The 72089-nt window shown below is 36.4% G+C and overlaps 3 protein-coding genes across 4 annotated transcripts; 2 read left to right on the forward strand and 1 right to left on the reverse strand.

The window, feature by feature from the left end:
• Positions 1-26334: 26334 nt before the first annotated feature.
• On the forward strand, positions 26335-34595 carry LOC110789157 (uncharacterized). 2 transcript variants are annotated; one of them, XM_021993807.2, is made up of 6 exons: positions 26335-26802; positions 33262-33373; positions 33475-33568; positions 33697-33883; positions 33949-34018; positions 34170-34356. In XM_021993807.2, exons 1-6 carry the CDS (start codon positions 26387-26389, stop codon positions 34206-34208), a joined length of 918 nt encoding a protein of 305 aa, XP_021849499.2. In that variant the 5' UTR covers positions 26335-26386; the 3' UTR covers positions 34209-34356. The 2 variants fall into 2 exon arrangements, with proteins under 2 accessions (XP_021849499.2, XP_021849498.2); XM_021993806.2 differs by having other exon boundaries at positions 26338-26802; positions 34151-34595.
• Positions 34596-35279: 684 nt separating this feature from the next.
• On the forward strand, positions 35280-51051 carry LOC110789158 (MLO-like protein 13). The gene is made up of 14 exons (XM_021993810.2): positions 35280-35663; positions 40491-40548; positions 43135-43349; positions 46481-46597; positions 48248-48308; positions 48424-48512; positions 49173-49247; positions 49364-49452; positions 49534-49583; positions 49726-49766; positions 49850-50092; positions 50175-50242; positions 50480-50540; positions 50627-51051. Exons 1-14 carry the CDS (start codon positions 35547-35549, stop codon positions 50858-50860), a joined length of 1518 nt encoding a protein of 505 aa, XP_021849502.1. The 5' UTR covers positions 35280-35546; the 3' UTR covers positions 50861-51051.
• Positions 51052-51274: 223 nt separating this feature from the next.
• LOC110789159 (uncharacterized) lies at positions 51275-59716 on the reverse strand. Its single transcript, XM_021993813.2, has 5 exons — positions 59389-59716; positions 55279-55546; positions 52218-52454; positions 51914-52131; positions 51275-51755 (listed from the first exon to the last, which is right to left on the reverse strand). Exons 2-5 carry the CDS (start codon positions 55525-55527, stop codon positions 51494-51496), a joined length of 966 nt encoding a protein of 321 aa, XP_021849505.2. The 5' UTR covers positions 55528-55546; positions 59389-59716; the 3' UTR covers positions 51275-51493.
• Between the last annotated feature and the right edge of the window lie 12373 nt (positions 59717-72089).

The raw sequence follows: 72089 nt of genomic DNA on the forward strand, positions 1-72089 counted from the left end.
ACATGGTATGATATGGATACAATGAATGAGACCTAGACTTGACTCTAAGTGCCACTCCGAAGACTCGGGGTTTTGGATATTTGTACTTGTATTGGGATTTGCGACCCGTTTGACATATTTCAAAGGACTTTCAACCTATTTAAATTAATTTGTATAAGAATTTGTACTTGTATCGGGGTTTACAACCCTTTGGAAATATTTTTGAAAGGAGATTCATTCTTTTGTGGAGGCTACTTTCTCGTATTATTTCAAAGGAACCTCCACCCGGTTATAGAACTTGGAATATTTTAGGGGAATTTCAACCCGGTTATTGAACTTGGAATATCACAATTGTACTCGAATATTGTACTTGAAAATCCGGCATTACGCCATCATGGATTTAGAGGTTTGAAACTTGAAAATCCGGCATTACGCCATCATGGATTTCGAGGTTTGAAACTTGAAAATATTTGCAAACCAGATTAGAGGTTTGAAACTTGAAAATCCATACTTGTGTAACGCCGTATTGAAAATATTTGCACAAGTATGGTTTTCGAAAATATGCATGTAATGCTTAGAAATCACAATTGTACTCGAATATTGTACTTGTATCGGGCTTTTTTTTTCGCCATTCGTTCTCAAGGTTTGGGAGCGTTCTTCGAAATTCAAAACCTGAACTGAACTCCCACTGGAATGCTTTGGCAGAATGGCCAGCCAGCCACTAGAAGCCACTGTACTGAAGGCAGACAGCAGCGCTTGGCGCAAGGCTTGCCCCAACGCTACTGCTGGCATCTAGGACTTGAGCGTAGCAGTGGCGGACTGCTCATGGGCTGCTTGTATACTCGAATTTGAAATCAGAATTCCCCAGTGGAGTCGCCACATTGTAGGGGGGGGGGGGGGGGGTTTGTATTTTTTATTTTGTATCCCTACGGGTTTTGAGATTTTGTTTTCGAAGGAGTCTCCACCAAACATGTTTAAGGTTCTAGTTTGGAAAGACCTTAATATGACTCTTGTTGGATAAGGCATTGAATCTTAGAAACTGAACGGGTCAGATTCGGGCACGGGAACATACCACTTATTTGGCAAGCTTTTCAAGTACATTCGAATACAAGACAAGGATCATTTTCATGGAATCCTAGTCATGACACTAAGTCGGTTGAATCATGCATTTAGAACATTGTATTTTCTACTTGTATGTAATCACTTTTCTTTAAAGTTAATTAAGGGAACCTAAGGCCGGTTTGTCCAAAGTTATCTTTGTTAAGCGTGATGTAACCTTTTGTATATTATTGAATTTAGCATGCGAGGTGATGAAAGCAATAAACATGTAAAGCATCATCACAAGAAATGAAGGAATTATTGAAATGCGTACAAAACCACATCACCTTAAAAAAGGTGAGTAAAGAGTGCGGAATTGAAATTGCAAAAATAAAGGTGCATTATTGAAATGCGATATTAAAAGTGTGGTATTGAAATGACGATATTGAAATGACGTTATTGAAATGACGATATTGAAATTGTATTATTGTACTTGAGATCCGAACGCAAGACAACTACTTAATAATAAGTGTGCCCGACACGGATTCAATTCTCTAGAAAATCTCAACTTTAGATGAGTTGCTCATCACAAAGCATCCTTGACTTTCATTATTGAAATAGAACTTGAATATTGAAATTAGGAGACTTGGTTCTTAAAGATTAGACCTTTTAATGTGAAAAAGGCCTCACCTTTAATATGCTCCATAACTTGAAATTGATTCTAGTTTAAGGAGGAGTTGATCTCACTTAACCATCATTGAATATTGAAAATATAACTTGTATTTGAACATAGAAAGTTGAATGTCCATATATTGTAGTTTGGTAAAGGGTTTGCACTTTCTCAAACATCCTTGAACTTTGAAAAGATTTGTATTTTGTAAAATTGTATGGTGATTGTTTGTAAAGGAGAAACTTTTCAAGTATGAAAGCTCATCACTTTACTAATCATTTTCGAAAATAAAGCTTGAATCTTGCATATTGATATTGAAAATGTGCTTAGAAAATCATTTGGGAAGAGTTCCAAGAATGAAAACCTCCCCAAAGATGGCACTTTTGGATATGCTTCCTAGTTAGTCATGAGCATGAACTCAAATGACAACATCATTGGAATTGTATATTGGATTTAGAAATATAGAAAAGTAGAAAGCATCATAATGATTTGATTGGGGATTCGGAATTACCTATTTAGGATTAGGTTAGTTTTCCGGTTAGTGCTCCCAATTTCTTGGATATTTTAGGAATTGAAATGGAAATTGTAGATTTAAAAAGCTTGAATTTTGTATTTGAGTTTGAGAGGAAATTTTGAGATTACGACGTTGTATTGAAATCTGCCTCCCCATTTGGTGTGGAAATGAGGGTATATATAGGAGATTAGGCGGCTAAACGCCAAGACACGTCAGCACCCGGCGCAAGGCCAGCGCCTGGCGTAGGTGACGTGTCCCAGGTTTGTCCAATAAAGGACGATCACGCCGTCCTTTGGGTTTGTCTTGTAGTCTTGTACCTTGTACGAGCTTGTACAATTTTTGTCACGTAGTATTGCTTGGAGGTTAGGACTTGGGTTTGCGGCAAAAAACACTCCTTTTTCGTATTTTGTATTTTGTACTCGATTTTACGGGTCGGGGCCCGACATGCTCGTTTTTATGGGTCGGCGCCCAATTTTGAATTGCTTAGTGTCATTTCGACTGGAAACGACCTTGTGAAACCAATGGAGAGGTCCATTGGTGAGATTGTGTTTGGATTTTGAATTTGATTTTTGGAAATTGATTTTTGTACCGAGTTCCGAAATGGGAACGCGCACGGGAATTGGACTTTGGATTTTAGATTTTGGATTTTGGAATATACCTTAGCAATTGGGACTTACGCACGAATTTTCACCAACCACCTAGAAAGGATAATAGTCTCGTCATCATCCCATTAGGGGAGACACAAATTAGGTGTCTACAATTAGTTTATTAGATGTCAATTTTAATTATGGTTATCATTAATGATTTTCAGATTTGATTTAAGTTTTAAAGTGTTGATTTTTAATGGATTTAAGCATGAAATTAATTAGATTTCATGCTAGGGTTTTAAACGATTAATTAGAATCATTATTTTTGGTATTAGCGACTAATTTTTAATTAATTCAAGTGATTTAAACTAAATAAATTTGCTGGAAATTTAATGAACATGGATAATAATTAAGTTTCACTTATTTAATGATAGGAGGAGACTTCTAAATCAGTGGACTGAATCACAAAGTGGCCCATTTGCTTAGATATTCAAGGTATGTACATGTCTAGGGAGACCAACTTAATTCATGTGAATATATGTTATGTTTATATGTTGTGATTCATGTTACTTGGATTGTGTTGGATTCATGTTTGAGTATGTGTGCAAGCATGTTATAATTGGTTATGTTTATTGAATTTAAATAACAAGCATGTTGTCCAAGTATGTTTTATGCATATATGGTTTATTCACATGCAAAGAATGATTTATGGTATTGTATGCAAGGTCTAGCATTTTATGAGCCAAGTCTATTTGTGCCTAGTTGCACAATTCTATTGACCACAAATGAAGGGTCTGCTCTCGTAAGCCACCGCATATGTAGGGTACTTATTAAAGATTCAAAGGTGAATTGGATTAGGAATTTTCGTGCCTAGTGCACAACCCGCATGTTAACTGGCATGTCGGTGACTCAACGTAATGTTGAGAGAGAACCCTGGAGTAATTTCATATGAGTCTTGAAGTGATCACAAGTCCTAATGATTCTAAAAGAAGCTTTGTTTGATTGTTCGTTTATTAAAATACTTATTTGGTTGTGTCTCGAGTCGATTTTCAAATAAAATATTGATAAACGTAAAGTGCAATCCGAATAAGATTAAAAACTCTTGGAACGTATATACCTTGAGTATGAACTATATATGGGTAGAGTATCTTGCCAAGGGGTTGTACTCCTATGAATGATACGAGATGTTGTTTCATTTCTTTTTATGCGCTGGAATTCCGTTGGTAGGGCCAGACATGGTTACTTTTATTCCATAATGGATTTTTCTTTTGGTGTTTGGTTGGCTCCCAACACCCTTCCGTAATGGATATTTCTTTTGGGCCCGTTCGATATGCTTATTCTAATTAATCTATGAGTTAAGAGTCTTGTCTTGAGTCGAGTCTTGTCTTCATGATTAATTGTTTTTATTATTTGGCTGGTTATTAGATGTTAATTTTAACTATGATAATTATTAATACTTTTCAGTTTCGGTTTAAATTTTAAAGTGTTGTTTTTAGTGGTTTTAAGCATGAAATTAATTAGATTTCATGCTAGGGTTTTAAACGATTAATTAGAATCATCATTTATTATTAACGACTAATTTTTAATTAATTCAAGTGATTTAAAACTAAATAAAGTTTCTAAAAATTTAATGAACATGGGTAATAATTAAGTTTCATTTATTTAATGATAGGAGGAGACTTCTAAACTAGTGGACTGAATCACAAAGTGGCCCCTTTACTTAGATATTCAAGGTACGTACAAGTCTAGGGCGACCAACTTAATTCATGTGAATACATGTTATGTTTATACGTTGTAATTCATGTTATTTGGAATTTTTTGGATTCATGTTTGAGTATGTGTGCAAGCATGTTATGATTGGTTATATTTGTTGAATTTAAATAACAAGCATGTTGTCCAAGTATGTTTTATGCATGTATGGTTTATTCACATGCAAGGAATGATTTATGCTATTGTATGCAAGGTCTAGCATTTTATGAGCCAAGTCTATTTGTGCCTAGTTGCACCATTTCATGAACCACATATGAAGGGCCTGCTCTCATAAGTCACCACATATGTAGGGTATTTATTAAACAGTCAAGGTGAAGAATTAGGAATTTTCGTGCCTAATGCACAACTCGCATGTTAACTGGTATGTCGATCGGGGACTCAACATTATGTTGAGAGAGAAACCTAGAGTAATTTCATTTGAGTCTTGAAGTGATCACAAGTCCTAATGATTCTAAAAGAAGCTTTGTTTGATTGTTCGTTGATTAAATGCCTTATTTGGTTGCGTCTCGAGTCGATTTTCAAATAAAATATTGATAAACGTAAAGTGCAATCCGAACAAGATTCAAAACTCTTGGAACGTATATACCTTGAGTATGAACTATATATGGGTAGAGTATCTTGCCAAGGGGTTGTACTCCTATGAATGATACGAGATGTTGTTTCATTTCTTTTTATGCGCTGGAATTCCGTTGTTAGGGCCAGACATAATTACTTTTATTCCGTAATTGATTTTTCTTTTGGTGTTTGGTTGGCTCCCAACACCCTTCCGTAATGGATATTTCTTTTGGGCCCGTTCGATGCTTATTCTAATTAATATATGAGTCAAGAGTCGTGTATTGGGTCAATTCTTATCTTCATGATTAATTGTTTATTAGTTGGCTTTTGCATGTTGTTTATTATTGTTTGAATGTAGCATGTTAGCTTTAGGATTTCATTCTAGATTGTTGTACTTTGTGCTTTGGTCATGGCCTTTGCCATAATAACCCTATGATGATCCATCATTTGCACTTGCATTGTTGGGGAGTAGAATATAAATAACAGGTAGAGTTGCCTTGCAAGTGGAGTTATCTAGCAAGGGGATTGGTTGAGGGAATTTATTTTCACTTGCATTGTTAAACTCTAAGTATTTTATTTAGTCTAGACTATTATGATTTCAAGTTTGTTAATGGATTTTGTTTTAAAGTATTTTGGTTTGGACCGTTATGGTTCCAACTTGTATGGAGGCGAATAACTATTATTTATTGTTTTAAAAGTTAGTTATTTCCGCTGCATAACTTTGGGACTAGCCTTAGCCGTTATCATGGCGGCGGTAATACTTTGGTATTTCCTTTATTTTAAGTTGGAAAATGGTTTTATAAAAGCAAGGAATTATTAGGGTGTTAAAATACACGCCCCACCTTTTGATGTCAGTTGCTCTATGGTCGAAATGACCGGCGCTGAAGAGGACTTGTATGGGTTCTAAATCGACGAAATAGTCAAAGTCATCGAAGAATATGATCCAGCATTCTTGGACCCGCATGCGTCTCGGATCATCCCGAACATACTACTATCTCAGGGCTGCTTCCCGGGGATGCCACTAAGCCTAATGGAGAAGGATTGCACTTATCTCCCTTTACCTAGCGTTTCAACTTCCTTTGGTTTGGGTTATAAGCCAACGGAGGATGATATAATTCGACGTCTATCTCAAGTACATCTCGAAAAGGCCAAAGCTAAAAACAGATACGAAACTCTCTAGTCACCATACCAACGGACTCTAAACGGTATGTTTGTGCGCGAAGGAGAGGACACCCTTACTATAGCTTTCCTGAACCACTCATTCAGGACGGCATACAAAAGCCGGGGTTTGAAATTTTCCATGACTACTGTATGTTGGACGAGGCACCTCACCTTGCCAACACTAAATCTGACGCCGAAGAAGCCTTGGATGACCAAGATATATGTTTAGGGTTTAATGAATTGAGGGATAAAGGAGATGAAGATGCTGTCACCACCCTATCCTTCCAAGAAGAAGGATTCGATCCAACCCAACTAATCGTCCCATCACCCACAACAACGGAAGAGGTCAAGCACTGATCAATTCAAGAGGTATCGAGTTCAAGATGACTACCAGAGAAGGACTAAAATTCTTCAAGAACCAACCCAAAGTTTGAGTTCGAGTCTAGGGTAGTTAGCATCGGAGTCCTATTTCTTTATGTTTTCTCAATAAGTTCCGGAGGTTATCATCCGGAGAGTTTTAATTTCTTTTTTATCGATGTTTTTTTAATTTAAATTCAATAAAATAAAAGCAACAATTCAAGTCCACACTATTGCATAAATAACGATAATTTAAGCATGCTTGAGAAGTAAGAAAGAAAAAAAATCAAGTGTCCACTCTAGGCCCACTAAATGGGGACTCACTCAGTCAACCGCAGATTTAAGACAAAACATTAACCCTTAACCTCGTCCTTGTCGTTAGCAAGAGCCAAAAATGAGAGAAATGAAAAGGAAACGAAAAAGAGCCATGAACCGTTGCCCGTACAATCCATAAAGTAGGAAATTATCCAAATGAAACAAAAGGGAAGCCCGGGATTACACCCATACAAAGAAACAAAGTCCATACAAAAGAGCAGCACAAATCAAAAGTGTTGGTCCGCGAAATAAAAATGAACACATAGTTTCCTTGGAAACAAACGACGCTATGCCTACCCAATACCTACCAAAAGAAAGACGTATCTTACCCTTACAATCCAACAAAACTGTCTTAAGTCACGTATATAAAAATAAAAAAACATACAATTGAGCATCTCACACTCTAGGTCCAAAAAGCTTCGCAAAGAATCTAAAAAATCGTTCAAAAAGCTTATAAGTGCACAACCATTTTGGAAATTACATTCGACAACTAACACGAAAACGAACCAGGAACAACGCAAACCACACACCCAGGCGCGAGAAAATTCTTGCGCTAACCAGGTGGGCGCACAAATTTTCTTACGCTCACCCTCTATGCGGTAAAGTTTTCTTGCAGCTGTACTAAAAGTGTTATGAATTTTTCTGCACACTTGGGGGGGGGGGGGGGGGTACATACTACACAATTCCAAGTTTTTCGTGCAATTTCAACCAATTTTTAACGATAACGTTTCATTCAAACTTATTCGTCTAAACTCGGCACCTAGAAATCTATTTTCTAGCTAGAACTACGCACGACCTGATTCCAAATTAAGTTTACTTAAGGCGAATACGTAGGCAATCCACACCAGGATTCGGTCCATATGATTTGCAAAAATTTTATAAGTCTGCAAGCAATGACGAAAATAAAAACAATGCCTTTATTGAACTTAAATAAGTTTGCAAACCGAACTAAAAAAATAAAGGAAAACTAAGTGCCAAAACAAAATAAAATGCCAACAGCGAAAATTTAAAAGGGAACATACACCCTACATGTATCCTGAATTACACTAATCTAATTCTTCGGGGTCAGAAAACAAAGTCTTGTAGAGATTGATATTCGCAGAAGTTACATCAATTGGCTTCTCCACCACTCCTACATGAATGTCCATGGAAACAATAGGCTCTTTCGTACCTACTTCCATGGTCACCAAGGCCTGAGTAACCCTAGCAGCCAGAAGGGCAACCACCAACTCAGTTTCGGGAACAAGAGCAGTAACTGAAATGGGTGCAACCGCAATCAGAGTCTCATCCACCGTAGCAAAAGGGGCTTGAGTCCTTTTAGCCCACGCCTAATTCTTACTCTTCTCACAACGGCGATCATTATCAAAATGTGCCGCATCTTCTTGGGTGCAACTACGACACGCTCAACGGGCACCCTTCGGGGTTTAGATTCATAACGCTGATGGTCACCTTTACGCTTATTGTCAGACTGCCTCCTAGGAGGCCTAGAGTTAGTCTCGCGAGCCCTAGAAGTACCAATGGATTAATCCCAATAGATCACTTGCTCTTTCTCCAACTTTACAGAAAGGTTGCTTTGTCATTTTACCAAGTAAGCATGACTCGCATTTGCCAAAATCCTCTAAGTCAAAGGGCTCTAGAATTCCTTGTTTTTGAAGGTTTTATACGCGTTTCATGTTAATATGGCCTAATCGACAATGCCATGGATAGGTGATATATGAATCATTTGTTTTGTCCTTTTTAGTATTTATGTTATAAAATTGTTTTTCATGATCTAGCACATAATGTCCATTAACTAATTTAGCAGATCCATAAAACATCTCTTTAAAATAAAACGAGCAACTACTGTCTTTTATTTCAAAATTAAATCCCTTACCATCTACGCAAGAAACATAAATGATGTTTTTAGTAATACTTGGTACATGAAAGGAATCTTCCAGTTCCAAAGCTATCTTAGAGGGAAACGACAAATACTAAGTGCCTACAGCTAATGCAGCAATCCTTGCTCCATTTCCCACTCATAGGTTGACTTCTCCCTTGCTTATCTTTCTACTTCTTCTTAGTCCTTGTGGGTTGGAACATAAGTGTGAGCCACAACCTGTATCTAATACCCAAGAAGTTGAAAAAGCAATTTTTAAGTCTATAACGAAAATACCTGAAGATGGAATGACAGTTACATAAGTGTGATCCACAACCTGTATCTAATACCCTAAACACATCATGCTTTTCATTCTTGAGCATCTTTTCAGCGGTTTTCAGCATATCGTGAAGCTCGGTGAGTGTTTTGTCTAGACTATTCATGTTTTAATTCACTTTGAACTGATCAAACCCGCTTTGAAGAGAATGGAGTATGGTGTCTACAACAATTTCTTGAGAGAATTGGTGATCCAACCTACTCATATTCTCATTTAATCCAATCATCTTGAGAACATGTGGACTTACGGGCTCGCCCTTCTTGAGCTTGGTGTCAAGAATTTCCCTATGAGTCTCGAATCTTTCGACTCGAGCTAGATCTTGGAACATGTTCCTCAACTCATTGATGATCGTGAAAGCATCTGTGTTGATGAACGTTTTCTATAGATCCGTGCTCATATATAGTAGCTAGCATTAGAAATTTCACATCCTTGTTGGCATCAATCCAACGATTGAGGGTAGCCTTAGTCACCCCATCGCCAGTGGCTTCGCGTATCTCCTATTCAATGACATGCTCCTTTTCTTCCTGCATAATAACTATTTTCAAGTACCTTTGCCAATCGAGGAAGTTTTTCCCGCTTAACTTCTCTTTCTCGAGAATTAACCGAATGTTGAATGAATTATTGTGTAATCCCCCGTAAATTTATAAATTTTATTAATATATTTTAACGTATATTATTTATATTTAAATAGAATTTATGAATTTTAGTAATAAATATATAATTAATTTTAAGTACGTTCTAAATATTTAATTATTTTGAACTTTCTTATATTTATATAATTAATGTATATTTAATTCTATTTAAATATATTCTAAATATTTTAACGTTTGTGCAATCAAGAATAATTTTAGAATTTTATGTTGAAAAGAATTTGAATTAGGAAAACCCGTTGAATTCGGAAAAAACTATCCTATTCGATTTTTGATTCAAACACTAAAACTCAAATCCTAATTCTAGCCCATTTTGCAAAGCCCAAACCATTAGCCCAAACAAATCCTCCTTTCCTACCTCTAATTCACGTGAACCAACACCCCTTCACTATTCACGTAAAGAAATAAGAACCCTCAAAATTTTCCTCCTCCCTCACACTGCCGTTTCTCTCTCCTTCACGTTCGTTGCTTCTGTCAGCCGCCGGACCTCCATCTCTGCCGCCGCCGGTAAGTTACCCCTCTCCCTCGACCGTCTTCTTCGTCGTCCTCTTCCTTCTCTGTTTCTTACTTCTTCTTGCGTATTTCTCTCCTCCTTATGTCCTGTTTTCTTGCACAGCCACCAAAGTCGCCGCACCACCGCCCATCTCCCCCGTCGCGCTGCACTGCCGCCGGCGAGGCTCGTCTTCCGTCTCCCTCTCGTTTGTCTCTCCTCTTTTCGCCTTTTGCTCGTTGCTAGGTGCCCTTCTTTCGCAAGCAACCAACGCCGTCGCGACCCACCTGTACCACCATCTGCGGTGTCCATCCTCCGTGGCCGCGCCTCCCTATCTACTGCCGTCGCCCTTGTCCGCCGGCCAGCACTCATCCCCTCCTTTCATTGGTTATTTCTTAAACCCTAAGCAACTAATTATTTTAATTATAGTATGATAATTTAAATCATGTTCTTGAATTAAATTTATTAATCTTTATAGTTAAATTATAATTTTCAGATTTGGTGTTGATGTTATAAATTAATTATTTTCAGTTTTTGGTTGATTAATATATAAGTTAGGGTTTTAATTAGTTCAGTGATTTAATTCATGATTATTGAATGAAAATTTTAAGTTATTATGATTAAATTATATTTTCAGATTATATATTATGTTTAAATAATAAATTCAATCTTCAGATTATGCAATTGCATTGAAATAATGATTTTTAATTATTAAAGCATGAATTTTTAAGGTTTTAATAGTTTTAAAATCATGGTATGATGTTTATGAGTTATTAAGGTTATTGTTTTTATGATTTTAAGCATGTTAATTATGGTTTGGCGAAGTTTTAAACTATTTTATATTGCTGGAATTTTAAAAAGGGATGCTTTATTGGAGGTTATGATAATTAGGGACCGTTAGGGAATTAATCACTATTCTAGGAAGTTAATTAATTAAGTTTCGATATTGGGGAATGTTCTAAATATGTTTAGGATGTGTTTAGAGTACGTTAGTGTTGCTGTAAATTATTAGGAATTGATTTGGGTACGTTTCTTGATTATTTTAGGCGGAGAATTCTTTATGGGCGACTTTTGAATTCGTTAAAGTGGCCTATCAGTTTGTTTACACAAGGTACGTACATACCGTGTGCTTGGATGTGTGTTGTATTGAGAATATGATGAATATATTTATGAACTTGTTTATGTTGGAGATTCATGTTTAATGTCGTTGAATTAATGCGTTGAACATAGAACTTTATTTATAAGAATTGAATCATGTTAGCATGGAATATTGATGCAAGCATGTTGGTTTTGGGGAACTTTATAGTATTTAATATTGGTTTAGATCTTTATTGACCGTTGTTCCTCTTTAGATTTTCACTACTTTATAAGGGCCGAGGACCTTGTTTGGTAGTTGAACCTTACACCTAATAAAGGTTTTTAAAATATGGATAAAGGGAGGATTAAAATAGTTGGAATTGGCTCTTGGTTGAATGTTGTGATCACTGGTTTAATTCAAAGATAAAAGAAGTTGTGTTTACTTGTTGAATATAATATTTACGTTTGATGAGTCATAACTAAGTATTAAAGTTAAGTCATGTAAAGTGAAACTGAGTAGCAATAGCTTTAGACTGTGCACGTCTAAAGTGACGGACAATCAGGAATTGGGGTCATGGGTCGCCTATGGCTTTTTCTGGGGCCGGATTGATCACCGGTTCTATTTTATTCAAAAGTCTCTCGATATCGCAGGTCATTGGGGTTTACGGAGTCGCGCCCGTACCCCGTCTTCCTTAGTGAAGAAGAAGAAGTTTCTAGTAGACAACTCAGTCCATTGACTATTTCAATTAAAATAATGTTAATGATACAAAGGTCTAGTTCAGCCAAGTATAGTCTTCAAGTCAGTATATCTTGATTATACTTGCTTATGTTTTATTTAGTACCATGTTAGGGTTGTTCGTTTAATAGAATCATGTTAGGATTATTATTGATTTAGTATGTAGTACTCAGCTTTGCTGATTACGTGCTTTTGCTTGTGCATGTTGATCATGGCTATACCTTATTGATCCTGTGATGACCCAATCTTTGGTGAGCAGTCTCTAAGGATCAATAAGCATTGTCCATCTGCAGGTTTGGAGATGTTGCATCATTGGGATCGGGAATAGAGAGCTTGTATTTATTTTTGATTTGCTAAGTTAACTTGGGTTGTTTAATTGGACTTTAAACTTGTTAGTTGATCTTATTTTCGTTGATTGGTTTTGGGATTAACTATGTAATCGATTATTTATAAACCTAAAGTTAGTTTTATGTTTTCCGCTGCAAAATTCTGAATAAGCCGTTACGTTTTCACACGGGCGATAATGCCTTGATAATTCTCTACGTTTTATATTAAAATGTTGTTTTAGAAAAGAGAGAATTGTCGGGGTGTTACATATTGTTTTCCATAATTAAAACTATAATTGAAAAGAATAAAAACTATATAATCATTCATACATGCTCTTAATAAGTTTAAATTCAAGCAAACATGCATAATTTCAAAATTATTAAATATTTTATTCAAGTTTACGTGTTCCGTTAGGTGTGAATAAATGAATCCAAGATTCTCAAAATCATTAAAGAACTAAGAATGCTTTGGCTTGTCTTAATTCGAAAATATTTATAGGCAAGAAAAAACCGTTGCTAATAGTCGAGAAACTATTCTTGGTTGATAGGTACGCCTAAGAAATTATTAGCAAAACCTATCCCATTTGTCACGACATAAAATGACTCATTACTTATATCATTGAGTTCAACCAAAATCAACATGTACTCACAACTAATGTGTACCTTACCCCTTTAGTATTAATAAGTGACACCTCGCTTTAGCAGAAAACTATCACTATATTGATATAAAGGTGAGAAAGTAAGTGTTATTTTGGAATGACACCTTTTAACTTAATTTTAAAGTTTGGAACTTAGGGCTCTTACTATGTTGGTTAGATTTTAAGTAAACTAAAATCCTTAATCATACAACATGAGCAAGCCATAATCTCATGCATAATATTAAGACATATTTAAAACAATAAATATCTTAAAACATGCATAAGATTTAATTGTGATCTAGTATGGTCCGACTTCATATTGAAGCTTCAACTTCAAACTCCGTCTTGAAAATGGATTAGAAACTCCGTTCTTGAATTTCACCATCGGAGGCGCCATTTTAACCAAATAGGATTTGCAATAATTATACTAATTACAAAAAATTGATGGTACACAGATCATATTTGAATAAAAACTATGGTACTTGAGACCATATTTTACATCCAAAATTAATGGTACGCAAACCATATTTTCTATCCTATTTGGGCCATACTAGTCACTTTTCGCGACCTGCAAAACAATATATTTACAATATACCATTCACCCATTCATTTATCAATGAATGACCCACTTAGCAAGTTAGTAGAAAACATGCATCACATAATATTTGCAACAACTAACTAAGGCTCAAGAATCTACGGATTATTTGACCTTATTAGTTCTAATCAAGTTTGTTAATCCTAAGGAAATAAGGACCTAATCAAGGTTTAACCAAAGTATGAATAAAAGCTCCCACTCAAACCAAGAATTAAATGCTTTACTAATTTTAAACAAAAAATGGTCTTTCCAAGTCCAATCGGTAACCACAAATTTAATTAAAATTTAAAGCTCATATAATAATTATTTTAAATCCTTTATTTGATTTTTAATTAATTAAACAAACTAATTACAAGTTATTCAAGGTTTTAATTTTATTAAATAATTAGTATAAAATTAGTTATAATAATTAAACTAATAAAATTAAATTCCGAGAAAAAATTATAAGCACGAAATTAAAATTAATTAAATTCGTTGCACGTATCGGAAAATCAAATTGCATATGGCACACAATGGCTCGAGGCCATCGTGCCTTAGGCACGCCGTGCAGGCAGGCAGATGGGGCAGCCATCCCCCGCCTTGCATAGCAGCAGCGCTGTAGGGGGTCGTGCACGCATGGCCAAGGCACGAGCCTTTCCATCGCACAATAGCACCCTTGTAGGAACCCACTTGGCATTGGTGTCAGCGCTGCACGACAGGCAGGTAGGAACAGCGCGCACGAGCTCCCTTGCTAGTCGGGTCACTTGCCTTTCTTGCTTGTGTTCTCACAGTTTCGCTTCGCCCTCGCTCACGCACACACGCACTAGCGCACATGCAACACACAAGCAACGCTCACAGCCGCGCACCAGCACCTTGCACATTGTATGGGCGTCGTGCACATCGCGAGCTTCCTTGCTCGCACGCTGTGCGCGGCCACCAAGCAGCAGCACCCAAGGGGTGCTTCGTGCTTTGACCTTGCAGTTTTTCTTGTGCATGAACGCGTTTTATAAAATCAAAACTTTATAATTCTCAAAATTTTATGACAAATTAATAAATCATATTAATTTCATAAATTATTAATTTAAAAAATTATGATTACATAAAATTAGGGTTCATAAAATTTTAAAGATCCATGCTTTAACAAATTTTAGGTGGTTTTTAATCATTATATCCCAACTAAATTATCAATTAATTATGAAAAACGAAACAAAATCTAATTTGTTCGTAAATCAACAAATTAATTATAATTACGAATTAGGTTGCATAATTAAAAAATTTAAAACTGTTAACCATAAGCGCGCAGTAGGTCAATTATTAATTCAAGATTATTAAACAAGATTCACAAATATTAGCTTAACATAATTAAAAATCATAAATTTTGCATCCGAAAAACTCAAACCTCATAAAAGTCATAGTTAGGCTAAGAATTTGGGAATTCTGGCTTCGTCTAAAAAAGATTAATTTTGTCAAAATTTTAAAACGCCGTTTACATGCGGAATTCACTATTAAAAATAAGATTCCGATGAAAATTGACAAAACTGCCGAAAATCCTGCGAACATATAATTAAATAATCGCATAAATTTGCAATTAATTACACAAAATTAATTCACCCCTTTATTTCTTTGCAAATTTATGAAATTTAATCCATGTTAATTGTAATTGTCAAGAAATTAATTAGAGGCTCTGATACCACTTTTAGGTTATGAACATTCTAATTGACGTGCGAAAAAATAATAAATTGCCAGCATCCAAATTAATTGCACGTAATCAAATAGCGTAGTTCAGAATACATACTATGTGAAGCGTACTGCTCGTGAACCGAACAGGAACAGGTATAGAGCTCCAAATGTCGCCCCTCCGTAGATAGTCCACAGCACGTTCAGATCCGCCTTAGGCAAATTCAACTATGATATAAGGTATTATGGAATTGTGATCTCACTTTATGTGATAGGCAAATTCAACAGAATTGATGTGTATGAAATGTGTCGCCCTAGGGTCATATTTATAATGCATGGAATACTCTAGAATATCATAAAATCTAAGCTTGTTAGGATTAGGATACTAAAATTAGGGATGACTTAGGAAACAAGCAATTTGAGTTAGAATAGAAATCTAATCCTAATCCTAATCCTAATCCTAACATAAAATGGTTTACTTATGGCCTGATGAATCATATTTATATAGGGTATTCTAGGCTCATTTAGGTTGCATTTCTAGGCATTCGTCTCATTTTAGTTGCATTTAGAGTCATAATTGCATAAGTCGTCGTTATTGTACTCTATTACGCTCCGTTTGTGTTTTCTTTGATATTTCAGGTGATTTTACAATCATTTGGGTGCTTTCGGAGTGTTTGGAGGTGGAACGAATGATCACCGGATGGTTTGAGTCGGAGACGAAGTGTTTGATCGGAGAATTGAGTTTTCCGGGGATGATTAACTCGATATATCGCTTGTGCATAGCTCGCAAGACCCCTCGTTGGCTCGCAAGACATCTATCGTAGGCTCGCTACATTTATCGTTGGCTCGCAAGATCCCTCGTTGGCTCGCCAAGATCCCTCGCTGCCATATTTCGCCCCATATTATCCTCTTGTCCGTCCAACTTGGTCGTACTCGGGTTTTGTCGCCACGTCATCGTTCCATCGACCAATCATTGACGACTTCTTTTATTTATTTTTATTTATTTATTTATTTTATTTTAGAATAGAGAAACTATAAATACTTAAGGGAATTAATTTATTTCCCTCATGCTTTTATTTTCCTAAGGTTTTAATTCTCCTAGAACTCCTCTTTCACGTTCTTTTTTCTCTCTTTTCTTTTTCGTGAACCATAGTTTTTCTACAAACTCCATTAATGTAATTCTTTGAGGTATTATTGATTTTCCTTTTTATTTTATTTATTGCTTTTAATTATGTTTTCATTCTTAGATTTGATTTTCATTGTTCGTTTCATGATTGAGTAGTTTCCTGTCTAGGGTTTGGGAATCCATGTTTATATTATGAATCCTTATTATTATTGTTGATGGTTTGATTATTCATTGATATTTCTAGTTGATTAGGTTTATATTGTTAATATTTGCAATCTGATCAATTGTTTGATTAAATCATGCCAATAGGATTTAGAATCGAAAGATCGAATTTTAGAGGCTTACCTACAACTAGCAATTCTGATTATGTTAGCGACCGTACTGCATATGTTGAATTGAAAGCGTTAAGACCCGACCGTAGGATTAACTTGTGCTCTAGATAGTTTGAATATTTGAATTGTTGATGATGTTTTGATTGATTTTGAACTATGAACATGGTGAACCATTGCCCTAGATCTTTTAGTTTATTTTCCTTTATTTTAGTTTAACCATTCAATCCTAAATTTCGTGACATTGTTAGTTTCGCCATACCTTGAAAGCTAGATTTAAATAGCCATCTCTACGTGGATTCGACCCTGCTTACCCTACTACATTGTGAGGAGGTTTCGTTAGAATTTTATTTTTGACGGGTGTACGACAGCCTATCAAATTTTGGCGCCGTTGCCGGGGAGACGGTTTTATTTTTCTTTTTAGCTTTTATCTTTGGTGAGGCTACATTGTATATATTTTTTCGGTTTGTGTATAAAATTACTTTTTTTTTAAAAAAAATGGCTTCTATTTGTTTTCCTCAATTTGAGAATGAAGTGTTTTGGAGATATTATTATAGGCTCGGAGATTTTCTTGGTCCAAATCATCTTTTTGAACAATGGGAACTATGTATGGTGATTTATGAGGGATTGAATGAAGATACAAGATTGGTGTTGGATTCCATGAGTAGTTATATATTTGTGGAGAAGACTCCAGAAGAGTGTTGGGATTTGATTGAGCAATTAGCTAGGGATACATATGAGTGGGAGACGACAATGTTTGTTGAACCTACTCTGCAAAATTTCTCTTTTCCTATTCCTCAAACTCACACCCCTCCCCCATATTATTGTTCTTATTGTCATTGTCATGACCATGATACTTCTCTTTGTCCCTATAACGAGTCATATGTTAGTATTGTCGACCATTTCCTTCGATTTGATATGCAAAATTTCCAACTCGAACCATCTTATTGTGACATGAAAATCCTTTATAATGATGATGATGATGATGGTGGATTTGTTGAGAATGTTAGTTCATTAGAGGAAGGTTATCGTTTGACTTTTGGTACTGATGAGGAAAAGTTGGATATAACGGAGACTTTAGAGGATGAAGAATCACTAATGGTTGTAGAATCGATGGTTGAGAAACCGTTGGTTGCGAAACTTTTGGTTGACGATTTTAGTGACGAGTTTGTACACGAGGGTGGAATTATAGGTAAAAGCATTAATGTTGACCCTATATCTCCTCCCGCCTACGTCCCGTTCTCGAGGAGGCTTGATCTTTTTCCTACATCCCCCATGTTAAGTCTTTCGCACTTTATCAATAGGTCTCCATTCCATGATACATTTGACCTTGCTGACCTTGATGCTCATTCTAAAACGTTTACATTGCCTGAGGAGCAATTAGAGGGAAGTTGTATATATTCTCCTTTTTCTTTTTCTTTTTCTTTTTCTTTTTCTTCTTCTTCTTCTGATTCTTTTTCTTTTGATTTTGGTTTTTCTGCTTATTTATCTAATACCCTATTTGAGAGGATGAATGTGGTTTTACTCAAGCCATATGTAGTGCTCAATGATATGTTTGCAGGGGCATTTGATAAACTACTCAAGGCGTTGGATTCTTCTGATTAACAATTTGAGTAGGGTCGTGCGGGACCTTAAAAATCAGCGCTTACCGGGAGGCAACCTGGTTTACTGTTTTAATTCCTTTTTTATGACTAACCACCTAATGTGTGCTTAAGTGATGAAATATCTCTCTAGGTACAAGCATTGTTAGGTTTCTTGGCTAGTTTCATTACTACATCGTGGCAGTGGCGTCAAAAACCTTTGGTGCTAAGCTCCTTGTTTGTGAGTTGTCTTTCTCCCCTATTCTCTTGTTGTTTTTTGCATCCTCTTTGTTCACATTGAGGACAATGTGTTGTTTAGATTGGGGGAGGATATTTGTCATCATCAGTTTGCGCATGTTAGTTGCACTTTAGTCTAGTTTTATTGTTTAATAGGTGTTGTGCGCTTTGTACCACTCACTAGGGGTGGGAGTTTACGTACAACGAAAAAATGTATTGCTTTCTTAATATTAATGTTTCATTCTAGTTGCATTTCATTTTTCATTCGTGCGCCTTTGTGTCCTGCATTCGACTTTCAAACCGTGTTCGGGCTTTATTTGACTCTCTTGAGCTTCTTTTGAACTTAGATATGATTTCGAAATTCAATCGGTTGTGCTATACATTGATAACTGCTTAGCATTGTGTGAAACAATTGAATGGTACGCGGTAAGATGTTGGTCTCGCGTCAAGAATAGCTAGCCAATTACCTTGTAGGTCACCTTACTATGTGTTTGTGTGATTGATGTGACTTGTTATCGTATGATTTTGGCTTGAGATTCATTAGTACTTTAGTTGCAACTCACGCATGCCGCGTATGACAGAGGCCATTCTCTTAGGAAACCTTCAGACGAATTTAGAAACATCAGTTCCTGCCTTTCATACCCATGTTGTAGCCTTGTCCTTTTATTCTTTTAACTCCACATAATTGAGCCCTATTAGCCCCGTTGGTTACTTGTCCCGAGTCTAGGTTGGGGGAGCTTCGGTGTTCGTAATGGTTTCATTGATGTTGACTGATTGGCATACTAAGCCAATAGTTCGTGGTTCGAAGCTATGGTTGGATATGTGGTTTGGAGATGGTGCATATTATTGTTGGCACCAAAGCTTGTAACAGTTATGTACTTTCGATTTCATTATTTAGTTTCATTTTTCATAAAAAAAAAAGGAAAAAAAAAGAAAAAAAATATAGAAAAAAAAAGAAAAAAAAAGAAGAGAAAAATCAAAGAAAAATAATAGAAAAACATGTTTTTCGTTTTTGTATGTAGTTTGAAAGCAGGAAAAGGGAATGAAGAAAGATCATTGACATTATATTATGTTTTTCCCTTGGTTATAACTTGGTTGATTGTTTGGGTTTCATGGTTTGATGGAGTTGGATTTTCGGCATTATCACGCCGACGCATATTGTTCACATTTGCTCCCCAGTTGGACCTTACTCTCACTTTTTCCCAAATTATACCCTACCCTTTCTTTTTACCTAGCCCCATTACAAGCTTATTATAAAGACCTCTTGATCGGCATGTTTGTTTTGTGATTGAATGAAAATCGTTTCTTGCTATTCTCATCTTACCCCATGTTGCATCATATATTCATATTCTACAAGGTATGCGGCGACGACTAGCTTGATTGAGAATAGTTTGTGGCTAAGATTGGTTGTTTCAATTGTGGATCATGATGCTTTGTGGTTCTATTTGTATCCGAGCTAGATTTCTGTCTCAATAACTTTGTTTTATTGTTTGCTCGAGATTTGAATCGGTCTTGCCATGGTTTAATGAAAGTCATGTGCCTCTCATTTCTTTGTCTTTAGTTCAGTGTTGTTTGGGGACAAGCAACAGTCTAGCTTGGGGGAAATTGATGAATCACATTTGTATAGGGTATTTTAGGCGAATTTAGGTTGCATTTCTAGGCATTCGTCACGTTTTATTTGCATTTAAGGTCGTTTTTGCATAAGTTGTCGCTATTGTACTCTATTACGCGTCGTTTGTGTTTTCCTTAATATTTCAGGTGATTCTATGGTTATTTGGTTGCATTCGAGTGTTTAGGGTTGGTTTGAACGATAAAAGAACGATATGTTGACTCGAGGATCATTACATGCCTCTTGGGATAAATTTCGAGTCAACAACGAAGCTAAACGCTACTTTTCTAAGCATCAAAACTGACAAGCGTTCACTCTTTTGATAATATCTCAAGTTCTACAGATCGGAACGAGACGGTTTTGATTGGGTTAGAAAGTAGACTGAAAGAGCTTTCCAACGATGGGTCACACGGCCTTAGAGGACCTCTGGATCAAGAGTTATGGTGAAAACAAGTGTGACGATGCTGCTGCGGCAACGCTACGCCCACCATCTTCACGAGCACAACAGTTCCCAGCGAGGGATGGCTCGACACCAGCGAGGGATGGTGCGCGAGATCCCTCGCTGCCTCATTGCTTCGTTGCTTTGCTTTGCTATACACTTCACCAGGCCAACGAGGGATGGTGCGCGAGATCCCTCGCTGCCTCTGCCTTGCTTATGCTTTTACATGCTTCATCGGGCCAGCGAGGGATGGCTCGCCAAGATCCCTCGCTGCCATATTTCGCCCCATATTATCCTCTTGTCCGTCCAACTTGGTCGTACTCGGGTTTTGTCGCCACGTCATCGTTCCATCGACCAATCATTGACGACTTCTTTTATTTATTTATTTTTATTTATTTATTTTATTTTAGAATAGAGAAACTATAAATACTTAAGGGAATTAATTTATTTCCCTCATGCTTTTATTTTCCTAAGGTTTTAATTCTCCTAGAACTCCTCTTTCACGTTCTTTTTTCTCTCTTTCCTTTTTCGTGAACCATAGTTTTTCTACAAACTCCATTAATGTAATTCTTTGAGGTATTATTGATTTTCCTTTTTATTTTATTTATTGCTTTTAATTATGTTTTCATTCTTAGATTTGATTTTCATTGTTCGTTTCATGATTGAGTAGTTTCCTGTCTAGGGTTTGGGAATCCATGTTTATATTATGAATCCTTATTATTATTGTTGATGGTTTGATTATTCATTGATATTTCTAGTTGATTAGGTTTATATTGTTAATATTTGCAATCTGATCAATTGTTTGATTAAATCATGCCAATAGGATTTAGAATCGAAAGATCGAATTTTAGAGGCTTACCTACAACTAGCAATTCTGATTATGTTAGCGACCGTACTGCATATGTTGAATTGAAAGCGTTAAGACCCGACCGTAGGATTAACTTGTGCTCTAGATAGTTTGAATATTTGAATTGTTGATGATGTTTTGATTGATTTTGAACTATGAACATGGTGAACCATTGCCCTAGATCTTTTAGTTTATTTTCCTTTATTTTAGTTTAACCATTCAATCCTAAATTTCGTGACATTGTTAGTTTCGCCATACCTTGAAAGCTAGATTTAAATAGCCATCTCTCCGTGGATTCGACCCTGCTTACCCTACTACATTGTGAGGAGGTTTCGTTAGGATTTTATTTTTGACGGGTGTACGACAGCCTATCATGGCCCAAACAACTTGCATCGCAAGTTTACTTAGCGCACAAGAAACCGTAGCTTGGCCAAGCACACGACCCACATAGGGCGCAAGGCCCATGGCTGGCGCTGACAAGCTCTGATTGCCCTCGGGCTTGTGTTGCACTGCTGTGCTGGCCTTGTGGCGCTGGCCCATGGACGCTGCTCCATGGGCGCTGGCGCTAGGCTGGCTTACACTGGCTCACGTGCTTCTGTTTTGGCCAACCTTCTTGTTTTCAATTTGATTTTCGATTTAGAAAATGTTTCCGTTTTTTGGAAAATTTTCCGATTCCGACAATATTTCCTATTCGAACAATATTTCCGTTTCCGACAATATTTTTGATTTCGGTAATATTTCCCTTCCGATAATATTTCCGATACGAACCATATTTCTGTTATGGCAATATCTTCATTTCAGACAAATATTCTCGTCTTTGCCTTTTGATGGGTTGTTCACCTTCCACTGAAACCAACATCAATCATTTCAGAATGTCCATAATTAGAATATTTATTGAATATAATATTCACCTAACTACATGATCCATTCACGTACTATTTGTGTGACCCTACGGGTTCAGTCAAGAGTAAGATGTGGCATTAATATTATTAATTCCACTTGAACTGAAGCGGCCTCTAGCTAGGCATTCATATCACTTGATCTCACTGAAAATTAACTTGTTTAATTAATACTGAACCGCATTTATTATACTTAGCATTAAATGCAAACTTGGAGCAAGGGCATTATTTCCTTCATTGACGAACGATTAAAAACAGCCTATTGAAATTACGATCAATAATCAAACATTAAAACTAATACAATCCCAATCACGCATTCATGGTTCCCCTAAACCCTAGAGATTTAATTACACACTCATATTAAGATGAAACAAAGCAAGCATAATAATCGAATGCATAATTGAATTAAGAAAAGGAAATTTTGTGAAACATTACCTTAATGTTTGGACGTTTTGTGAATTACTACCTTATAATTTTTTTTTTATATTTTCCTACCTTATAAGTTTGATATGTTTTAGTAACACTACCTTGTAACAGAAAACGTTAAAATTCTTCGTTTGTAGACCCCACCCCATCGGCTTTATTCCATTTCTCTTTCCTCTTTCTCATCTGTTTTCCACTTCTCTTTCTCGATCTTTATCTTGTAATTTCTCAATCTCACCTTTGGTGTATATTTTTATGCGTTTAATTACATGCTCCACACAAAAGGTCCAGGTAAGTGAAATCGTAAAAGCCAAATTGCAGTTTATATTAATTGAAGAAAGATTTTCGTTTATGTTTTATGATCTGGTTCATTTAATTGAATAACTGTTACTTAATAGCTTGTAAGTTGTAACTTTATTCTCTAAATTATTCCGATTAAATTAGTAGCTTAGATGTGCATTTAAGATGGTGGGCTTATACTATTTCCTGGAATATGTTTTGTTTGAAGTGGCAAATTTTATCCGGCATCTTATCAGCTATTTCTGATTTTGCAAAAAGAGTAAGGCAGATTAGTTTTACAAATTCTTATGGAATGGGAGCCATCTTAGTTTTACAAATTCTTATTAATATGTTATGGTCCATTGTAATGTGATTTGTCATCGAAATTCTGTTTCTTTAAGATGATGTATGACCCTGGTAGGCTGGTATCATTGTACTTTTAGCTTCGTATTTTGTAATTTGTATCAATCAACAGGCACTGGAACGGCTATCATTTGCTGGCAGTGAAATTAAAGAGACTCTAATGGCGCAAAGCAGGATATTACTATTTTAATTTGGTATTGCACAACACCTCTTACTGGAGAAGAATAAACCGATCAAATTATTAGCCACTTGAGGCTCCTTCCCAGTAAAGACAGATGTTTTCAGTGCCATATGTGATCAATCAGAGCACAAGGCCAAAAGCATTCATATCAACTCCCAAACCCCATGCATTGAACTGAGATTTTCAACTGCCATGGTAAAATTTGTCATTTGTCTAGCTTTCTAATACCCCAAAAGGACACAACTGGGTAAAACAAAATGCATATCTGGAGACTGTAATTAACACCATCCCCTAAGAATAGAGATTTAGAGGACACAAATTGAGAAAGAAAAGTAGAGAACAGAGATTGAGAAAGAGGAAAGAGAAATGAAATAAAGTCGTTGGGGGTGGGGCCCACAAACGGAGAGATTTAACGTTGTCTGTTACAAGGTAGTGTTACCAAAACATATCAAACTTATAAGGTAGGAAAATATAAAAAAGTTTTTATAAGGTAGTAATTCACAAAATGTCCAAACATTAAGGTAGTGTTTCACAAAATTTCCTTAAGAAAATGAAATAAGGATTAGAACAATACCAAATTGAAGAACAAATGTTGAAACTTGAATTGAAAGCCAAAGTAATTAAACAAGACTTTGAGAGGAAAATAAAACTAAGTAATACAAAAAGTGTTGAATATAAGATAAATTATAAGTCCTAAAACTTGACTTTATAGTCTTCCTAAAAAATAAGGAAAAACGACCCATTAAACTAAGAAAACGTGGTCAGGTTGTTGTCACCCGATCGGGCGATTTTCTCGTCAAACAACATCAGCTCGAAATCAGCAAAATAGCAGCTGCGTGATCGGGCCGCCATCCACCCGATCAACCGCGTGTAGAAACGTCTATTTTTCACCCGACGGGCGATTTTCGCCCATGAATATATGAAGCATCCAACCTCCCGACGGGGACTGGGCGAACTTTGGAGAAACAATTTTCAAGGAACTCCATGTTTTTACATTTGAGAAGCTACTCAATAATGTTGGATTGATTGCTAGAAGATCTCAAATGATGTATTCATCAGGAAGAGAAATATACATTGCACTCTTTTTCCCTTAACCAAGGTTTTGTCCCACTGGATTTTCCTGGTAAGATTTTTAATGAGACAACATCTTAAGCGTATTATAAAGAATGATGTACTCTTTTTCCTTCATTAGGTTTTTATCGCACAAGGTTTTCCCGGTAAAGTTTTATCGAGACAATATTCAATAATGGACATCAAGGGGAATTGTTATGAAATATTACGTGAATGCCCATAATTCCCCTAGTATCTTTCTGGAATATTCTAGATCTTACGGTTTATTTTTCTCCAAGAAAACCCTACTTTATTGTATACATCATTGTTCATAGAATAAAACACAGTTGTTCTCTCCCAATTCCCCCCCTATCTCTCTTTATTTCACAACAAATCACTATTTTTTTTGTGAAGGATTAACCACTAATATTTCTAATTGTCTACTAATATCTATTACTATATACTAAAAGAGACACCAGGAGTGACACGTGTCATTTCCTGGTGCGATTTTTTCCCGCCAAAATGCTTTTTTTTTTACTTTAAAATAAATAAAATACATTACGCTTTTTTAGGAAACTAAGATAAAAATATATTTTAATTACCATAGATGTGTACTGCATAATATATTATTGGAGGAAAGCTAAATCAATATTATTTTTTCCTTTATGATATAATTTTATTTATGTATTATTATAACTTTTTAATCTGATAAGAAATATAAAAATTATTGATAAATGAACTTCTAATGTTAGTGTACTATTAATAATATAATACATGGTAACTGGTAAGTAAGAATGTTAAATCAAAATAATAATGCATGATAAGTAGACTAACATATAAGTTAATTTATCAAGATTTTACTCAATTCAAAATCTGTTGTATTTAACTAACTCGGTTATGCTCGGGTCTTTACGAAAATTGGTCTTGAGTCATTCGGGTTTGGTTAACGTTGTTAGATCGTTCTACATACAAGTAAACGACTATAATTTTTAACTTTGTATAGTAATTTGCAAATTTAGTTCAGTTGAATATTTTTTTTTACGCAACTTTGAATTTATACTTTTTCATATATCATTTTTACTTTCATGTTTTTCTAATATCACAACTCTTTTAGTTACTATTAAAATCATAAATTATTTTAGTAGTAGCCGTGATTGCACGGACCCTAAACTAGTTTCGTAATATAATTGACACATATATTGTGATAAATCCAATAATATATACATTGCATAATAACATATAAGTGTGTATCTTAGTATCAAATCAAGTCAAAGCTATTGTTTTTTTAAAAAAAAAACAACCAAAGCTAGAATATACATGAACATATACGTTTATTAAAGGATGAAGAGAGTAGTATTTTAAACGGAAGAAAGAATAAGGGTGATGTCAAATCAATAACGGTTATTGATAATAGCATAAATCACATGGGAAAATCGTAAATAAATATATTTTCAACATATATACGAAGTATTTAACTTCAATTTTTATTCACATTTTATTCTGTTAACCTCACATTTCAATAATTTCACTTTTTTCGTTTATGTTTTTCATTTCCACATTTTTTTTAGTTTTCCTGATTTATTTACGAAAATACTGTTATTTACGAAAATGCCTATGTTATACGGAGTACTTCGTACGAAGTATACTTTTCCGAAGAACAGAGTATTAATGACGAGGGTAGAAGAAAAGGAGAACTTTTGAAAGGAGAGGCTGAGACGATGTATGTGGCAACAAGAATATCTGTGGCGGGAGCCGCAGCATCATCTGGTTTCTCACCCTCACCCTCACCCTCACCCTCACCCTCACCCTCACCCTCACCACGTTCACATTCTCTGCCACCGTATATCACTCTCCAACGCCGCCGCGGTCAGGTTAATCAGGTTGGTGTTTATAGGGTGAACCACCGCATTCGCTCTCCTCGCCGCCCATTGCAAGTCTTATCCGCAGTCGTCTCCACTAGTGAAGAGGTGTTGGAGGTGAGCGAAATCAAAGAGAGATCCCGCAAGTGGCTATGGAGAGACCGATACTCCATCAATTACTTCGTGCAACCTCCATTAGCTGAAGATTCTGGTCGTTGCCGACCGCCTTTGGTTCTTGTTCATGGCTTTGGTGCTTCTATCCCTCATTGGAGAAGGTAATTAATTTATTGTTTTTAGTTCATGTATGATGCATCATGATTATCAACTATGTTACTTGCACTTTTCATTCCAAACATTCCGACATGAGAATGTACACTTTAGAATTACATTTTGGGATTGAAATGGTTAAAGTGTGCGAGTGAAATTTCGAAGTGTGATGTAACCAGAAAATGAAATTTCGAGGTTTCTTTCCCGTAACCTCCCTTAAAACAATTCTAAACTAAAGCAGCAATTAGCAACGTTTACAAATTACAATTGGAGTGAGTAACCACTCACAACTCTTCGTAGACAAAGTAGTACGAAAGTACGATTAATACATGAGACTTTTGTAGTCACCTCAAATTTCACCATTCTGGCAACCATGTCAACAGTAGGAACTTAACAATTCCACCAACGCATCGTTCCTACAGAGCCATACTCTATAGCAGCAAGCAGCAAGCAGCAAGAGCAAGCAGCAAGCAGCAAGAGCACAGAAGATCATTCTTTGAAATCTAGAAAGCAACTTATCTTCAAACCACTTCCAGATTATGAAATAGTCTTAAGTGAGGACAGTCAACCTTTAGCAAATGTAGGACCTGCTTCAAACATTGTCTACCAAAACTACACTAAAAAAAGAGATGAGGAAGAGTCTCATGCTCAGTTGCACAAATTACGTCAAATTGCTGAAATCCTTGAGCAGTTAGTTCTTCTACAAGCTAAGCTTAGCAAACCATTGCCTAGAATCGTGTTTAAGGCAATAGAATGACTGTTTCAATCTGCATACCTTTTTTCTCTGGGTTGGGAATTCCTTCAGGAACTTTCTGAATACTTCCTCTTTGAATCTCCATGCAAGAATTCATCGTTCACATGATGTTGAAAGAGAGGCTTTCACAGCTCAAGAAATGATTCACCCCACTGTTCCCATTTTGACTAAAGTCTCCTCATTGTCTATGCCATATTTCTGGTTGAACCCCTTTGCTACTAGTCTTTCCTTGCATCTGTCCAAGCGACCATTTGCTTTCAGTTTTACTTTGTAAACCCATTTGTTTCCAATTGGCTTCTTTTGATTGGGAAAATCAACAAGCTCCCAAGTTTCATTCTCAAGGAGATCTGTGATTTCTTTTTCCACAGCCTTTTATCCATTCTGCTTGAGAAGCTGCTTCTTAGTATGTAACTGGTTCTTGTATTTCTGAAGCAGTAGATAGGAAGGATTTATATTCTTCAGGATAAGAAGAATATGATAATAAATTACACCAGAGCTGTGTTGCATTGGTAAGCATCCAGAAACGTAGGTGGTCTGTGTGGCCTGGTTGAATGTCTTGTGGAGGTGCTGAAGTGCTAAGATCAACAAAACCAGCAGAGTTGTAGCAGACTAGCAGTGGCGTCTATAGAGGAGATGGGTTCTGAGTCTGAATGTCAGGGTGTTTTATCATCAGCGGCGGTGTTTGAATGCGTGGTTTGGTTTTTTTTGTGTTGGAGGTGTAGTTTGAAGAAAGGATCAGGAAGGGTTGTGTTTGGAGGTGTTTGTGGAGTTGTGTTTGGTATGGAGTGAGTATGTACAAGATCCAATTTAAGTTTCAATAAGTGCACCCAAGGGAACCTTGCAATATCATCACTATGGTAATTAAAACCAGTATGGGTATTTTCTAGTAAGAGCCCCGTACTTCTACATGAATTAGCTCAAAGGCTTTTGTAGATTCTATATCACTGTGGGGAAAGGGTTGTCTAGTTTGCTTCACTGCAGGACAAACTTGACATATTGTATCATCTAAACATGCTTTCACATCACACTTAGGCTGTACAAGTTTAACTCGACTGAAAGATAAGGTCCTAGTCTTAAATGCCACAATTTAGCATTATCTACTGCAGGTCCTAAATCACTTTTTATTAACTTGAAGAAATAGTGAATATTATCTAAGCCTTCTTCCGTCTTTTGTTGTTCTTCAACATTGTAAAAACCAGCCTTCAAGTTACCAAGAAGCATTGATGAACCTTTCTGAGAGTGGCCCTGAATATAGCGTTTGTCATGTGTAAACGGAATCTGACAATCTAGGTCTTTACACAACTTATGAACAAATATGAGGTTGAAATGAAAACCAGGTACATGCAAGCCATTTTGGAGAGTAATTTCAGCAATAGCATTCAGAGTAACCGAACCAATGAGTTCAACCCGGACTTTTCTACTATCAGGAATAATGATATGATTGCTAAGACCACGAACACTTTTGTAGCTATCAAACCACTTTGAATCTGAGCATATATGATCAGTTGCTCCACTATCTAACAACCAGTTGGAATTTAAACAAGTTAGTTAGCAGTAATTACCTGCCGTCATGGCATGTCCTGAAGTTTCAGCTTGTTCTGTGTTCTGTTCAGAAGTGTTTGACTGAGGCTAATTTCTTAGGATAGCCATCATGTGACTGATATATCTTAGGATAGCCATCATGTGACTGATATATCTTAGGATAGCCATCATGTGACTGCTGTACTGATATATTGCACCCAAGAATTAACCCGGGAGTGAAACGTATCAATCAAAGGCTTACATTGACCTGCAGTGAGCTTGGAACTAGAAAGGGGAACTACCAAGTAAAAGGAAGAAACCTTTTAGAAATACCCACGGATGGGATTATTTCCTCTTGCACAACATTATAAACTCCAGAGAAATAAATCTCAGTTTTATCCATGTTAGCCACCAAACCATAAGCTTGGGAAAACTTGGTAAATGCCTGAAATAGAAGCTGAACAGACAAACAGTCCCCTATAGCAAATAATAATAAATCATCTGCAAACATCAAGTGAGTCAAGAGCAACTTTTCACACTTAGGATGAAAGTTGGAATCTGGATTTCTAGATAAAGGTTTCAAACATCTACTCAAGTATTCCATGCAAATGGAGAAAAGAAAAGGAGAAGGCGACTGACCTTGCCTAAATCCTATCTTAGCAGGGAAAGGAGGCACAGGCACAGGTTTACCATTTATGAGAATAGAGTAGCTGAGTAGGACACAGAAGTCATAGAAGCCTGAATCCAAGCGATAAACCGAGAAGGGAAACCAAGCTCTTTTAACACCATAGAAAGAAAGGGCCATTCAATTGAGTCATATGCCATCCTAAGGTCCACCTTGGCCATACACCTTGATGACATATGAGCTCTACTACAACCCTTGACTAACTCAGTAGCTACAATCACATTATCAGAAATGCTTCTACCCGGTACAAACCTTGCTTGATACTCACTAACCACCTCAGCCACTACTTTCTGCAACCATGAAGTAAGAACCTTGGAAATGATTTTGTACATTAAGGAACGACAATAATAGGCCTAAAGTGAGCCACAGAAGTAGGACTCTGAATTTTAGGAACCAAAGTCACCGAAATATAGTTGAATTGACTAAAAATCAAAGAAGAATAAAATAACTCAAACGCAGCATCATGCCATCATATATATTATTTTCTAATAATATGCCAACTCTATTTGAAAAAAAGAGCATTAAAACCATCTAAGCCAGGAGACTTAGAAGAATCGATATCATTGATAGCAGCATCAGTCTCATCTGTACTAACAGACACACACAATAGAGCTTTGGCCTGCAGAGACAAAGAAGAATCATCCCTAATAATAGGCGGCTCAATACTAGGAAGGCTGTCAGCACAGGAACCCAACAACTGCTTATAAAATATCACAGTATCCTCCTCAGTGACTTGATTCCCACCTGAATCATACAACATTTGAATCTTATTTCTACAATATCTCTCCTTCATGGAAGTATAAAAATAATGGTGATTGGAGTCACCAACTTGTAACCAGTGCACCCCCGACTTCTGCTTGAGAGCCTTTTCCTCAATCAGTAATCATTTCTTAAGATTGAAAGTTAGCTCCTTTTCCTGTATAAGCATGTCTTGTATGAAAAAAGTGTCCAGTTGAGATTACAAACCATCTAATTCATATCTAAACATATCAATTTGCTGACTAGCATTAGCAATTCCTCTTTATGAAGAGACTAGAGTTTGGCTTTAACACTGTTCAGTTTGTACTGAATTCTAGCCATAGACCTCCCTATAGAAAATGAAGCCCAACCATCAGCCGGTTTCAAAAGAACTATGATCAGCCATGTAATTCAAAATTCTAAAAGCCCTCCCACCTTGACTTCCATCTCGAACACAATGAATGAGAATAGGAGAGTGATCAGACAAGGAAGGATTCAAATACTGAGAGATCACACCACTGTAAGTATACATCAAGACCATATTCCCAAAATCTCTAGCTATCAATTAACTCTAGGCTCCTCAGAACCTTTACTAGAACAGGAGAAGAATTATCCACTACTTTGTAGCTCATCATATCACAATCCACAATACATTCCAAGAAATCCCTGGTTTCCGCATTAGTGACATGATAGCCGTTGATCCTATCCCCAGAATGCATAGCAGATTGCTGACTCTGAGACAGACCAACTAAATATCTCCAAAGAACCATTCGATGCCCAACACTATGAAGACCATAAACTGCAGAAAAGAAAGAAATAACAAGCCGTTTTTTCCTGGATCCAACAGTGAATCACCTGCTCAGAGCAAGAAATCACTTGGACATCTACATCCAAACCCTTCCACCTTAGCCAAATACATCGGATTTCTGGTAAAAGGGAGTAATTTAAAGGCAATAATGCTGTTTTTTGAGCTTGGGGGAAATTCCATATTTTGCAAATTCGGTTGATTGCATTGCTTCTTTAAGTCAGCTCATGTTGCTTGTAAAATGAAACTCTCTTGTTGTCTAGCTGGTTCCTTGTTTCAGTTCTTTATGTGGGTATACACAAACACATTTGGAGCATTAAAATTGGGGTCCATGACTCCATGATCATTGATCTCATCAACCCCGGTCGTCCTGTTTGGATGCCTAGAAGTTAATTGAAATGGGAGATATCTTGCCAGATAAAATTATCAGGCGGATAGTGGAAGGTTTAATTCTTCGATGGCCCTGTATGGAAATCTTTCCTCAAATAAGGATAATCTTTTCCACTTTCGGTGAATTACGTTTTTCTTTAAGAATATTACGGACTACTTCCATGACTTGAGAAAACAAGTAGAAAAAGTAGAAAAGCTAGTTATCCTGGAAAAGGATTTTCCCCAACAAAAGCAGCCTAAGTTAATCTTTGTTGCTCGAGACCATATACTATCGTATCTTAGTGTCTCGCTAATGCTTTATAGGAAAATTGACAATCTTCTCAATCTACTGTTGCTGGTAAACATATTTTTCACACTGTCATCTGTTAAATGCCGGAGGAGGATGTCATTAATTTCATTCCTATGTACTGATTTCATTCATTTATGGTTTGTAACTTGAACAATTCCAGGAGGATATCTATGGTTTCCTTTTTCAAATTATCTATCAACCGGGTTTTCTGTCCTTGAATCAAATTATTGATAGTAATTTATTGGTAATCTCGTGAATCAATTTATATGAATTTAAGTTTGTTTTTTGGATGTAACTTTCTTGCTTTTGTAGGCAACTCGTATCCTCTGTTGGTTTTCATCTATGCTAACATAAGTTTATGGGTTTCTTTCATGATAAGTTGATAATCATGATTACTTTGGTATAGCCAATTTATGTTCATGCTACTTATGCTCCCTCAATACGTAGTATTATCATACACCATTAATAAAATGACGCAAGGGGGAGGGGGCATCACAGTTATGTAAGGTGTCCCTTTGCTTAAGAGACAGCTAGACTGTAGGTGAATTGTGACAGCATTCGATACTGGGTCCATGTTAAACTATAACTAGCTGGGCCCATTCAAAGGACGGACAGTTATATAGTAGTTGTTTAACGGCTTTTAAAGTCCTAATGTTATTGGGTGTTTGTGATTTTAGTGGGAATATATGATTTAAATAATATAGGTGGAATTTGAAGGTTGAAAGAATATATATAAATTAAATGGAATATTAATATTGATCGAGATGAAGTGGAAAAGTTGAATGAATATATATATTAAATGGTGAATATACATATATATATATATATATATATATATATATATATATATATATATATATATATATATATATATATATATATATTAAATGATGAATTGATGTTGAATAAGGAATATGAAATGGAAGACGCGTTAGAAATATAGCAAATAACAAAAAGAAATTTTTTAAAAAAAAAACCAAAATGATGGATGAAGGGAGGGATAACACATGTCATTTAGTTATCCATGGTTTTGCTTTTCAAAGACTAGGGTATAGATGTATAAGAAGGATATTGCAAGCAAATTATAGAAATGATCCGAATCAAAAACCAGCTGTAAATATATACAAAAAATCAGAACTTCATGGATCCTTATTTGTTGTTACCAAATTTGTTTTTGCTTGGGAATGGGGGAGGTGGTTTGGAGCTCTGCTGCCTCTATGAATGGTGGAGGATGAAGAAGAAACTTGGTTTTCAAGTGATTCTAATTATTTCTATTTACATGTAGGAATATCACAACATTGGCCCAAGATCAGACGGTCTATGCAATTGATCTTCTTGGATTTGGCGCATCAGACAAGCCAGAAGGATTTATGTATACAATGGAAGCATGGGCAGGGGTATATTCTATGGTTAATGTTGATGTTTTACTTGATATGAATCTAGTATATATGAAGTATGCAGTCATTGCAGATCACTCCACTTGGCTCATTTTCAACAGTTGCTATTGGATTTCTTGAATGAAGTAGTTCAAGAGCCAGCTGTTCTTATAGGTAATTCGGTAGGAAGTCTTGCTTGTGTGATCAGTGCCTCAGGTAGGTTTTAACTTTTTCTTAATATTTCGTAATTGTTAAGTTGTTTTTTTTTACCATAGAAACGTGAAAAAAGAGTTGGAGATTCCCATCTTCGAATATTTTTTCTTATGTTGTTTGCCTTCGACCAGAATCTTGCCAAAGATCTCAACCTCTGGTTAGTGGACTTGTCCTGTTAAATTGTTCCGGTGGCATGAATAACAAAGCTATTGTTGATGATTGGAGAATCAAATTGGTGTTACCATTGCTTTGGTTGGTCGACTTCCTCCTAAATAAAAAGCCTATTGCATCAGCTATCTTTGAACGAGTAAAACAAAGGTACAAAACTTGATGAATTTTATTAGAAAGTTAAAGCCTATGCAAATGATATAATTTCCCTGCAGAGAAACCTTACGGAATGTGTTGTTGTCCGTGTATGGATGTAAAGAGTCTGTGGATGACACATTAGTTGAGGTATGACTACATTTAATATCAGGTTTAAGCTAATTTTCTCTTTTCTTTGTTTATGTGTGATTTGAGCTGTAAATTATAAAGAATATATCTATTGGATTTTTCTTTGAATTTTGTATAATGTGAGGAGTTCAGATCATAAAGGAACCTGCAGATGGTGAAGGGGCGTTGGCTGCTTTCGTATCAATCGTGACTGGACCTCCAGGACCAAGTCCAGTGAAGCTGATGCCAAGAATTTCATTACCAATTCTTGTTTTGTGGGGCGATCAAGATCCATTTACTCCGCTTGATGGTCCTGTTGGAAAATACTTCACTTCTTTGCCTTCCACCTGCAAAAATGTGACTTTCTCTGTTCTCAATGGTGTTGGACATTGCCCTCATGATGATAGACCTTCTCTAGTCCACCAAATATTGCTTCCTTGGTTGGCCGATCTTCCACCTACTTAGACGTTCAGAATTTTCTTTCTACTTGTATCATTTTACTTGATTCCGAATTATTCTCCTTCTTATTGTAAGTTTCTTGTTTATATATATATTCAAGTGTACAAGTCTTAGTAATTATAGAAATGATTTCAGGGTACCATTTCGTCCAACTACTGTAGTGGAATAACTTCCCATGAAAACAAACTTCCTATGGGAATTTAATTCCTATGTGAACCAAACGAGCACATAGAAAGGTGATGTATTATTAGTCCTTGTATTAGGATGTCTGTTTTCTAAACGGTTGTTTGGGTTTGGATAAAATTGAGTTACAGGTCACAAAATCTTGTTCAATACCCCGTATTTTCGGATCTGTTTCGGGTCGGGTCAATTTTGGATAGGTCTATCTATACCCATCAATTTTACACAAGTCATCTTTTATTTTGACCGTTAATTAGGAGGTGGAGTGATGCCATGACAAATGCTTTCCGACTTTTATTTTGTTTAATCTTAAAAATAAATAAGCTTTTTTGGCCTTTTTTGAGGATTTTTTTGACAAGTTTTTAAGCAGCTTTTTGACATGCTTTTCGAGCAGACTTTTAACACATTTTTCGAGGAGATTTTTTAATATTTTTCGAAACGAAATTTTAATGTGTGAAAATAATTACTCAAAAGTTGTGCTGATAAATAAAAATATAAGCTTAAACTTGATAGGATTTAAAAGTTTTACTTATTTAAGTAAAATTTAAAAGATAGACAAAAGTTACTTATTCCCATAGAATTATTTACACTAGTGGTGGAGTAAGTTTTGAGGTATAAAGAAAAACATGAGGGAAACTTGATTTGCCTCCAACTGTGAAGCTGAAGCTACAAGTGTACAACGTTCGATCTACTTGTTTCTCAGGCAAATAAATTTGAATGTATGCTTTGCTTGGGACCGAGGTTACCAAACACTTTGTTTCCCAATTTTGGCTCTTCCAAATTCTTTGCTTGAATCACTCACATTCATCATATTCCCCAATTAGTTTTCGTATATTACACAAATGGCAACAAAATTAGAAAAGCAGCCATTTATAAAAACTGGTCTTAAATTACTTGAATTAAAGGTTCAATGGCGGCAGAAGAAGATTCATTGGAGTATACTCCCACTTGGATAGTCGCAATTGTCTGCTTCGTTATCGTTCTCATTTCTCTTCTTGCTGAACGAGGTCTTCATCTTCTTGGCAAGGTACTTTCTATTTTTTTAATATGTCTCATTTCTATTTTCCCGATGTACCAAACATAACAAAAGGTCTTGCAAGTTGTTTATTGTATACCAATATAATTTTTATCTTGTAATTTTTTTTGGATTAACTTTTATACTACTTTGTGCCGTGCATTAGCACGGGATATTTATTATCATGCCAACCACTCTTGATAGTAAATTTAATATTTTTTGTGATGTTCTTTGTTTGCAATAGTGTTTATACAAGCGAATGCATGCTTAATTGAGATTTTACGTGAATACTTATCCCAATAAAGTCACGAGGTCTTACAAAAAAATATACTTTGTGTATCACAATATTGTGTTCATAGTGTTTATACACGATAAGCTTACTTGAGATTTCATATGAACACCTTTAATCCTAATATGATACTCCCTCCGTTCCATAATGTTCCTCATGTTTACTATTTAAATGGTTAAAGTTTAAAAACTTTGAACATTTAAATTAATAGCATAATTAAGAGTAAAATATTAAATTCCGCGATATCATTGGATACGTTTCAATATAAATTTTCTAAATATTATTTTTTAATGCGAATTTAAAACTAGTAATGGTCAAAGTAGTGCATTGGAGACCGCACATAATGGAAAAGTGAGGAACATTATGGAATGGAGAGAGTATAATAAAACCATATTGTTAATTAAGAGTAAATTTGATGTTATTTTTATTGTTTAAACAATTTAAATATGGATTAATGAGGGCCATATTAGACTATTTATATGCTAGTTATTTATTTTAGTTTTTTAACTGTTATACGCTTATAAGAATGGTTAATGATACTGTATGATTTTATGATTGCTAATTGAATTTTGGATCGAAAGAAATATTATTTTGATACATACTAATTGATCAAATATTTTATGTGTCAGTTGATCATTAAAGATTTGAATTTCATAACAAATTTATGGTTGCTTTTTATACTCATTAATCGATTAGTTTTTTTTTTTTGAGGAATCATTAATCGATTAGTTTTTTTTTGAGGAATCATTAATCGATTAGTTGAGTATAAGTAATTACTTTACATAAATTCGACTGAATGAGTTTCGATAGTTTCTTTGTTAATATGATGTTCTAATCGAGTTTCTATATCATTGACTAAATGTATAAACAATAATGCTCTGTAGTAATATTCCTATTGCAATCATTTCGTAGATTGATATTTTTGTTTTCTCAATTTGTTTGGTCTCTTCCGAGATTCACGCTTTTGCCCAAGAATGGTTAATATAGTTTTTTTTTTTTGATTCTACGAATTGTTAATATAGTTGATGACGCGTTGCACAATATATTCGGAAAACGTGCAAGTAGATTTGGTTTCTAAAAATTAAAGCAAATAAGGGTTAACCGGATGTAATATTTAATAATTCTTCATAATTCTTTAATCTTTATAATCTCGAGTCTTTCTAATCCCCCAAACTTATTAAATCGATCTAAATATTATATTTTGGAAGTTTTTATCAAATGATCGTCATGTTGCGTATGTTTTTAATTCCATATTACTTGAACTGTTTATCATCCAAATTTATTAATTCTTTACATTCGATTTATGGTATATTGCTTTAATTGTGTTCTTTTGATTGACATTAATTGTGAATTGTTGGAGATTAAGCTGAATGTTTTGGAAGATAAATTTATATTGTGTATTTTTAAAAATTCTAACTAAGCATGTTTTCTCATTTGAACGTTCTATTGATTAGGATTTTACATTTTGTGATTTTGTTGAAGATCGTATGTATAATGGAGATTGAACTTATATTATTTCTTCGATATTGTGTATAGAGTGTATTATTTTCTACGTACTCATTCTTTTTATTTATTTTACAGTATCCTACATACTTATTTTAGGGTTTTTTTGAAAATTACACGAAATATTATTTTTTGTATGTTGTTGATTCTTTTAAAGGCTTATTTAGGATACTTTGACCTTTTTTTTTTGAAGAAAATTTAGGATATTTTGACTTTCATTAAGTAAGGTTGTAAATATTTCAGATAGTTTCTCCTTCTTTGTCTGGCTTGATTGGTGCATGATTGAAGATGTGGATGGATTGCTTGCTTTTTGAGTGAGTAAGACGTGGCATAGGTGAGATGAGAGTATCGGGGGTTTGCTCACCTGTACTTTGCTTTAATAATATAGATTATTAAAGAAAAAGTTGATAGATTAATATTTTAAATTGTTAAATGATTAATTTTATATTGATTTTGAAGAAATAATTTTTATTAAAGTGAAATTTTTTATCAATAAAAAATAGATAGGTTTTACATATACAACGATAACTTTAAGCATTTTTAATTGTACAATGTTTATTGTACACCACTTATAAGTAAAAATTTGTGAAATCATAATACGGTTAATTATCGACATTTCTATTTTGGACGGAAGAAGTATTTGATACCAATGCTATGTATCACAAATACCATTTCTATTTGAATACCAATGCTATGTATCACAAAATTTTTATTCCCTCCCCAAACTGAATCAAAACTGAAAATGGCACTAGCAATACAAAGATACCTGGTAAAATTAAGAGGTCAATTATTATGGGTCAGTAAAGATTGGACAACTTTTTAGTAGTTCCTATATCTTCTTCAACCTCAGATCAACAATGGCTATGGATTCTTCTCCAGCTCCTATACGTTTCTTTTTTCTCGCCCATTCACACTCCCTCTATAATGAACCATTCTCTCTCTCCTAAACCATTTTCAATTCTACACAGCACATCACCATACTTTTGCCGTTCATGCTGGCATTCAGAATTTGCAAGATGTTTTTATTTGTTTGATTTAATCTGGATACTTCATTTTTCATTTGCGTTAAAGCTAATCTAAAGCTTCTAATGAACTCTTTTTTGAAAAAAAAATCAATTTCTGTAATTTTGTATGAGTTATAATATTTTATAAACTAACAATGTTAACTATTTAACAAATTTATCAAAAAAATCATCAATATGTCATGATGTAGAAATATTAAAATAAAGGTTACCAATGATAATAAGTATTTTTGTGTCCTACTATTGAGAAAGTGGAATAGTATGAGGTTACCATTGAGAATTTCCCAAATTAATTTAGGTATGTTGGTGTAATTTTATCTACCCTTTAATTAACCATGGTTAGCTAAACTAAATAATTTAACACTAAAACCTTCATTAATGCCATTGTTGATAATGAACAATAATACATGGTTACCCATGATATTAAGTATTTTTTTTTGCTACCATTGACAATGTTCAATAAAATAGTATAGGGTTACCATTGAAAATTTCCCTTTTTTTTAATTTTTTTTTTTTATCATTTTGAATCTTTTTAGATTAATCTATTTTGAAATCATCAAATTTCATAGCTTTAATTAAAGCCCAATTAAGTAAGGAGTATACTTGATTATGTTGTTGTGTAATTTACTTTGATCTATGGTTGACAAAAAAATACGTCATAAATACATGTTATTTACCTATTTAAGTTTTGTAACTTGATACGTTGTTAGTATGGGGTACACTTGTCATTTTGAGTCTTCACTGTTTATGCAAATCTATGGTTTTGTCCCTCCCCTAGTCCCCTGAAATAAGATTCTTGTTCTCGGATGTTTAAACAATACAACACAGGCAAAGAAACAACTAGGATCATTAACATGTTGTAATGCGTAAATGATCGAAGCTGTTGAAATTATAATAGAGATCAGAGAGGGAAAAGAATGTTGAAAAATTATATTGCTATTTCATTCAACCAATTAATTAAGTTACATCAAAAGACCTTTTATAGACTCGTAAAACATACTACATTGCTAGAATGTGGAATAACCCACTAACACATTATTGCACACTAATAATATTCATAACTAATCACGTTCCTAAAATTAAGGATACTAAATTTTAACATAACTTTTAATACACCCTCTTGCTTCAAAATTAGTAGAAATTATGAATGACTACTCTTCTATTTGTGAAGCACCTCACATCACCTATAAAATTTTGTTGATGCACATTATCATCAACACCATATCGAAGAATTGCTCTACTATTTGTGACACACTTTTCGTCAATTTTCATAACATCTTGCCGACACTTGAATTTGTGATGCACATCTCATCACTGAAACAATTTTGTTGATGCACATTATCACCAACGTCATATATTAATAGCACCTCTCTCCGCTGGAACTTGTGAAGGAGTTCTCGTCACCATGATGCACATAACCATCATCATTTACATTTATTTCTCAACCACTCTTGCCATGGTGGACCTGCAATGGCTTACTTCTCGTTCTTTCTCTCCCTTTTTAATTTATTTATTCATTTTTAGGATCTAACCCGACGCTGATACCATGTTGAAATTATAACAAAGATGAGAGAAAGGAAAGAATGTAGCAAAATTATACTACTATTTCATTAAATCCAATTAATTAAGTTTAATAAAGGCCTTTTATAGGCTCATAAAACATACTATGTTGCTAGAATGTGGAATAACTCTCTAGCACATTACTGCCCACTAGTAACATTCATAACTAATCATGTTCCTAAAATGAAGGACACTAATTTTGAGCATAACTTTTAACAGAAACTGCTTAGCTTGTAAGTAAAATTTGGTGAACTCTAACAGATCAATTTGGAGCTTACGAGTCTTACATAGCTTGCTACCGAATTAAAGAAAGGTGTTGAATCAGTAGAAAGATCTTGACCCTTTCTAATGTTAATTATGGGTGTTTTGGAATTTGGAACTGGCACAGAGATCTTATCTTTAGATGTTCAGGTATCATGTTCTACTAAGCACTAATGATTTCGTTTGATTTTTCTTGACATATAGTGCTTGAAGAGAAAGGACCAAGAGTCATTATATGAGGCCTTGCAAAAAATAAAAGCAGGTTAGCATGTTCTTTATTTTGATTTTGTTAACAGGCGTGGCTTCAAAAATTTCTTCCTTTTCTGAGAGATGCTCTTTACACATGGTCTGTTGTATAGTACGGAGTAGTTCGTTTGAATATTTAAGTTTCATGTCTGTCAATGTATTTTGCACAACTTTGCAATTTAATACGTGAACATCAATCCTAGGTCTAAATTTCTGCATTCTGCCAAATGGCCTTTAGATTGTAATAAGGTTTCTAATAATGATAATGTGGGGATGCAAAAGCTCATCTGATTGTGGCTGCATGCTTAATGGTTATGGCCAAGCCTTGTCTGAAAATGGTGGATGATGTTAGATACAATTGGTATTGCAATGAAATATCATGTCGATGTATTTGATTGGAAGATTCAGTATAGTGTCGAGAACTTGAGAATTGAGATGCTTAAATAAATACTTCTTATAAAGCTCAGGTATCAAAGCGAAAGTACAATTTAGGTGTCATAGACTCACTTATGGGCTAAATGAGGCTGATTTTTTTCAAGATTGTTATAATAGATGGGGGAATCAAGGAGGAAACCGAAGGCCACTAACATAGCCCAAGTGAGGTTCCATCCTAAAACCAATTGGCAATAGGAGGAGTAGGTTATAAACTAGAAGCTCTTTGCCACAGCTTCCAATGTGGGACACAATACTTACACATTTGTTAGAATATTCCTTGAATCGGTTAAGCCCCTTACTGCAACGCCCCAACACGGGAATCTCGGGTTCGGGGATGCAACTTTGACGCGCCCTGGTTTAGGGGTTTGGGGACGCAAGGTGGTCCACGATGGGGGGTTCGAAGGAAACGCCCAAGAACATTACGGTATCTATTATTGTACACTAGGGTTATCTGATTTGAGTCTATTTTATGGGCTTTTCCGCATCTTTCTAGATAGTACTCTATAAACTCTCTAGGTAATAACCTAGTTGTACCTCCTCCGTATTTATTTAAGAGATACACTTGCCTTTTCCGGCCGTATTTATTTAAGAGATACACTTGCCATTTTTAGTAACTTATCAACCCCACCATCTAATTAAATAATACATCTAATTTACCCTATGACCCACATCCTATTAAACAAATAATTTCAGAAACCTACCCCACATCCCACCCCCCAAAATGACATGGTCCCACTTGTTTACTTACTAAAATATCTACCCAACCCCACTTGCTTTATTATTTTATTTCATTCAATTCTTCTTCTTAATACCCGTGTCTAACCAAGTGTATCCCTTAAATAAATACGGAGGGAGTACTATGTAATCTGTACTTCTCAAGATCAATAAAACTTTCCTCTCATCTGCTTGTGGACGTAGCTAACACACTTAGTGAAACACGTTAAATCTCAATGTTTTTTATTTATGTTATTTATAATCTTTCTTTTTTCCGTTATAACAAAGATAACACTAGAAATAAGGCTCAGTAAGAAGCTGTGAGTATGATCACTTGAACATAACAGCTGATGAAGTGCTAATGCAGACAAAGAGAATGAAAAATTATAACATATGTTTTGGTTCCTTGAAAATGAGATACTATAACCTTATTTTCCAGGTTGCATCTTGCTGCTCTATTGCTAAAAGGTTCAAGTTTTTCATGCTTGTTGACAACTTATAATATATTATACTGGATAAAGTCCATAGGAAATTAGTGTTATAACGAATGCAAAGAAAGAATAAATAACGTAATAAAGAACGCAGAGAATTTAACGTGGTTCACTAACAATGTGTTAGCTACGTCCACAAGCAGAGGGGAGGAAAGTTTTATTGATCTTGAGGAGTACAGATTACAGAATACAACTAGGTTATGACCTAGGGAGTTTATATAGTACTCTCTAGACAGATGCGGAAAAGCCCAGAAAATAGGCCCAAAACAGATAATCCTAGTCCAGAATAACAGATACCGTAAAGTTCGGGGGCGTTGCCCCCGAACCCCTAAACAAGGATCCCGACTCGTTGACCGGGCAGCGAGATCCCCCGTGTTGGGGCGTTGACCGATTCAAGGCATTATTCTAACAATTAGAACACACTTAGATTTTTCTTACTTGTTTCATTAGCAATAAGTTTAGTGCCTTCACTATGTCTTCCATATGCATCCCTGTAGTAATGGACATATGTCTTCCATATGTCTTGTTTTGCCAATTGCTTGTATTCTTTATCTGATTTTATGTCTTTGGCCGTCTACAGACATTGGCATGCTTTCTTGTAATTTCTCCTCATGTAACAACAGACACATTTTCCTTTGATAAGCTTGTAATATGATATTAATTTTATCTTAAATTGTTTTTATACCTTTGGAAAAAATATTTAGGACATATTTATGAGAAGAGTTAGACATGCAACTCTTGGAGAAAAAATCTGAATGGATAAATGAACAAAACCAATATATTTGTTAATTGAAGTTCTTAATGTGATTTTTGTTGGCTAGATCCATGTATTATTCTCAAAGTGGCTTTTCTATTACTGACTTCGTGGGCCTTAGTACTTTTCATGTTCAAATTTGGAGCGTTTTCATGTTCCATGGTTGCCTTTCCCCTGAATGGTGTGTTTGTCTTTCTGATATATGCAGAGTTGATGTTATTGGGATTCATATCTCTACTTCTTACAGTCTTCCAAGGATTTATCAGTGATATATGCATGCCCAAACATCTTGCATCCTTTATGCTACCTTGCAAAAAGAAAAATGATAGTCAAGAGGGCAATAATCATAACAAATATACTTATCAACCTTTATGGAGTAAAAGACGACTACTTGCTGAAGGTGTTCATCATTGTGAACAAAAGGTACTTAATAAGGTTTTCATCTTAATCACATGCATTTATCTGAGGAATTAAGTTTAATCCCTTTCTGTTCACAATTTTTCATGATACTCCATAAAGGTAGAAGACTTCTCTGGAGCGGTTAACATGGTAGAAATTTGTATTTTAAAAAATTAAAATAAATAAACGATATCAAAACCTAAGGTATTGCTCTAAACAACCTAAATTTTGGGCACTAAACTTTTATTAACACGAGAACTGTGTGGATTCTAGAGAACCATAAACTTTCTCAATGAACATCTATGTCGACGGAGGGTAGAATATCCAAAAGCACTGCTTCCTTATTTTCACACTTCCCCTACAGCAAGCCTTTGAGCATAAATTAGACATCGCATTCTTCTCTTTCTTCACTTGTTCAAAACAACATTCAGGGGAATATTTGTTTATAATGGCATACTATTTTTTTTCATTCGGTAAAGTCGTTCTTGGATTCTGGTAATGTCCTCGGTTCAGGTTACAAAACGTTTAAAGGACCCAACATGAGTTTGTGCTGTTTTGGTCCAACATGATTGGAAAATTTGTCAATTACTACATAAATTACTAAAAGTTGTCGTTAATTACATAGGTTTCTAACACATGATGCAATTGCTAACTTAATATGTTTTCAGGGCAATTATGCAGAAAAATGACATCATAATTACCCCTAATTATACTTAAATTATTGTAATGATTAAAGTTCAAAAAAAAAACAACCTTAAACTTTTGCGTTTTCCCCGTTTGCTTTTCTTCCCATTTGTAGATTAGTGGTTGGATTTATGTTAATTTTGTGATTTTAATTTTTGTTGGATTTTTCTTTTTAGTTTTCGGTGAGATTTTAACTTTTATTAGGTTGTAAAAGGATTTGAGTGTAGTGTAATTAGGGGTAATTAAGATGTCATTTGTCAGTGTTAGGATATTATGCTAATTGTGCATAACTAATACTTCCTCCATTTTTTTATTATTGCACCATTTTCCTTTTTAGGAAGTTGCATATTAATTGCACCGTTTCCTTTTTTAGTAAGTTTACCTTATGAAATGACATTTTTATCCTTATATGTGTAGTGGGGACTTGTTCTTTACATCAAAACTTGTACTTAATCACATGGGTATTTTTGTAAATTTCTCACCTTTTACCTCCTTTCTTAATCCTTGTGCCCAATGTAGATGGTGCAATAATAAAAAAATGGAGGAAGTATATATTAAATGAATATAGTTCATTTTTTTTCATATGCTTTATGATGTGATATATTTCTTATATTTTACAATGCTTATATAACAATTTAATTATATAAACACCGTAAATAGTTTACTTAAATTTGAATGATTTTGAACTAAATCAATAGTAATTTAGTAATATCTAAAAATAACTTATTAATTTAGAGAGAATGAATGAGGCTCTTTTATTTTTTAACACTCTTCCTAGAAGAGTTTCCTTTGAACGCCAAGTTTTTCCCTTAATCGGTCGAAGCTTGCTTTAAGAACTGCTTTTGTAAATATGTTAGAAATTTGTTCTTCAGAAGTACAATGAACAAGGCTGATGTTTCCTTCACTTTCAACTACCTGGACAAAGTGATATTTTATTTTGATATGTTTTGTTTTTCGGTGTAAAACTGGATCCTTAGCAATAGTAATAGCAGATTTACTATTGCAAAATATTTTTATGGGTTGTTTTTTAACTTCTCCCGTTTCTGCTAAAATTCTTCTTAGCCATATTGTCTGATTTGGGGCCGCACATACTGCAATATATTCAGCTTCAGCAGTAGATTGACCCACAAAATCTTGCTTATGGCTAAGCCAAGAAAATACGTCATTTCCAAGTGAAAACACGTATCCCGATGTACTTTACATAGCCTTGATAGATTCAACCCAATCACTATCCAAATATCCAATTAGTTCCTTTAATTGGCGTGTACCATATTCCATAACCTTATTTCCTTTTAGATAACGATTGTAATATTATTTTGTTTGAATTGTGAGATTTTGAAGATGAGGGTCTATGTCTTGATTGAAATGCTCCTTTTGGACCCTCTTGAGATGTTTCATTATCCCTAATAGTCATTTTCTGTTCATGACTTCGTAGAGAACCAAGAAAATCCACAAGAGATAATGTTGTGAGATCTTTTGCTTCTTCAATTATTTGTACAACCTTATTGAACCTCTTTGATAAGGTTAATAACACTTTCTACACCACTCGTTGATCAGTTATGCTTTCACCTACGATTGTTAATTGATTAACAAGCTCTATTACGCTTGAAGAGTAATCTTTTATTAATAGAGTATAGAACTAATCTTGGGGCTTCAACCATCGGCTTAAGCTTTTGGTTGAGTTGGTCCTTTGACATGGTATCGGAGCCAGCGTGACGTAAAGGTCACGGGTTCAAATCTCATCCACCTCTCCTTTCAAAGTGGAATATTTCGCGCTGGGTATGAGGAGGCTTATGCTGCATCTACACTTCAAGCCCAAAGCGCTTTCATGTGAGGAGGCGTGATAGAGTATAAAACTAATCTTAGGGCTTCAACCACCAGCTTAAGCTTTTGGTTGAGTTGGTTCTTTGACATTTATGCTTTCATCTTTTCCCATTTTAAATGATCAAACTCAAGCTGAAGCGACTGTAGTTTTGTCAGTCTTCATTTTCTCGGTTCCGGCCTTGAACTAGATGAATTTTGGCTAATGCTTCTCCATCTTTTTTTGGTTAATCAATTGCTCCTACAATTGGTTCTCCTCCAGTTTGTTGTGTTACCAGTATGCCGGTTTCAACAACTTCTGATATCTCATAGCATGTAAAAAAACCTTCCTTCGAATGCTTCAATATTCGTAATTGTCACCATTTAATAATGGAACAACCAGTTTTTTTTTTTTTTTAATGAAAATAATATTTCTATTTTATAGAAGAATTATATTAACATTGCGGGAATCTTGCTAGCTAGAGCCTTCTTGATTGTTATAGCTATGATACCACTGTTAGGATATTGTACTAATTGTGCAAAAATAACATATATTAAACGAATATATTATTTTTGATGTTGGAATTGCACCCACTACTGTCAGGGTTGTGGACTATAACTATATTTGTCTCATCGTAATGAAACACAGATACCTTTGTTTGTGTTTACAGGGGAAGGCTCAGTTAGTATCATTGGAAGGGTTGCATCAACTACACATCTTTATCTTTGTCTTGGCAGTTGTTTATGTTATCTTCTGTGCAGCAACCATGATTCTTGGAGGCTTAAAGGTATGTTTTTTCTGCCTCAAGCTTGGGTGAATAATAGAGAAAATAATAAGATAATTTGTTTTGTGAGGCGAAGCAAGTAATCTATTGGAAGTGGAACACAAGAAAATTTGAACTATGATAAGATGCTTTAATTGTCCATGATTTTGTCCACATTATTATTCTCAACTACAAAACGAATCTTGTTAATTCTTGGTGTTATACTTTCTACTTTCTATTCTCCTTGTTATGCGAAAGCATCAGACAAGGCTTTAGCTTTGGTAGTCGTTTTTTCTGGTGTTTTAGTTACCTTTCAATGGCTCCCTTAACTATGTGTGAGGAATTGCTCTATTGAATAATGGGAAGCAGGCTACTCCCCGAAAATGTCCATACTTGGTTGGGGATTCCTTCGCTTTTAATAAGGAAAATCTTAAAAAAGAATATATTTTCATTAAACTTTTACTCGTTTATAGGTTAAGATATAATTTGCAACTAGTTAATCATGAAATAAAGTGCATTTTGTTCAATAATTCCTAAATATTATGTGCATGATGTAGAGTTGTCAAATTTATCACACTATTAGATTCATCAATTCAAGTTGTGATTCTTTATCAATACAATTGTCATGGGGAATGAATTTCTCGATCCTAATAATTGAGATTTTTTATTTATAGCCTATGTTACTCACAATTAGGTAAAAACCCGTAGACACATGTATGTGTCCAAGCCCCAGACACGGCCATTTTATTAAATGTTTGCCTAATTTTGTCCGAAAATGAAGTGTCCAAGTGTCATATCAATGTCCGAGTGTCGATCGAGTTCTACGGGCACAAGTAGATATGAGGTGGAATGAAGAGTTTTAGTAACATAGTTCATACCATTAGGTGATATGTAAAAGCATTTAGTGAACATCACACTGTTGTATCAACTACTGTATTAAGTTGGGAATTTAGGACAGGTTACACATATTCTAGTTGTTGTTAAAAGTAATTTTTCTTTTAGTTTCTTATCTACAGCCCTTAGTCCCTTCGGGCTACGTATAACATTTTTTTCTATATGAACCTTCTTGATAGTTTTTAAAGATGTTAAGGAATGTTACTGAGCTAAAAGTTTAACAATAATTTACGTTCACCTAATTTATGCTTTACTCATGTAGCTACAATATTGAAGACTTGGAACATTCCCTAACAATTGAATAGTTTTATTAGTTCATAATTAGGTCTATGTTTCTTCATTCTTATAGATGAGCGGATCTTATTTCTTCGATTTGTAATGTGTATAAGAACTTCTTAAAGCAAAACCTTCTCTATGTACCCAAGCTGTGAAGGAGGACCTCTAAAATTAGGGGGTTTTTTTCTTTCTTTTTCCTGTGTATGTATAAGGAGCTGTGAAGGGCAGCGATGTAGACCTGATCTTGGCTACCACCTTAAAGCCTTTAACCAGCTGAACTAGTTAACATTCACCTTCGTAAGTTGTGCCTTACCATTACCTAAGCACTTATATCAAAGAAGTCGAGATTATTACGAGCCAAGACTTTTGTTCCCATTTTTTGTGGATCTCGTACACCATTATTATAATTATTAGTGATAGCATAACCTTTTAGGATTATCTAATTTGGATTAGGTGTCAACTACAATATAATGTCCATTCTTAGTTCGTGTATTTCATTTATAGGTAAGAAGATGGAAGCACTGGGAGGATGCACTACTACGTGAGATTTCAAAATCACAAACCGGTAATGACTAATGAACATGAGGAAACAAAATCATAAATCTTTGCTTCTTTATTGGGATATTTAATCTTTTCCTTTTAAAAGATTTAATGAAAGATGTTTTTCATCCTTGGTGAAGAATCAAATAGGATGATGCAAATTCATGCTCGACACCGCCGTGAATTCTTTAAGAAACGAAGAGGATATTCAACTGTATTAGGCGTTACGGTGAGTTCATATTCAAATTCAATGACAAGAACGTAGAAATGTGCATTTTTTTTCCCTTGTGTGATAATGAATTTAAAATTGATTATTAAAATATTCTATTATCAAATCATTAAATCATATGGCCTTCAGCGAGATAAGATATGGTCTTGGTTGCTATAGATTGTAGTTGTAATAAGTACAACTTAGCCAAATGTGATCTAATTAGTCCGTATGCTAGGCGGTAATGGTTATGACTTATGAGCTTGCATATATTTGTGCTAGAAATCCATGGATCCCATCTCGATGTCTATAGTAATGCAACTCTACTTCCAAGTATTTGCTTTATGCAAATTTCTGTAACCATTCAATACCACTTTTTAAAGATAGTACTCGTACAATATTGATTAGGAATAGATTTTATGTTGAAATTCACGTAGAGGTGGAGAAGCATTAATGTCGACATTGTCATGATATTTTCATGGGTAATTACTTTCTTTTTTTTCTGAAACGTGGATTTATTTTTTTAACATTTTCCCCAAGTATCGGAAATGTTCACTTTGAGATAATGCTAGAACATACGCCGTAGTGATGACAATTATCTATCTTTGGTTGAGACTAATTAATATGAAATATCATCTAACTTTCTTTTGACGTTGTATAACCTGTTGTGTTCCTTGCTAGATGTCATTTTTCAAACAATTTTATGGCTCTGTCAGGAAGTCTGACTACATTGCCTTGCGACATGGATTCATAATGGTAAGTTAGTATGTCTTTGTCTTATTCGAAAGAGGGGTTTTGTGATAAATGTATGTGTAGTTGAGGCACTTTGATTTATAAAATGGGAGGATAATCCATATTTCTTCATCTTTTAGACACACTCCCCTGGAAATCTCAGTTATGATTTCCATAAGTACATGCTACGGACTTTGGAATATGATTTCAAGAAAGTTGTCGGCATAAGGTAAGTACACACATATTTATTCGGATTCTTTTGAAGTCGTTGTTCTAAACTTGTTGACAAAGGAATAATTTATTTCTGCAGCTGGTACTTGTGGGTATTTGTTGTGCTCTTTCTGTTGCTCAACTTAGAAGGTAATTCTTTTGAAGTCGTTGGTCTAAACTTGCTGAATAGACCATTGCCTCTCTTCCTGATTATATTCTCAATGCCTTTCTCTATCATATCATAGTATCATCTCTTTGCACGATCGAATAATGTAATACTTGGTGCTTGCAGGATGGCATGCATATTTCTGGTTGTCGTTTCTACCTCTCACTGTAAGTTCCCTGCAACTTTGGGGGAAATTAAATATATACTTGAGTTACTTTACCTTTGCTAATTAGACTTGAGTTGAGAACAGCTTTTGCTTATTGTGGGTACCAAACTGGAACACATTATAGTATGTTTGGCTGATGAGATTGAGGAAAAAGAGAAGGAGAATATGCAGTTCCAGAACAAGGCAGAGGGCACGAGTGAGAAAGGACGTTGGGTGCAGCCATCCGACAAGCACTTTTGGTTTGGACGTCCCAGCATCTTTCTCTACTTGATCCACTTCATTTTGTTTCAGAATTCTTTTGAGACAGCTTTTTTCTTGTGGGTTTTGGTGAGCAGAAAACATCAAATTATTTGCATCTGTGCCACTATGAAATTCATTTCTCTGAAAGTTTCATACTTATATTTTCCAGTTCACATATGGTGTCCATTCATGCATTCTTGACAGAGTAGGCTTCATTGTCCCACGGCTTGTTGTTGGGTAAATATGATTTACTTCTTTGTTTTTCCCTTTTAATTCTAATTTGTCTTTTCTATCTATGTCTTGCCAAATATATAAATTGATATTATATTTGATGATCCTCAGTTGCATAGTTTTTTTTGTGAGCATATATATATATGTTACTTGCTTTGATGGAAATGCCAATTTTGGATTCTTCATGGAAACTTAGTGTCTAATAACGCGTTTAATCGCCATCTGTACCGTTGTGTATGACAGGGTGATTGTCCAAGTACTTTGCAGTTACAGTACATTGCCTCTGTACACAATTGTTACCCAGGTGGGCTATGAATTTGCATTTTATCATCTTCTGGCTATAAAAGTTAATGTATCTCACAACCTGTTGTATGTAAATATGTAATGTAGATGGGATCTATGTTCAAGCAAGGAATTTTCGATCCAAAAATCCACGAGTTCTTGCAGAGCTGGGCTAAAGATGCGAGTAGCGGAAGAGGTTTATTTAGCTCAAATAGAATTGAGATGCAGAATATGTCCCCAGAATTACGGGAAATTATATCCGCTGCTGAAGAGACAACTACAAGTGTTGAAGGACTAACTGGTGCATCTGTTCAACTTGAAATAGGATCTCTTTATGCTTGAGTAGTTGAGTTTTTCATTACAACATCGTATCATATCATCCTTTTTCGTCCTCTATCAATTACCGATCATAGAAAGCTTATAGTGTACAATTTCTTGTAGTCACTCAGTATCATGACAAGATTTCTTAATAATCAGTTCCAAGTGTTTAAATACTACTCTTAATCAAGTATTGTTTATAATTAGTCTTTTTATCTCTTGTTTTAGATTTGATGTTTTTCTTTTTACAATTTTGGTATGAACGAGCCAAGTTTAGGTGACATTATGGTCTAAGCAGATGAGCTAAAATGAATGGAATTCTCGACCTCCGCTTAAAGGAAAATTCAAGATTAGAATCATTCAACAGAAAGTAAAATAAATATAAAATATAAATGGGTCCCACAAAGACGAAGCCAAAAAACTGGTGAAACGAAAACAGAAAGAAAATGTAGAGAAATAAATAAAACAGAAGTCATCCTGATGAGACTAAGATGAAACACAATGTCTTATGTTAGAATTGTATGTGTATATATGATGATACATTCAATGATATACAAGCATAGCATTTTATCCCCAAATGATACCCCGTCTATAGCAAGTAGCAACTTCTCTTATTTACAGCACTATACCTATCTTGATCTATAAAATTGGAACATGTCAAATCTGATGTCTGGGTCTCTCAACTGCAAGAGTCTCCATTTGTATTTGTATCCTGAATTCATGGTTTGACGATGTTTCTTCTCGTTCCACTTTAGCGTCTGCCCTTTTCAGTTCATCTAAGGCTCTCTTGGCATACATTGTGAAAGCAACAATTGTAAGTATAGTTACAATGAAGGAGATTATATTGTACACAATCTCCACCCAAGTTAGATGATGATTTCCGTACTGGACATCAGCAAACGTCCTTATCAGTCGCCCACTGCAATTCATGTTTTCTCCATCAATAATTTAACTATTGAATCAACCAAGATTAAAAAAAAAAAAAAAAAAAAAAAAAAAAAAAAAAAAAAAAAACTAACTAGCAGTAACAAAAGAATAGGTATGCATATGTAAGCACTAGATTGAATAATAACTCACCTGTATATGTATATAAAAGCTTCTGGCACCATCCCGGCGACTGATCCCCACAGATATGGCCAAAATCTCATATTTGTCACCACAATAGCATAGTTGAAGATAGTATAAGGAAATGGTGAAACCCTAAAGATAGCGACCACTCGAAACTGATGAAACCAACTACCTTCAGCAGCCAATCGCAGCATAGCAGCCTTGTCTGGCCATCTATTCAACCATTGCTAGTAACAGATGATGAATGAGATATAATCAGGAAACAGAACAGCTAATAAATATTGATTAGAATGATTAGTTCACAGCATCTTACATGGATTTTATCCCGGAATAACAATCCAATTGCATATGGAAGAATCATTCCAATAGTTGTACCAACCATGATTATCACAAAGCCAAGACCATACCCAAAGATCATGCCTGCTAGCCACATGGAAGCTCCAGAAGGGATCAAAATTACAGGGAATAATGCCAAAGAAGCAACAAGCACTAAAGCAAGCACTGGACGGCCAAAGGCAGTGGCTTCCCATTGCATCATTGGAAGAAGAATCTGCAAAATGATAGATGCCAAAGATTGAGAGGATAATAAACTCTGCTTATATTTACAAGGAACAATACCAAACAAAGTGCACAAAGATTTATTACTGTCTTTTTTAAGACACAAAGCTTTTCTAATCAACTATTGATGATACTCTAGGGATTATTCAGCATCATATGGAATCTTGTATGTCACCAATTAGAGAATCCACAATGAGAGGATCCTCTTCCTCTTCCTATTTACTCTCTCTCCTCTCCACATTTTGACACATCAACTATACCACACATCCCACTATCTCCATCCTCTACATTTTCATCCTTCTCCACAGTTTCCATTCTCTCCCACTCATTATCAATATATTTTGGTTAATTAGATTAATCTTTTGCTAAAATCGGAAAAAATAGATTGATCTTTTGCTAAAATTATGCTCATTTCATAGACAATGTTTTTATGAATATTGGTGATTTTATTCAAAAAAATAATATACCAATTTGTTTTTATAAACATTATAAAAATTGTTGGGAATTAATACAATATTTAATACTCCCTCCGTCCCAGATTAGTTGTTACACTTACCTTTGCACAAAGTTTTAGGTGATAAATGGTTGTTTGGTTATCAATTGTTATTTTATTGAAAAAGTAGATGTGATAGGAGTTAGTGGGGTAATTTTTTAATTGAATGAGAGAGGGTGTGGGGACAAAAAATAATTTAGTGGGAAGAGAGAGACTATATAAAAATTGTGGGGTCATTCCTAATTTAGAAGTGTAACAACTAATCTGGGACGGACGAAAAAGGAAAGTGTAACAACTAATCTGGGACGGAGGGAGTAATAAAAACATGTATCAAAAGCATATTGGAGAGAAAGAGGGACCATTGGCCGGCCATGTGACGAAAGGAGAAGAGAAGAGGGGAACAAGAGCCTAGGCACTTTGATACTCCTTATATGGAGGATGTACTCCATACCCAAGGATGGAGGGAGTATGAGTACATCGCCCACAATGGAAGGATCCTCCGAAATTGAAGAAAAATGGGTGGAGCATGCTACCATTGTGGATTTGTGGGTGATCTTACGAGGTCTTGTGACACCAAAACCTGGAATTTACTAAAATTTGGCATCCATGTACCTTAATTAGAAACACTAAGAGATTTAAGTTCCTGGCCTTTGCTTATAGTGATCTCCATTACAAGAACATTTACATGATCCAAAAATTAGAATTTAAAGGTAAGATTATGATTGAACCATGGAATTAAAACTCGGCCGTTCCGTTACGTAACGGCCGTTCTGTAACCTATTTTGGATTTGCCGTTACGCGAAAACCCGTTACGTTACGATTTGACAAAAATCACGTCTTTCTCCCCGCGACGTCCGTTACGTAACGGTGACTCGCCGCGTTAGACGTTTTTTTCTCCGTTACACCGTTCTTTTACATAAATTGACCAAAAATATTTTTGTAATTAGTTATGTAGTTTATTTTTTTATTTTTTTTTGACAGAGTATGTAGTTTATGAAACATGATATTTCTAGCGCTTATTTGTTTACAGAATATAATAGTCACTCATATTAGGATAGATTTGGTTATATTGTCTTGATATAATACTTTTTAGACTAAAAATGTAATAATAAGGCTTAGACATGCTAACGTGGTTTTTTTCAAAAAATTCACACCGCGTTAGCCGCGATCCGTTCTATTCTTCGGTTACAAGCGGTTTCCGCGACAACGCGACCGTTACCGCGAACGCATCCGCGTTTTTTTTCTATGGATTGAACTTGATAACAAATATTGTAGGATTTGGATTTGGATTTGGTTTGCATCCATTTTTAATGCAACTGAAAGAGTCTTAATCAGGGGGAGTATTTTCAATTTCAGAAACAAAAAAAAAAAACTAAACAAAATGCAATCCTTGGCCGTGTAGAACATGGATTAGCATTATGTCATTCTTACAAGTGATCAATGTGAGCAGCTAAAGGGAAAAGTAGCGACAATCGAGGGTCTAACAGACATCCCTTTACCCTTTGCCGTTCACTTCCCACCAAAATCATCTAGATTGATTCCCCACACCCCGCCAAAAAATTTGCATTCTCCATTCCATCAATGACCACCAGCGTTGAAGCTTCATCTCTGATCACTTGCATCCACTCACTTCTTCCTACTTTTTTCCCAATCTTTTTTTGAGTCTGGCAATTGTATCCTTACTTGAATGCATCTTCACTATTATTTCTACTAAATAAGGTCAAAGTGATACTTAGGCTAGTTTAGATTGGTTTATCATTCTTTATAGTCAAAAAGGGATCAGGGAGCCGTTCATAGCATTTCTGGATCAAAACCAAACAGGCAGGGGGATTTAGGGTCATATCTTTCCTTTCTCCATGTATCCCTTTCTGGTTTCCTTTCCGTTTCCCCCGCATGAACCAAACAGCCCCGAAGATACACATTTGAACTGGGGGACTGAGGTAATGGGGGACAGTAAAGGCTATGGCCCACAGACCACAGTAGATGAGGTGGTGCTTTTTTCAGTGTGCAGCTCATGTAATTCTTTATTGATGCACTGTTTTGATGACTTTCATAATGTTTCTGGTTGGGCAATTGTTGATTCCACACAAAACTTTACTTTATGTATGTGGGTGGCAAATGTTGGTAATTTACAAAAAGTAATACACAAAATGCCCTCATCCGCCCCACCCCCCCCACCTTCTCTTCTATTTGCAAAGAGAAAGCAACATTTTGCGATGGTTAGGTCTGTCAATTATTATTTGATTTCTTGATTCCCACGTTCTTTATGCCAAAAAAAACTAGAAACACAAGCGCAAAATTTCAGGGGGGAAAAGGGACATACCTTCTCAAAAACAAAAGGAACTCCCCATTTAAATAATATGAGAACAAATGCTACAGAAGTGATGAACAAAATCAAGGCTTTGATCCACCAGTTGAAGGATTTCGATCTGACTTCAGCTTGAGAATGTAAGACCCCAACTTCAGACCTCTTAGTTAAATCTGATGTCACCAGGCTTACATATTCACTGTCTTCTCTTATGGCAGGTCCGACTTCTGTTTCATGCTTAGCTAACTCCACTGAGTTAGGCATGTCAAGGAGATCTCGAGATCTGTCCAAATGTTTACCGGAGACGTGTCATACTAATAGCATATAAAGAGATTATAACTGGTAAAATGAATAAAATAAAATGCAGCAAGACTTTTTCCCCTTAAACTGCCCCTCCATGCAGCCTCGCCACAAAAAATTAGAGTGAGAGAGAAAGTACGGGTTAACAATTTAACTAAAAGATCATCAATATCACAGAAAACTGCCAAAAAAACCCGTTGGGCAATGGACATCATGCACAACTAATTCTACAAAACCAAGGTTCTCGTTTCTCAACTTCTAGAGCTGCAACTCTATCCAGTTTGGCAGTAAATTCGACAAAAATGGGCAGGGTGGAGCCCAACGGAGAAAAGAAGAATAAAAAAGGCATCCAACGAATCAAAGCACTTGCATCAACAAGCAAAGAAGGAAAGAACAAATCTAATAAAAAAAAAAGAGAGAGAGAAAAACCTGAAGAGAATAACTGCATGGAAACCTAGTAGAAAAACATTGGCAACAACAACTAAAAAGGACAAGTCAAGCAGTTTAAAAAAATAGGGTATGCTGGAGGAAGTACCCACAAAGTGCGGTCCAGAGGGAGGGGTGTGCCACCGCTGCCACGCATAAAAAAAAACTCAAGAAAAGGATGGGGTATGGGATGCAGCATAATAACCAGTAACTATCATCCGAATTCCCACTCACCCCCCCCCCCCCTTCCCCTGCAAAGCAGGAGGCGAGAAAAACAGTAAACTAAAACTAGCACAGCTTTCTTAACAGGAAGGGAGATTTTAGAATGAATAGTCACGGCAGAACCTTCAAAGGTTTTCCCCTATCAAACTTAGTGAGAGCCATCACCCTCGAGAACCTTCTAATTTTACTATCCAAAATAATGAAAGGTTACTCTTAATCCACTCCCTTTCCTTCAATTGTTTCACAACTCAACTTGCAGAAACAAGCCGGTCTCATCCTTTTCGGATTAAAGCTTTGAGATTGATGCAGTTGAACTTCCAGAAACAGAACACATTCTTAGATACACAATTGGCAAGAAGCATATATGATGATGATTCATATAACAGAAGCTACATGGAGATGAAATATAACTGTACAGGGTAGAGGTAGGGTAGATTTAGTCGAAGCACCAACCCGATAGAAAAAGAAACCTAGATACAGATACACATACGTTCTAAGAGTCATATAAACTTATACATTACGGTTCACCATTTACAATTTTCACTACTTACAACTAGAGGTAACAAAAGCTGGCACGGCATGGACCGGATACGAAACAAGCAGGTTAGTGTCTTTCCGATTTGTTTAATTACACATGTCAACATGATACAATAATTTCAATTAAACAAGTCAGGTTAGTGTTGAGATTCACAGCACATTCATCTTCAATGTGACAAGTTCGCCAACTCTAGTTACAACCAACTATTAATTGTGGCGAGTGGATGGTAGTTACAATGTGGACTAAGAATCCAAGGACTCAGTGTTAGGCTATAGTTGTAAGACTTGCAACGCGGACTAAGCTGCATTCCAAATTCAATGTCTCATTTGACTTTCAATACAAGAGATTTAGACTATGCACTCCACAGGTAAACAATTACTTGCAACTAGAAATAAAATTAGATTATACAAGGGTTAATCACTTGTTAAATTTGTCAGATTAAAGGCTCCTAGTAATATAAAACCTTTCATGCCATTCTTTTCTTATTTTTAAAAATGTAGCAAGATACGATAGTTTTAACTCAAAAGTCAGAATTAACGCCAAAGTTTGCTCTCTTCACCTATAAGTTACAGAAAAACAACTTTAGATAAGGGCTACCAAGTAAACTTTACGTAAATGAGTTCAGATAAGTTCATATAGTGAAAACTGAAACGTATGGAGTCTTAACAACTTCAGTTGAGCAAGTTGGGGATCCTCTGTAGGATAAAACATAGGAAATTTGAATATTCCAGGAGATCTTTTTTAGACCGGTTTGTCAAATCTCTTTATTCAACATCATCATTAACACCCAAATCTACCCACCGCTAATGCATGTACCTATGAAAGCATTATGGGCAGACATTTTCTGATCAACAGCTTGATTACAATTATTATTGCAGAAATTTTTGAACCATTGTTAGACCATTTGGGGGTGGTTGATGTTGGTGTCTTAGTCTGTGGCCCTGCAACTCTTACATCGACCGTTGCCAAGGAAACAAGGTCTCACAGCCTAAGCAGGAAGCAAAATCATCTAGTTTTCCACTTTAACAGCCACAGCTTCTATCTCTAGAGTACGATAAGTACATTGTTATGCTATTTTATGGTAATTTTATCTATTAGTTCAGTACTCATAAAAGGATGGATCCAGTCTGCATACACATGACATGATGTCTTGTCCAGAGCTTTGTTAGGCACAAGCTCTTTTTCTTACTCCATTATATCTTTACTTACCGCCTAGCTTAGTGGTATAATTTTACTTCATTCTATACAAGTACATATGTATATCAATATATCGTGTATACAGGTTTTATGGTACGTCGTTCTTTCTTTTCACAGTGTATACATGCATTACAGTATTACACACTATTCCTGGTTGGCTGGTTGCATAGTTATTTTTACATTCTAAACTACATGTCTACATCCACAAGGACCTCAGTTCCAAGTTCCAACTGCACCATAATTCCATAAAAACTGTCCAAACTCCAGAAGAATGTTCCCTTAAATTATATTTTAACTAACCGAAAATTGGAAAGTGCATTTGACACCAGTTTTGACAGTTCTCATAATGGTATCGCTACTATAAGTTGTCCTATATAAATTAACTGAACAGTACATTTGCTACGGTCAATAAGAATATAGATGATCTCAAGGCAACCATTCCGGTCAATATGAAAGAATGCAAAAAAAATTCTCCATAATGAAAATACATTAATCTCAATGCCAAATGATGAGAGGCTGAAGGCAACAGTTTCAGGATGTTTGGCTTTCAGCATATTGGCATAGAGGTAAATTTTTCACAAGAAGGATGAAGCTGCATTATCTTGCTGAAATGTAGCTCTTTCAAATTATGATTTTCAAATTAGGACCAATAAGAGTCCGCATTGAAAATCCAAGTATTGATTAAAAGAGAGAAAGGGATCAATGAATAAGCTAAAAAAGGCTGAAGCAAGGAAATGTCAACTGGGTATTATAAATTATTTCATTAAAGCTCTTATGAATCATGAGATAGAATACCAGAAACTCCTAAACACCCCACTCCCCCCCCCCCCCAATTATCCTCTCGAACTGGGAACTAGTTCCAGGTTGGATTAAATTTGTTCCAATCAAACTGCTAGAATTGTTTCGATCATTCCATAAAAGCACAGTTATTAGTCATCGAGTCACTTTTCCGTTCTCAGACATCGGCTGAAATCAGATTGGGCACCTACTTTACAAAGTTTTCCTAATTCTGAAACATTTTTCTCCGTATGGTATCTTCACTAAATCAACTCAGTTTCACAACCTTCTTTAATCCATTCCAAAGAAAAATCTGAAATCAAGCAGAAAAATAACAATTGCAACAATAGCTACACACTAAACAATTAGTTAACCACTATGTTATGCAATCAAGATCAAATAATTTCCAATGGCCACAATTTCATCATTAGACCAAAAACCTATAAATCTAACGAAACCCCACAAAATAAAAATCTAGTGAGGTGTAAAAAAAAAAACCCAAAATCTGGCTCATATAAATACCAATTAAAGAAATTAAAATAACAACAATTAACAGCAACTTGGGTTTAAGTTTCTTGCCAATCTTAAATAATAGTAGTAGTATTAAGAAACTGAAAAACAATAAATAATAGAACGTGCTAGAAATGGTAAGAGGGAAACTTTACCAAAAATAGCCCACGAAATAATTAGGGCTGCCACGGAAATCCCGCAGAAGAAATCGGTAGTTTTGAGCTGGGTGTTCGTTCACTCACTTGATTGATCGGGTGAAGAGTTATTTGGGTAGGTGGTTTACACGGCCGTGGTTGTTATTCACGGGCGGAGGAAGGTGGTTTTTGCGGTGGTGGAGTTGAGAATCAGAAAATAAAGTGTCGAGGAAGAAAGCAAGGATTACTTAGCTTAGGCGTGCCAACCGTACTTGACTGACTGTTGCCATGCGTGTGGGGGAGAACGAATGTTCTTACACGTCACTTTTCAATTCTCATTTGATTTTTGAAATAGGAATAATTTGATTTTCATTCTTGTACACACATTTACTGATATCCGTTAGTTCTTTTTAAATATGGAGGGTTTTAAGTGGCCTTGGAGGCTTTGAGGTTTTTAATTAAACTAGTTAGTGTTATGTATCCAATAATAGAAAAATTGATCAATTACATTATTATATAACTCGTTTTGAGTCTAATTTAATTTGTTATATTATAATATATCTTGCTTTAAGTATGTCTTAATGAATTTTTCAGGCAAAGATTAATAACTCGTAAAAGTAATGACTAATTAGTGATGTGAGACTATTAAGAAATGGTTCAGATCATTTTTATAATTATATTAACTTAATATAATTTTGAACGTATAAAAAACAACAAAATGAGTTGTGGCATATTGGTATTCATATGTGACTACCAAATGAGAGGTTATATGTACAAAGCCTATAACTAACAATTTTTCATGATAAAAAAACTTAAATTCCATGTGTCATGTCATGGTAATATAGGAAACAACATGTGGCGAGATGACATTCCTTACCTTGGAATTTTAATAATAGTATATGTTTGGGCTCATATACATGGTCAGCCCAACTCGATATAAAAAGACGAAAATGCCCTTGAGTCTCCGGAATCGAGGAGGACTTCTATTCATTAGAAGTAGACGTAATTACATAATTACCCTCGTGTAATCATATAAATACTTGCCGGTTATGCATGTGGTCGACTAAAAGGAGACAACGGTAAAACACGTCATCGGTTAAGCTAATCCCCAAAGTATTATCTTTGTAGCTTCTCGCGCAGAAACATTTTGGCGCCGTCTATGGGGAACGCTAAACAAAAGGCCATGGTGAATACTCGACGTGCTCAACGACCGTCACCTATTCGACATCCCTCACGGCCTCACCTACCCAGTCACCTTCTCAAGGAAGGTCCTCGGGATCCAGACATTTTGACAACCAGGTATGTCGAGGTCCAGTGTTGTCTTCTCGACACGAACACGTGCTCGAGTCGATCCATGCCAGCGATCCGCAACCTCTTGGCGAAGTCGAGGGGCCTCCACCCGTCACTCGGGAAGACCTAAGGAGATTGGTTGAGTAGTTCAATGACACCTCGGATGTTAGCCTCAGAGCCACTGTGTTGAACCTCCAGGATGGTAACGGGAGACGAGATCACGTCCCCAACCCCTAGAAGCACACTCTCTATGCGAGGCCCTTCTCGGTCCGTAACAGAAGATGAACCACATATGGGTCCTCCTCGACACACAAGAAGATACTAGACATCCAGAAATCTCCCCCTCCATCCTAAGGGCGTGGCCAAGACTATGCTCGAGATGTGATTGTCCGACGAAGACCCAGGCGAGGTGAGCTCTACGCCCGAGAAATCATCAACTCTCGATGGGAAGATGACAGACGTGAAGATACTGGGGGGATCTCTGATCGTTCTCAACATAAAAGTTCGAGAAGGTCCCTTAGCCGGCCTCAACGCTCCCTCACCCCTGCAGGTCCTCCTCGATCTCGACACTGATCCTCTCGAGAACGGGAACAAGAAGAGAACTCAATCAAGTCTAGGAGAATGGGGGATGGACACACCCGAACAGAGAGGGAACCTCCTCGGAATGCAAAACGGGAACCTACTCCCCCCCCCCCCTTGTGAAGACGTGCATCTTGGCAACCTTAGTTTCCTAAGTCCTATTAGCAAACAAATCATAGAAGCACCAACCCCGAACAAAATCAAGGTGTCTTCCATCGACCCATATGACAGGACCTCTGACCCAAAGGATCACATGGATGCCTACAAGGCTCGAATTACTGTCCAAACAGGTGATGAAGTGACATAGTGCAGTTTTTACCACTACAAAAAATTGTAGCATTAACGACGGGATTTCCCGTCGTTAAAGGCCAATAATCATTGATTAATGACTGGATTTCCTGTCGCAAACCCGTCATAAAAGGGGGACCTCGTTAATGGAAAATCCCTTCGTTAACCCGTCGTAAAAGACATTTGCGACGGTTGTTCAATTCCCGTCTTTGTTTGGTTGTTAGTCCCGTCGCAAAAGATTTTTTACTGTTGTAGGGTTGTTGTTAAAGATACAAATTCTTGTAGTGTAGCCTTCCATTCTCAAAGGGATGGCTTTCTCATGGTTCTCTGGACTATCGAACGGCGTCATCACAAGATTCTCAGTGCTCGAAGCTCTCTTCAAATCACAGTTCATTGCCGGACAAGTATACAAAAAAACCAGCATGCACCTATGTGCATCCAACAACAACCAAATGAAATCCTCAAAGAATACATCAAGAGGTTCAATGGTGAGTCCTTGAATGTACCCAACTTACAAGATTCTGTTGCATTCACCGCACTTATGTCAGGGCTAAAGGTATGAAGCCGATTTCGTTGGGTCTTGGCCGACGAGCAAATAAGTACTCTCCCCAAGGCAATGGTCCGGGCGCAAAGATACATTCAATCCACTAAGATTTACAACCGTTCGGCCGAGAATGATCTCAAGAGGAAAGGAGGTGTTGGACGGGAAAAAGAGAAGAAACCTAGAGAAACTGACCATGGAAATAACCCTACAACAGTAACTGGAGGGAGATATACCTCGACATCAAGAAAAATCGCTACTTCCAAGTCTAACCCCGATCAAGACCCCTGCATCCAAAAGAGACAAGATTCTTTGCTACGAGTTCCACAAAGAGTCCAGGCACACAACTAAGGACTGTCGGAAATTGAAGACGACAATGGATAGGCTTCCTGACGAGGGGAAACTGAACAAATATTTAATGGCTTGCCCTCAGACAAGAAGGAGTAGAACAAGGGATCCGACGCCCATAGTAACCATACCGAGGTATATGTTGGGGTGATAGATGGGGGTCTTGCATCTGGTGGCCTAACCGGCAACGCCAGTAAAAGACACCTTGTAATACCTCATATTTTTAAGTAATTTTAAATTTATTTAATTATCTTTATAAAGAATTTATTATTTTTATAATTTATTGTCGCATTTAAATATTTATTTAAATGTATTTTATTAATTGGAAATATTTATTATTTTTAATTAAGGATAAAATGAATTTAATTTTAATTAGTTGGGAATTTAATTGGATTTTGAAAATCAAAAACAATTTAAACTATTCTAAGTCCGGTCAAGGAGATCACGCTCAGACGTTCGAGGAACCTCTGGGCACGCTGACGAAGCAAAACTAGTCTGATTCCTATTGTGAGCCCAAACGAATAATTCAAACAACCTTTTTTAATTCAAGCCCAATCTCCCTTTATTCAAGCCCAACTTTAATATTCCTAATCCTAGCCCACCTAGGATATGAAACCTATAAATACTTTTCACAATTCATTAAATCCCCACTTCATTAAATTTAACAAACCCTCAAACTCTCTCCTCTCCCTCACGACACACTCTCTTCCTTTCTCTTCTTCTTTGCGCCGTGCACCACCCACCAGCCAAGGCAAGCCCAACCACCGCCGAGCCAGCCCCGCCGTTCCCTGCTGCCGTCGCTGCCCTGTTGCCTTCACTGCTGCCCCGCCTACACACCTGTGAGGGGGTCGAAAAAGCACGAGGCTAATGCATGACCTCGTCCCTCGTGGGCGTGACGTTGTCAGATCAAGTGTAGTTAGATTTCCTGTGAGTTTACACCCAATCGACTAGTAATATGGGAGTCGCCATTCAGATTTTAACGACAATGAGAAAAACTGACAAAACCCGGTTATCGTGACATAAAGGGAGTGCAATTATGTTCGACCACGACGGCCATAGGTTCCCTTGTGATCCCTGGTGTGGGGATCGCTCAACGTACACCCGCAGGGCAGAGATTGAGAGTTCGGGGGACTGTAACTACCGAGAGGAGTGCTCATCGATAACTCCAGAGGCAGGTTATCCTTACTAGCTCAGCATAAATAATTGAAGGGACATGCGTTAAACTATTAAACTATTCTGAATTGATTTTAACAATATGCAACACATAATACTAAATCGATCGTGATTATCTTATTTAGATTGATTTAAGGTACCTAGCATGATATATAATTCAATTGTCCAAGGTATTATCTTATTAGGCGTGATAGATCAATCAAGTTAATAGTTTGACAATTTTATAAAAGGGCGATGAAAGCGATTAAATCATATGAGGGACACATTACAACGCACCCTTGAGAGGTGCGTCACGGTTCTCAAAAAACTAACCACTTGGCTTTGCTATTTCTCCTTTTATTTAACGAATCTCGGGTTTCCAAGCAATGTTCCAGTATTTAGGCTTAATTCATCAGCTACAAGGGACAGGATACGTTCTGTTCGACTTTTGGGTCGATTGCGACAGAACGCCGGATCAATTTCGCATCGTGAGGCTTAGGCTTAGGGTTGGAGTCAATACTCAGATTATGAATTGTGCGTTGTGTTCACGTCAGTTTTGAGGCTGTATTTATAGGGAAAGAGTTTGTGGAAAGATAGATCTTTAGAATACGAATCCAAAAAGAATTCGGAGACGACACGACCCCAGGTATTTTCAGCGCCCAGGGCTGGGCGCCGAAGATTTCGGCGCCCAGACCCAGGCGTTGAAAATAGGATATGAGCCGAGCCTTTTGTCAGATTTGGACTCTTAATCACGAAGCTTTTGAGACTTATCCGAGTTTCTTAGTGCGTATCAACTTATGACGGAATGCGTCTGGGCCCGTTACGAACTCTAGGTTCGTTAGGAATTTAATTAATACGTAACTCTTATTTTCGAATTATAGCAGGAATAGAATTCCTTTTGCCAATTCTATCTCTTTTAGGACTTATGTTGGAGTGCAACACCTAATTCTGACAGGTTTCTATCTTTTATGACTTTGCCACTTTTAATAACTACTTCTTACGGCAGTTACTATTCTTAGCAGGTATAAATAGCAGTTTTGGCTGAAATGAAAGGGTGATTGAAATTCGTTATTTTACAGGAGATGCGTTGCCAAATGGAGATTTATGTTCTCATCATCGAACCTTAACTTTCGGGAATGGGGACAAAAGTAGGTGTCTACAGTTAGCCCCCACTTTGACTGAGTCTTGGAGTAAGACGATGGTCAAAGTATCAGACGAAGTGCGTCATACAAGCCATGGTGTATGTGACCTGTTTTGCGAGGGTCTCACGAGCCCCCGAGTGATAACATTTGACTTAAGGGTCATCACTTGAAGTGTTAACACATTCCCCACGTGTCATTGGAATTTGTTAGGTATAGAAATTCCCTCACTTTGTCATTGGAAGTACCTACAGATGTATAGAAACTCCCTCACTTTGTCATTGGAAGTATCTACAGACGTTTTCGAAATCAAAGCTATAAAGTGTAACCAGGCCTGGCCAAGCCCGATCACAAAGTAAAAATGTTTTTAAAGATTCTCATTTTCAGGGTTAGCTAAACGAGAAAACCCCCTTTGTTTTTATAGGACGTAAAACGAAGGAAAATCCAGCACATCGCTCTTTTTTGGAAAAGCGGAAATCCAATCCTTTGATTTTTGGAAAAGGGAAACCATCTTTTGATTTTTGGAAAAAGATAAACCACCTTTTGATTTTTGGAAAAAGATAAACCACCTTTTGATTTTTGGAAAAAGATAAACCATCCTTTGATTTTTGGAAAAGGATAAACCGGGAAAAGTTATTGCTGCAATGACTAAGGACCTGCGCGGTTAGTGACGCAGACCCCGCCCGCTGAAGGTGGGCGAGTCTGTCCTGCTGAGGGTGGACGCCCCGTCCGATAGAAGTGGACGAATCTGTTTTGATGTTTTGAAAATAAGGACCTACGCGGTTTGTGACGTAGACCCCGCCGGCTGAAGATGGCGAGCCTGTTTTGTGTTTTTGAAGATTTCATTTTCGAAAACTGAGGACCTGCCCGGTTAGTGACGCAGACCCCGCCGGCTGAAGATGGCGAGCCTGTTTTGTGTTTTTGAAGATTTCATTTTCGAAAACTGAGGACCTGCGCGGTTAGTGACGCAGACCCCGCCGGCTGAAGATGGCGAGCCTGTTTTTGTTTTTTGAAGGATTTATTTTCTTTCGAGGGATGCTCGGATTTAGTTGCAACCTGAATGTGGGTTGACAACGTGCTTAGACGGACCATTGTCCCGTGGTCATCATCTTTCATGGTTTTGAGCTAGTCTTTACGGCTCAATTTTGCCACTACTTGGGTCCTTGATTAGGGGACTATGTATAAGTATCAACGGCGACCTTTGTCTTGAGGTCATAACCTGGTTTTATCTTTTGAGATTATCCAAACACGGGACTTCGTACAGCGTAGTCTGGGAATATTGTTTTAACTTTGCATACTCTCTTTTGAAATATATATTTTCTTTCGAGCCCCCAAGCACTCGTGCTTGACGGTCATTTCTTGTCAAAGAGGTTCCTTGGGGATACGCATTTTGTAATGTCCTTGATCGTGTTTGGGATCATGCTCGTAAGTGCGAGCGATCTTTGAAGTGGTGTGCTACTCTTAACAAAGCCGTGAGGTGCGACTTTCAGTAAAGAAATCGGTAATTTTCGAGTCGAATGGATACGGCAGGACCCTATAGAAGTCAGGGCTTCTTTTGGGCCTGGGTTCATTTTCGGCGCCCAGGCCTGGGTGTTTAAATAATTCACGCCCTAGGTTGGGCGTTGAAAATGTTGTTTGGGCTGGTCTTTTGATGACACAGTTGGCCTCTTGTTCGTTCGTTTTTTCTTCACCTGGAAATTCTACGTATTCTCTTCTCTTTTGTTTTTCTTCATTTTTGGAACGTAGAATTTTATTAGGGATCACAATGAGTTGATCTGATTTTCAGCGCCCAGAGCTGGGCGTCGGAATATCTAGCGCCTGGTCCTGGGCGTTGAAAGTGCGTCCCAGACAGGACTTTCTCGTGATGATTTCTCGAGAAGCCGTAGCCGATTAGTGGACTACGGTGTTTGTCGCTTTGGGGCGATTACTTAAAGGAACTGTTGCTCTTAAGGCGTACAGTTATTGCAATAGTTGGGCGAGTCTATATGGCCCGAGGAATATACCTTAAGGCGTAAGACTTTGATCGCCGGCTGAAGATGTGTTCACGTCAGTTTTGAGGCTGTATTTATAGGGAAAGAGTTTGTGGAAAGATAGATCTTTAGAATACGAATCCAAAAAGAATTCGGAGACGACACGGCCCAGGTATTTTCAGCGCCCAGGGCTGGGCGCCGAAGATTTCGGCGCCCAGACCCAGCCGTTGAAAATAGGATCTGAGCCGAGCCTTTTGCCAGATTTGGACTCTTAATCACGTAGCTTTTGAGACTTATCCCAGTTTCTTAGTGCGTATCAACTTATGACGGAATGCGTCTGGGCCCGTTACGAACTCTAGTTCGTTAGGAATTTAATTAATACGTAACTCTTATTTTCGAATTATAGCAGGAATAGAATTCCTTTTGCCAATTCTATCTCTTTTAGGACTTATGTTGGAGTACAACACCTAATTCTGACAGATTTCTATTTTTTATGACTTTGCCACTTTTAATAACTACTTCTTACGGCAGTTACTATTCTTAGCAGGTTTCTATAAATAGCAGTTTTGGCTGAAATGAAAGGGTGATTGAGATTCGTTATTTTACAAGAGATGCATTGCCAAATGGAGATTTATGTTCTCATCATCGAACCTTCCCTTTCGGGAATGGCGACAAAAGTAGGTGTCTACAACACCCGCACGATCCCGCACGAGCAACAGTAGCCCGCGAGCCAGCCTCGCGGTGCACCACCCTCTGTTCCTTTGATCTTGTTCGACCGGGCCTTCGACTACCACCACTTTCGTGTCCTATTTTGTAACACCCTAACAATTCCTTAATTTTATAAAATCATTTTCCAACTTAAAATAAAGGAATTACTAAAGTATTACCGCCACCGTGATACTCCCTCCGTCCCTTAATACTCGCAACGCTTTCCTTTTCGGGTCGTCCCTTAATACTTGCACCGCTTCTATAAATGAAATTTTTTATCAATATTATATTATTTCTCACACTTACCTACTAACCCACCTACACCTCTACTCCCTACAAAAAATCATTTAAAAATTCATACCCCCCACTCACCACTCTCCACCCCTTACACATTTCCCACTAACTATATTAAAAAAATACGCCGCTATCAACTAACACCTATTAATTAATAAGTCAATTCAAGTGTCTTAAATTCCGCACCGGTCAAACCAGTGCGAGTATTAAGGGAAGGAGGGAGTAACGGCTAAATCTAGTACTAGAATACGCAGCGTAATTAACTAACTTTCAAAATAATAAATGATAGTTAATGGCCCCATACAAGTTGGAATCATAACGGCCCAAGCCAAAATACTTTACAACAATCCATTAACTAAACTTGAAATAGTTTTAGTCTGGACAAAATAAAATAAATAGACTTTAAAACATTGCAAGTAAAATAAACGCTCTCATTTAATCCCATCGCTAGATAATTTCACTTGCAAGTCACCTCTAAAACATGTTTATTAATAATCTACTCCCCAACAATGCAAGTGCAAATGATGGATCATCATACGGTCATTATCGCAAAGGCCATGAACAAAACACAAAGCACGTAATCAGCAAAAAGCTGAGTACAATAAGCTAGAACGAATCCTAAACTAACATGCTTCATTCCAACAATAATAAAAATTGAAACCACATGCAAAAGAAAACTAATAAACAATTAATCATGAAGACACGACTCGACTTCAGACATGACTCTTGACTCATAGATTGATTAGAATAAGCATCAAACAGGCCCAAAAGAAAAGTCCATTACGGGCAGGTGCTGGGAGCCCACCAAACACCAAAAGAATAAAAGTAACCCATGCCGGACCATGCCGACGAAATTCCAGCGCATAAAAAGAATGAAACAACCTCTTGTATCTTTCGTAGGAGTACAACCTGTAACACCCTAATAATTCCTTGATTTTTATAAAATATTTTCCAACTTAAAACACAGGAATTACCAAGATATTACCGCCACCGTGATAACGGCTAAGGCTATTTACCAGAATTACGCAGCGGAATTAACTAACTTTCAAAACATATTAAATAAATAGTTAATGGTAATTAAAACAAGTTGGAACCGTTGAGGCCCAAACTAAAACAAACCGTTTGAAATCCATTAACTGAAAATAGTAATAGTAGTCATGACTATAAATAAAAATAGAGTTTAAGTATTACGGAAGAATAAACTCTCAACTCGAATCCCATGATAACTTCTCCCGCAAGTTATCTCTACAAACCTGCTTTATTGAAATTCTACTCCCCAACAACGCAAATGCAATTGATGGATCATCATAGGGTCATTAAGGCGAATTAGGTTTGAATAGTCCTTTCGGTTTGTCCATCTGTGGCTGGGTGGAACGCTATACTCATTTTCAATGTTGTACCAAAGTTCTTCTGCACATTTTTCCAGAAATTCGAAAGGAACCTAGAATCTCTATCTGATACGATATCCTTAGGAACTCCATGTAATCTCACTACATGCTTGATGTAAGCTTTGGCAAGTTGTTCCATTTTCCAAGTTTCTTTCATTGGTATGAACACTACTGACTTAGTCAACCTATCGACCACTACCCAAATGGTGTCATTTCCACTTTTCGACTTGGGTAAGCAAGTAACAAAGTCCATTGAGATACAATCCCACTTCCAACTCGGAATTTCTAAAGGTTGGACCTTTCCCTGAGGTCTCCTATGCTCAATTTTAACCTTCTAACAAGTCAAACACCTTGCCACGAATTCAGCCACTTCGTTCTTCATCCTTGGCCACCAATAGACCTTCTTCAGATCCTTATACAGTTTGTCACCTCCCGTGTGAAAAGAATATGGTGTATTGTGACCTTCTCTCATCAACTTCTCTTTTAGTTTACCACACTTTTGAGGTATGCACCATCGTCCTTTATACCTCCAACTTCCATCCTCGTGGACCTTAAAGTCAATCTCCTTTCCTTGTGAAATCTTTTCCTTGATCCGCTCTAACTTAACATCACCAGCCTGATTCTCCCTGATCTCATCAAATACTGACGACTGGATGGTTAAGGCATTCATCATACCCTCAAGGAATTCTCCACTCACTATCTCAAGATTCAATCGCTGCATATCCCTACACAGCTCATTAGCAACTACTAACGCATTCACACCATGACTTGATTTCCTACTCAAGGCATCTGCAACTACATTGGCTTTTCCCTCATGGTATTGAATATCTAGATCATAGTCCTTGATCAATTCCAACCACCTTCGTTGGCGCATATTTAGGTCCTTCTGTGTGAAAATGTACTTTAAGCTCTTATGATCCGTAAATAATCTGCATTTCACACCATACAGATAGTGTCTCCATATCTTCAATGCAAACACTATGGCGGATAACTCCAAATCATGGGTAGGGTAATTGGATTCATATGGCTTCAATTGCCTCGATGCATACGCAATCACTTTCCCGTTCTGCATCAACACACACCCTAAACCATTCTTAGAGGCATCAATATACACATCATAAGTACCGCTCTCATCTGGCAAAGTTAACACTGGCGCGGTTGTTAATCGCGTCTTTAAGGCTTGGAACGCTTCCTCACACTGGACATTCCACTCAAACTTCGCTTCCTTCTTCATCAAGGTTGTCATTGGTTTTGCGATTCTAGAAAAGTCTTGTACAAAGCGTCTATAATAACCCGCTAAACCAAGAAAACTTCGAATATCGGTGACACTCTTAGGTGTAGGCCACTCACTAACAGCTTTTATCTTTGCAGGATCCACTGCAACTCCTTCCTTAGATACAAAGTGTCCTAAGAATGCAACTCTTCCAGCCAGAATTCACACTTCGAGAATTTGGCATACAACTGATTGTCTCTCAGGGTACTCAACACTGACCTTAAGTGTTCCGCATGATCCTTCTCATTCTTAGAGTAGACCAGAATATCATCTATGAAAACCACTACAAACTTGTCCAAGAATGCATGGAATACTCGGTTCATTAAGTCCATAAAGATTGCAGGTGCATTGGTTAATCCAAAAGGCATAACAATGAACTCATAATGACCGTATCTTGTCCTAAGTGCAGTCTTTGGTATATCGTGATCTGCGATTCTCAACTGATGATAACCTGACCTCAAGTAAATCTTCGAAAACATTCCCGCTCCTTTCAATTGGTCAAATAGATCATATATCCTAGGCAAATGATACTTATTCTTGATTGTGACCTTATTGAGTTCCCTGTAGTCTATACAGAGTCTCAGACTACCGTCCTTCTTCTTCACAAACAAGACTGGCGCTCCCCAAGGCGATGCACTTGGTCTAATATAACCTTTTTCTAGCAATTCTTCCAGTTGACCTTTTAACTAACTCATTTCTGCTGGAGCCATTCGGTATGGGGCATTCGAGATAGGTGCAGTTTCGGGTGCTAAATCTATGGTAAAATCGATTGGTCGATTGGGCGGCATTCCCGGGATCTCCTCCGGAAACACGTCCAATAATTCACTCACCACTGCAATATCCCCTGGTTGCTCTTTCATTACATGTTCTAGATCTCTCACATTGCATAAGAAAACAGGGTTCCCTTTGTGTATTAACTTCATGAGCTCCATTGCCGTGACGATTCCTACACTCCTAGGCTTCCCAAAACGGCGATACGATACAACCTTTCCTAGACTAGACTTCAAGTGAATCTTCTGCTTCTCACAGTCAATCTTAGTTTTGAACATGGCCAACCAATCCATTCCCAAAATGACATCTAAATCTCCTAATTTGAACTCAATTAGGCTAGACAAGAATATGGTCTTGGCTATGGTTAAAGGTACATTCCTATGGATCTTGGTGCATTTCACGATCTCACCGGTTGGTATCACTATGGGTACTTCTATCTCTTCAGGTTCTTTCATTCCTAACTTCTCTAAGATACCCTTTGATATAAACGAATAAGTCGCACCAGAATCCAATAGTACTTTAACTAAAACGGAGCTAATAGAAAAAGTACCAGCTATGACGTCAGACGAGTTTTTGGCTTCCTGCCTAGTGATCACATTCAGCTTTCCTTGGGCAACTCCCTTGTTATAGCCACCTCCATTGGCATTTCCATTGGCATTTCGGTTCCCATTCTGCTGATAGTTCCCTCCGGGCTTTCCATTACCCTGGCCACTATTGCCATTGTTACCATTCTGGTTACCTCTTTGGTTTCCACCATTATTTCCTCCATTCCGGTTTTGGTTATTCCAGTTGCTGTTCTGGCGGTTGCCTTGGTTACCTTGGTTGGGTTTCCCATTCTTGGCCCAACACTCAAACTCTCTATGGCCTAGCTTCTCACAAAACCTACAGACAACTTGGTTTCCATTATAGTCTCGACCTGGGTGATTTGTATGGCAACGTCTACACTCATAGACTCTAGTTACGTTCCATTCCCTGCAGACT

The sequence above is a fragment of the Spinacia oleracea genome, chromosome 3 (genome assembly GCF_020520425.1).
Source record: "Spinacia oleracea cultivar Varoflay chromosome 3, BTI_SOV_V1, whole genome shotgun sequence".
In the NCBI taxonomy this organism is placed as follows: Eukaryota; Viridiplantae; Streptophyta; class Magnoliopsida; order Caryophyllales; family Amaranthaceae; genus Spinacia; species Spinacia oleracea.

Bases quoted from the DNA above. Each gene is read 5' to 3' on its own strand.
- LOC110789158 (XM_021993810.2), top strand. From the start codon at position 35,547: ATGGCGGCAGAAGAAGATTCATTGGAGTATACTCCCACTTGGATAGTC. The intron at 49,248-49,363 runs GTAAGTTAGTAT...TTCATCTTTTAG, and splicing joins TGCGACATGGATTCATAATG to ACACACTCCCCTGGAAATCT. The intron at 50,243-50,479 runs GTAAATATGATT...TGTGTATGACAG, and splicing joins GTCCCACGGCTTGTTGTTGG to GGTGATTGTCCAAGTACTTT.
- LOC110789159 (XM_021993813.2), bottom strand. From the start codon at position 55,527: ATGCCTAACTCAGTGGAGTTAGCTAAGCATGAAACAGAAGTCGGACCT. The intron at 52,455-55,278 runs GTATGTCCCTTT...ATCATTTTGCAG, and splicing joins TTCCTTTTGTTTTTGAGAAG to ATTCTTCTTCCAATGATGCA. The intron at 52,132-52,217 runs GTAAGATGCTGT...ATCTGTTACTAG, and splicing joins TATTCCGGGATAAAATCCAT to CAATGGTTGAATAGATGGCC.
- LOC110789157 (XM_021993806.2), top strand. From the start codon at position 26,387: ATGTATGTGGCAACAAGAATATCTGTGGCGGGAGCCGCAGCATCATCT. The intron at 26,803-33,261 runs GTAATTAATTTA...ATTTACATGTAG, and splicing joins TCTATCCCTCATTGGAGAAG to GAATATCACAACATTGGCCC. The intron at 33,884-33,948 runs GTACAAAACTTG...ATTTCCCTGCAG, and splicing joins TTTGAACGAGTAAAACAAAG to AGAAACCTTACGGAATGTGT.